Source organism: Hypomesus transpacificus, chromosome 17 (genome assembly GCF_021917145.1).
Source record: "Hypomesus transpacificus isolate Combined female chromosome 17, fHypTra1, whole genome shotgun sequence".
NCBI lineage: Eukaryota > Metazoa > Chordata > Actinopteri > Osmeriformes > Osmeridae > Hypomesus > Hypomesus transpacificus.
In genome coordinates this window covers 16,207,448-16,273,269 of record NC_061076.1, presented here as the reverse complement: position 1 = coordinate 16,273,269, position 65,822 = coordinate 16,207,448, and the positions used below count along the sequence as shown (strand labels likewise).

General features: G+C 41.2%; 6 protein-coding genes across 7 annotated transcripts; 5 read left to right on the top strand and 1 right to left on the bottom strand.

The window, feature by feature from the left end:
• Positions 1–6,463: 6,463 nt before the first annotated feature.
• On the bottom strand, positions 6,464–8,164 carry eve1 (even-skipped-like1). The gene is made up of 3 exons (XM_047038288.1): positions 8,161–8,164; positions 7,678–7,913; positions 6,464–6,850 (listed from the first exon to the last, which is right to left on the bottom strand). The coding sequence occupies exons 1-3, from the start codon at positions 8,162–8,164 to the stop codon at positions 6,464–6,466; spliced, it is 627 nt and encodes a 208-aa protein (XP_046894244.1).
• Positions 8,165–18,008: 9,844 nt separating this feature from the next.
• On the top strand, positions 18,009–19,727 carry hoxb13a (homeobox B13a). Its single transcript, XM_047038508.1, has 2 exons — positions 18,009–18,687; positions 19,108–19,727. Exons 1-2 carry the CDS (start codon positions 18,021–18,023, stop codon positions 19,353–19,355), a joined length of 915 nt encoding a protein of 304 aa, XP_046894464.1. The 5' UTR covers positions 18,009–18,020; the 3' UTR covers positions 19,356–19,727.
• An 11,930-nt stretch (positions 19,728–31,657) lies between these two features.
• On the top strand, positions 31,658–34,805 carry hoxb10a (homeobox B10a). The gene is made up of 2 exons (XM_047038491.1): positions 31,658–32,519; positions 33,843–34,805. Exons 1-2 carry the CDS (start codon positions 31,682–31,684, stop codon positions 34,115–34,117), a joined length of 1,113 nt encoding a protein of 370 aa, XP_046894447.1. The 5' UTR covers positions 31,658–31,681; the 3' UTR covers positions 34,118–34,805.
• Positions 34,806–39,951: 5,146 nt separating this feature from the next.
• Positions 39,952–46,041, top strand: hoxb9a (homeobox B9a). The gene is made up of 2 exons (XM_047038519.1): positions 39,952–40,562; positions 43,727–46,041. Exons 1-2 carry the CDS (start codon positions 40,049–40,051, stop codon positions 43,960–43,962), a joined length of 750 nt encoding a protein of 249 aa, XP_046894475.1. The 5' UTR covers positions 39,952–40,048; the 3' UTR covers positions 43,963–46,041.
• A 5,128-nt stretch (positions 46,042–51,169) lies between these two features.
• Positions 51,170–53,504, top strand: hoxb8a (homeobox B8a). 2 transcript variants are annotated; one of them, XM_047038521.1, is made up of 2 exons: positions 51,170–51,943; positions 52,638–53,504. In XM_047038521.1, exons 1-2 carry the CDS (start codon positions 51,520–51,522, stop codon positions 52,952–52,954), a joined length of 741 nt encoding a protein of 246 aa, XP_046894477.1. In that variant the 5' UTR covers positions 51,170–51,519; the 3' UTR covers positions 52,955–53,504. The 2 variants fall into 2 exon arrangements, with proteins under 2 accessions (XP_046894477.1, XP_046894476.1); XM_047038520.1 differs by having other exon boundaries at positions 52,635–53,504.
• A 1,506-nt stretch (positions 53,505–55,010) lies between these two features.
• hoxb7a (homeobox B7a) lies at positions 55,011–59,568 on the top strand. The gene is made up of 2 exons (XM_047038538.1): positions 55,011–55,524; positions 58,689–59,568. The coding sequence occupies exons 1-2, from the start codon at positions 55,122–55,124 to the stop codon at positions 58,946–58,948; spliced, it is 663 nt and encodes a 220-aa protein (XP_046894494.1). The 5' UTR covers positions 55,011–55,121; the 3' UTR covers positions 58,949–59,568.
• The last annotated feature ends 6,254 nt before the right edge of the window (positions 59,569–65,822 follow it).

Sequence of the window (65,822 nt, the reverse complement as noted above, 5' to 3'; positions counted from 1 at the left end):
GCTGACCCTAAGAGAGAACACCTCCGTATCTCCTACAATCACAGCTCCACCCAGGTGAGATCCTCCACCACTCCTGGCATCCACATGGCCACTTCAATCAAGGCACAGAAAAAGGGCCAAATACTAATGTGTGTGTGTACTGTACATTTGTGTGTGTGTGTGTACGTTGCTGTAGCAACAGGCACGCGTCCCTCACCTCCACCCCGGCTTGGTGACGGTAACCAGGGCCCCGACCGAGGAAGAGGAGGAGGAAGAGCGTGTCCGAGGCCTGGACGAACGAGCCAGGCTGCTGAGAGAGCTGGGGGTCGTCGACCAGGTCAGAGGTCAGAGGTCAGCCATGAGGGTCGTCGTCACCTGTTTGAGTCAGGTGTTCTTTGTTCTATGTCAACTGTGTTCTCTACAGGTATACAAGATCCTCAAGGGCACCCCTTCTTGCAAGGACATCACAGCGCCCCCTGTTGTCAAGGTGGGCTCCCTGCGGTGGATCGCTGGTCTGACTGCCAAGGTGAGTTGATGTCGATTTCAACAGTCGTAGGACTGCGTCAGAATGTCCACACTTCGAAAGATGTTTTTGATAGAAACGATTTCGCGTCTGCAATGTAAACATGCCAACACCATGTTCGGCCGTGCCTCATGTTCCTATAAATGAAAATGCACATGCCTATTAATTAGTACATACACGTATGCGTGACCATTTACTAGTCATAAAACTCCCACTCGCAATCTCAGTGCTTACATATTTCTTGTCTCATGAATAATAATGTTTAGTCATTAGGCTCATGGTTTACGACACCCCCCGGGATACTAGCTCCAAGAAATGATCATCTCATTCAAGACTGTGATTACAGCGACTATACCTACGGACCATGTGGTTGTTAGCCGTTAGCCGTTAGCCGCTAACCTTCCAGTCAGTCTGTTCGCTGTCTCCATGGACACGTGTACCTCTGTCCACAGCTGGGACCCCTGGGAGATTGTCCTGGTGGGTGTGTGGAGGGTGAGAGGGGCCCGTGTGCTGTGACGGACTGGAGCGGCTCCCAGGGGGCGGGTCGCGTCCCTCCACAGGGGGGAGAGAGGGGGGAGCCTCGCCCAGCCGCGAGGCCACGCCCAGCCGCGAGGCCACGCCCAGCCGCGAGGCCACGCCCAGCCGCGAGGCAGGGGCCACGGACACTGCTGCCCAGAAAGTCTCCCTTCATCAAGTGCCCCGCCCCAGTGACCCGCCGCCCCGCCCTTCTCCGGACTGACCAATCGGAAACCTCCAAGAGCCGGTTGCACGGCAGGTAGGATGGGGCCCGGGAACACCCAGTTACAGCGTCAAGACTAGCGATTAGTTCCAAACACCCTCTATTAACTCAACTCAATTGTATTCCAAGAGTTCTTTCAAAAACCCACAATGGGTACCAAAGTGCTGGACACGGAGTTACACAAAACAAGATCACGCACACACAGCTAAGAATTCGACAAGCATTTACAACCGACATGGACGGGATGAGAGAAAGGAACATTTTGTAATACAGTTCGTTAAAAGCGAGGGGGAAATAAGAACGGACCAGTCAGGTGTGCTGTTGTTCCTCCGGGGGGTGTGTCTGCTTCCTCCTCAGCAGTCTGTCCCTGGGGTGGCTGTGTGGCAGACCTGGGAGACCAGACCCTGACCAGGGCTGTCACACTCTCACACAACCGTCTGCCTGGCAACCTGAGGATGCAGCCCATAATATCTGACAGACTGGTCTCCAAGCAACGGCTTGTTGACACAGAGGACACCCAGCCTGTTCCCCCGACAGACCAGGTACACCAGACATAGTTTCTTCTTATCCTTTTCTGGCTAACTGACTGCCAACGACAGACCAGCGACACTAGATATCGCAACGGTATCTAATGATCCTCTTCTAAATGTCTACCAACGTTGTTGATACAAGAATGAATCTGAATCTGCACACCTGGAAGGAGGCTGGGTCCCAGACGTGACTGTAACCAACCACAGGACCTCAAACCTCCTCACCACGGTCGACGTGACCACGAACCGCCTTAAGGTTGACCGCACAACCGACAGCCACAGCGACACCGATTCCCTCAAGACCACAGACCAGCCCCTCTCCGGCCACAAGGCTAGACACTGCCTCCTGAACAACAACACTGCCGACAAGGCCTTGTTCGATGAGGACGCAATGGACATAGACACACATGAGCCGGCCAAGCAGTACGTGGACCAGCCTAGGTACTAGCACAGTCAGCCTACGTACTAGCACAGTCAGCCTACGTACTAGCACAGTCAGCCTACGTACTAGCACAGTCAGCCTAGGTACTAGCACAGTCAGCCTAGGTACTAGCACAGTCAGCCTACGTACTAGTTCAGTTAGCTGTGCTGTGTCGGGAGGTCATGTGTTTCTCGTGTGTTCTTCTGAAAAAGTGGACCCACTGTTCTTGGGAGCAGAAGTAACCTTTCTTCATGACGACCCAAGGACATGCTTTGTGCCTTCAGAAACCAAAAACGTTCTTTTCCCAACGTTTTACAAGTAAAGACCGGTCATTGCAAACGTTTGCGCTGTGTGGTGTATTGCAACACATTTACTGTAAAATGATATGAGGAAGGGTGAAATGGGAGGAAGCGCGGGAGAGAGAGGGAGGAAGAGGGAGAGAGAGAGAGGGAGGAAGAGGGAGAGAGAGAGAGGGAGGAAGAGGGAGAGAGAGGGAGGAAGAGGGGGAGAGAGAGGGAGGACGAGGGGGAGAGAGAGAGGGAGGAAGAGGACGAGAGAGAGGGAGGACGAGGGGAAGAGAGGGAGGATGAGGGGCAGAGAGAGGGAGGAAGAGAGGGAGAGAGAGGGAGGACGAGGGGAAGAGAGGGAGGACGAGGGGTAGAGAGAGGGAGGAAGAGGGGGAGAGAGGGAGGACAAGGGGCAGAGAGAGGGAGGAAGAGAGGCAGAGAGAGGGAGAGATTCCCAGAGTAAAGAGTCCAGAGTCAAGGGACGGGAACTTGTAATTTTGTCACACACACAGTGCACACTGACACACAATCCAGAGAGGGTTCTCCAAACACTGACACAGCAGAGAGGGTTCTCCAAACACTGACACACCAGAGAGGGTTCTGCAAACACTGACACACCAGAGAGGGTTCTCCAAACACTGACACACCAGAGAGGGTTCTCCAAACACTGACACACCAGAGAGGGTTCTCCAAACACTGACACACCAGAGAGGGTTCTCCAAACACTGACATGCCAGAGAGGGTTCTGCAAAAACTGACACCAGAGAGGGTTCTCCAAACACTGACACACCAGAGAGGGTTCTCCAAACACTGACACACCAGAGAGGGTTCTGCAAACACTGACACACCAGAGAGGGTTCTCCAAACACTGACACACCAGAGAGGGTTCTCCAAACACTGACACACCAGAGAGGGTTCTCCAAACACTGACACACCAGAGAGGGTTCTGCAAACACTGACACACCAGAGAGGATTCTCCAAACACTGACACACCAGAGAGGGTTCTCCAAACACTGACACACCAGAGAGGGTTCTCCAAACACTGACACCAGAGAGGGTTCTCTCTGTCTGCCCTCCCTGGCTGCCCACCATCCCAGCTCCTCCGAGGTCGGGAGCCTTTAATGATCCTGAATGCAGCTGCAGGAGAGTTTATCATTTCAAACACATGTTATTGTCTTATTTCTTTGCCCTGTTTGACGCGTTACATTAGCAGGGACATAGTGTACCGTGCAGTCGGAGGTTTGTGTTTTGCATCTTGGTTATTACTTTAAAATACCTTGTGTTTGTTAGGATAGCATGTGGCATGGGTATGCCTACTGGATAGGCTCAAATGATGGGTATTGTTTTGTGGGCCTTAATAGGCAGTGGAACAAGCGTAAACCATCCAGGGAGAACCCTCCAATTAAAGGTTCGTCTGAAGAGCATGTCGAGAAGATAATCTGTAGGCAGCAGCCGTCTCTAAAGACAGCTTCTGGCTGAGCTGTGTTCAACGTGATCGTGCCCTCCCTGTGCCTGCACACCTGGACAGGTGGACAGGAGACACCCGTCGGGCTGGGCTCGGTGGTCAGGGTTAAGGGCTCAACTCTCGGGCGACAATGCAGACTGGGACTTAATACTGGAAATGATGAATACTCAAATCGGGGCTAATTTTTCCAGCTTGTTTATCTTAGTTGAGCTCGCTATGAAAAGAATGCAGGCACGCTTTCAGATGCTTGTGGAGGTTTAATCACTGTCAGTCGAGGCCAAACCAGGAATCTCCTCAGTCACACACAGAGCACACACACCATACTGCACCTAAATCAGGATGTGGACCTGTCTGGTGTTAACAGCCAAAGAGCCATCAATGAAGTAGGCCTACACATGGAGTGCATCATTGCTCCTACAAACCAATCCAAACATGCAGGCCTAGCATGGCAGTTATGAGCCAGTTTGGTTCTTTAAATGCCATATTGATTTTTCTATGAACTGCAACCACAGCGTCGTCAAATCCCCGGGCCTCGGTGAACTCACAGAAGTTTTTTGTCTTGGTCATTCATACTCCAGCTTTTATCCTAATAAAACGCTGCCGTCCTAAAATACGTCACGCCGTGGTTGAGTGCAGTCGTTCGCTAGGCCGTGCACAGTATTCTGAGTTTGACAATAACAAGACTCAACATCCCAAAACATAACAGAGGGCACCGTGGCTTGTTTTTCAGTTTTCGAGCATGTTGTAACACTCGTGGTATTATGTATCATACACAGAATCAATCTGTGTATGATACATAATACCACGAGTGTGAATGTGACTGGATTCGGCTCCTGCTTGCTGGGTTTACTGCTGGTTTCTCCATGTGTTGGTTTCATTCCTATTATTTGTGCTTTACAGGAATCAACAGATCCTCACCGCAAACATAGTCATTGAGATCTCTGTCCAAAACGTTTTACGAGCCAAACGTTTACAAGATATGGAAGGATGTTGCTTTGTGTTGAGCATTTTCGTCTGACAGCACACACATGATGGCATGTCCGACATACGACATTTATTCACTGCCTCAGCCCGAGCTGCTTGTTATTATATAATTCCATATCTGGATATGATTATCATATGATGATGACACGGATTGAGGAAGGTTATTCTCATGGAAGGATATTGGACAACTTTGAACAGAGATGTGTTTAGGGTTAGGGGTTGATTGTTGAACGTCTCATCTCAGTGCTGCGTACATCATCTCCACCTGGCAGAGTTCTGTCGGGGGATATTTACATTTAGTCATTTAGCAGACGCTCTTATCTAGAGCGACTTACAGTAAGTACAGGGACATTCCCCCGAGGCAAGTAGGGTGAAGTGCCTTGCCCAAGGACACAACATCATGTGGCATGGCGGGGAATCGATCCGGCAACCTTCTGATTACTAGCCCAACTCCCTCACCGCTCAGCCATCTGACTCCCTGGATATAAAGCTCCTCTACATTTAGCTGCATGTAACTCCAGTATGTGTTGAACTATAATAACAGGCCTCTTGAATGTCAATAAATAGCAATAATGTAATTGATAGCCTTTGTGTCTACTGTCTGAGAGGAGGATTACCATGACTAAGAATGAGCTTCTGTACGATGAAGTAACAACAGAGTAGTTATGATTATGGCTCGACCACAACCCTGTTATAAAAATAAAATAGGACACACAGAAAACGACATTGAACTCCCAAACTGAGGATATTGCTGAGAGTTTAACATCAGTGTTTAGTGTGTAATTTGGCTTTAAAAATGGTCTTGAATCGTAATAGTTCTGTTCCTGAAGAAGTGTGTCATTGTCAATTTGTTATTTTCAGTAAGAACACACATGGTTATTTGTCCTACATATTTATTATTACCAACCTTTCCCACCGTGTTTAGACATTTACAATGAATGTATTTCAAGCCTTCATATAGTTATGTGTTTGCTTCTCAATTTGCAGACAAAACAGTAGTGCGTCACAATAGAACAGGCTGTCAAGATATTCCCAGAAAGCTCAGTGTCAATCTTGATTATCAGAGCAAATATTGATCATTTCTATATCAGTTTACTATCTGACAAAATGGAAACTTATTGCAGCATTTATACAGGGCGCCTCAAAATATTTATCCTAAAGCTATAGACATTACTATTTTAAAATAAATCAATTTGTCTATTCATCTTACAGTGATCCTGCTGTACGACTTATAACAAAGTCAAGTTTTACCCCTAGAATGTTATTCGTACTGGCACTTATTACACTTACAGTAGTACACATAACGAATCACTAGTATATGTACAGTATATTTACAGGCTCAAGCTGCAACACAACCTGGTGACGTCACCGTGGAACTCCACATCTTCTCGAGGCACTTTTCCAGCCGGCTAGTATGATTGTGCTGTAGCCGCCATCTAAATAACATCATTCCTAGACACGAGGTAGTTGAACCACACAGGTTTCATTCATCTCCTGAGGCGACAGTCGCAGGGCTGCGGGGCCCTAGGATCGCCTCAGGCCAGGGACAGCCTCCCATCTGGTTTGTAGAGGCTGATCTGGTCCCCGTGGAGGCAGAGAGGGCAGAGGCAGGTGGTGGGGTGGTGGTGCTGCCTCATGTGGGCGGGGGGGTAGAGGCCGGCCGGGGGCAGACCACCCGGCCGGGGGTAGGAAGGCTGGGGGAGACGTAGAGGGTCCAGGGGCCTGAGGGGGGCCGAGTACGGGCTGGGGGGCGAGGAGAAGGGGGAGTACATGTGCAGGGGGAGGTGGGGGAGGTAGCGGTAGGGGACGCTGGCGGCGGTCTGGGTCACCATGACGACACAGAGGCTGGGGTCCAGGGGGTGGGGCCAGCTCAGAGAGTGTCTCTGTCGCTTGTCTTTCATCCTCCTGTTCTGGAACCACACCTGGGCAGGGAGAGGAGGGCGGGGGGGGGGGGGGGGGGGGAGGAGGTGGGGAGAGGAGGGCGGGGGGGGGGGGGGGGGGGGGGGGGGGGAGGAGGTGGGGGGAGGAGGAGGTGGGGGGAGGAGGAGGAGGTGGGGGGAGGAAGACGGGGGGGGGGGAGGAGGACGGGGGGGGGAGGAGGAGGTGGGGGGAGGAGGAGGTGGGGGGAGGAGGACGGGTGGGGGGAGGAGGAGGAGGTGGGGGGAGGAAGATGGGGGGGGGGAGGAGGACGGGGGGGGGGGGGGGAGGAGGAGGTGGGGGGAGGAGGACGGGGGGGGGGAGGAGGAGGTGGGGGGAGGAGGACGGGTGGGGGGAGGAGGAGGAGGTGGGGGGAGGAGGACGGGGGAGGGAGGAGGAGGGGGGGGGGGGGGAGGAGGTGGGGGGAGGAGGTGGGGGGAGGAGGTGGGGGGAGAGATGGAGTTAGATGAAGCTGTAGGCCCCCATTTGAGGGACATTTGCAGATATATTGAGGCCAGTAGAGTGAACCAGAGTCATCTGTGATGGGGGAGATGTGCTCCAGGTGACATTTAGATGCTTTGTGTTTTTATTGCAATGCTAGGGCACCCTCTCTTTCCATCACAGTCATCTATTATTAGCTTAGTAACTTATCAAATATTGTCAACTCTTATGACAAATGTTGAGCTACATCTTCAAAATCATTCATTCAGAATATCGTGCATTGCACGTAGTTCAGGCCTATAAAGCATAGGTCTGTCTGAAGGCAGCAAGGCTGAAGCTGTATGAGACGCAACTGTTTCAGCATGGTTGCAGTCTAAAGCTTTGACCCTACCTTGATTGTAGTCTCGGGAAGATTCAACGCAGTTGCCAGCTCGCATCTCCGCGGTCTGGAGACGTAGCTCTCCTTGCAATACTCCTGCTCGAGACGGGACAGTTGCTCCCGCGTGAAGGCTGTCCGGTGCCGCCGACTGTGGTCGATGATTGAGCTACGCGGACACGGTTCCTCTTCTCCGTGCGTGGTGTTCGTGTGGCCATCGGTGGGGACCGATGTTTCTCTCCCCTCTGCCACTAAACACAGTGTCGAAAATGATCAAATCATGAACGGTTGATGGATTCATCTTCGAACGGGCAATATAGTATCTATGATTTGCCTACCAATTGGTATCTGCTTGAAAGGCTACGTGCAAGTCTCATTATCAACGTTTCTGATTTAACCAAATGAGTGTTTCTATTTACATAAAATAGACTACATTAAATATCACGCTATAGTCATCACAACAAAAATTAGACGTTTCAATATTTAAAAGCAACTTACGCATGGTTCCTTAAATTGTGTCTTTATATTTCACTCCTTTTTATAAGTTTCCTTCGTTCACTACACCCTCCTGTGCAAATTCGTGTAATTGTAAATTGGATATATAGATCCTATTGCCGGTACAATCCAAGTTTGGTAGGGACAACGTTGGTCTCTCTCTCTCTCTCTCTCTCTCTCTCTCGTTGACACACACTGCCAACCTGAGCCAAGTTCGTTTACAGGCAGAAGATGAGTCGCTGTGTCGCCCCCTTGACCCCCCCTCGCTTCGTCTCCATTCTCAGTCTTTTATATCTCCTTACCCGAGCCATCTTCTCCTAATGAGAGACGCGCACTATCCGCGAGGCGCCGCCTGGGCGAGTACTGCGAAGGAGGTGTTAAATTGTCTTTGGTCTCCGAACCGTCTTTGTACTTTTGTTATGGAGAATTAAGATCGACCTCCCTTGCTGTCCTGTCACAGCAGCTTCCCCAGTGAGATAGACCAATCCTCATTGTTCCGTGGCGTTTGATGTTTATATTTTTGGAAGTCAGTCATTAGAACCCTGATGTTTGTAAAGTGCGCAGGCCCACAGCCTAAAGTGGAGAAAATAGGCCTGGTTTAACTTTTAAGAAATGCACTGGACAGACCCTGTTGTTTAAAATGACATTCATATAATGTAAACATGCGGTTGAAAACACCAATGAACGTTTACACAGTTTTAATCGGTGAAGATGCACGGTGACTGATTCAAACAGGCGCAGTGTCGCCTCGCCCTATCTCAATAACAATCTACCCCAGTGTGCATAGTCTGTCCATGAACAAACTTCAGCTACAGTAGTCCTTTGTGTTTGACAGGTTAGAGTGGGCATGATCAGGACATCGTAGTCTAATTTCCTGTCTGAGGAAGGGTTTTCTTACAGGCTCTGTTTAAAAAAAAAAAAGATTGGATCATCTTTATTGTCCAAGAGGTTTCTAGATGTATTTTTTGCTTTGTTTTTGTAACATAGGTTATAGCTTTTTTTCCATAAGTATAGCTTTTTGTAAACACATCGAATAGTAAGTTTCCTAAAATAATACCCAGAAACATTTACAAAAATGGGGGGGAAATAACCCAGCAATTACGCGTCTATACGCCTACATTGTCGCGCCAGTACCTACATAGGCTACTTGTAAATTGGGAGTTAGTTGACTAATCATTGATAATGATTAGTCATTGATTGATTATGTTTCATTGGAAAAGATTATCATACAGTATAATAATCCTTAAATCCTGTAATCCTTTAATCCTTAACCCTGAACCCATTGGATGTTAAAGGTAGCCTCACTGATAAGGTAATGATGAGCCTATTTAACACGGCCTGTCATGAGCTTTCACGCATGACCCTAATGGAAAGAACAATCCTGTACATCCTGAACATCATATACCGACATTTCCCAAACAACAAAATAACCCATCGCATTTATAACAATCTTTAACGTAGGCAACATGCTCATTAGGAAATGTTGAACAGAAACATGTTTTCTTGACATAGCCTATCTCATTCCACAAATTATATTTTATAGTAAAATGTAATTATAGGCAATGGGTATTTTATAAGACCAAAGTCTGGCCTCCGGGTATGAGAGCATGGGGCATAGACCATAGCCTGAAGGTAAGGAAGAATCTCTGCGTCCTTTTGTTCCAATCCCTGGGCCAATAAACGTTCACCGGAGTTGTCATGGAAACGTGGACGAGAAAGTAGATAACTGATGTGTCAGCGTGGAAGAGACAAACCAATAAAAAAATACGCGCACGATCTGGGACGTAGTGACAGTGTAACGTTGTGGTCGGCGGACCACATTGGCGCTGCTCTGATGATGGCTGTTGAGTAGCTACCGATGATGTTTGTATTGTTATAGCTAGTCGCTTTGATCATATGACCTAGCAATGGCTCCTAAAAGACAGCCTGCTTACAATAGGTGTCATATATGACGCCTTCAACAGCATCTTAAGGACTATTGTTTATCGCTCAGACATTCAACAATACATGCTTTATATGTTATACAAATTAGGCTATCTCACATCAAAGGGATTTACTAATGACCTTTGCAAGTTCATGTTGACGTGATTTTTTTGGTGTTGGAATGGATTTGGGCAATTTGGCAAAAAGGTCTAGATAGCCTATCATTCCTTTTAAATCATGGCAACTGTATTCTGAGGACCATTTTTCATATTTTATAGGTACTTCTGCATTATTGACATGCATTTCTTGCACAAACTAACATTATTTTTTGCTTTGCGATTGTAATTTTATGAACTTCTGAACGAATCTTTACACACAGTTTTTAAAACTAAATATAATATGAAGTTTGTTTCAGAGCATTCATTGAAGACATAGTTCTACAAGCTCAGCAACATCACAGACGTACAGATCCTGTTAGCAACAACAACGTCGCGTGTCTGTGAAGGTCTTTGCATGTGTTATATATTTTGTAACATGCATGTCTCCGCGTAGTTAAAGCCGGGTTTGTTATATCAAAATCGACCACTAAACCGTTGGAGACTGTTCTATACGATTCAGACTAAACGCGATTCTTATTCAGTATCAGACCAAATTATATCCTTTGCCCCCGTCGAGAATGGTGGAAGTAGAAAAGAATTCTTGAGCATGTGCCAATCCTTCTCCCTTCACTGAAACTGGAGTTTGTTAATTTAACGATGGTTGGCATAAGTCCATGCCCCTCTCTCTGTAGAACCGACACAGATGTCTCGATAAACAGGACATGCTACACTGGCGTGTTATTCTGGTTGTGATCGAAAAAATGAGCTTGACACGCACATACGGGGTAATCATTACAGTACCACTCCTATTGCTTACTGTCGCCTGCCCTGGGCGCCCCTGGCAGCGCAAATTCCCAAACAAGTTCCTTTCCGTCCTTGGCAGCTGTATACTGTCTTTGTATCCTAAATCACAAAAACGTGATACTGCAGGTACAATGTCAGAGTATGTCAATACAATACATTAATTTAAACTAATGTATACCCGAATGGAGAAACGTACGTATGAAGGTGATACAAAATCACCAACTTGTCTGTTTATCTTCAGGCATGATCTTTAAAAATGGTTAAATAGGCCTACCTGTGTCTAAACCTTTCTCAGCATTTTTGCAGTAAACATGTTTCTACATCTCATTTCTATGGCTTATGATTTTAGCTTCAAGTTCAAGTGGATTGTCCTTCACCATTCAAATTATTACAGGGAGAGGAAACGGTAATATAAAAAAATCATAATAATTTGTTCTTGTCGTCCTCCAATGTTCAATGTGTAGTCCAGGCTGGCACTTATATGACCATATTTGAGGTAATTACGCATGTATAGAAAAAATCACTTTGGTTTAGAAGCAGTTCATTTGAAAAATATTGCAATTTCTTATGATTATTATTTTTGAAAATAGGAATAGTTGTTGCAACATTATTATGGTTATTGTAGCGTTTAAAATATGTATACCCAACTTGTCCCAATTTCTAATTTTCAAGTTTGATTTGGTTACTTAATGTCGATAGAGCATCCTGCAAGTATATTGAAATGTTATTATGTGATTTAGTTGATCATTGATTGAAAACCCTTATGTTCTGATATATCCCCAATTTAAGTTAGTCTACAGATATAGGCTAATTAGAAGAATAAACATGGAATTTCTACGACTTTCTTTACAGACCATGGCTACGTAACTTAAATATCAAGTCTTCCTGTAGTTGACATTATTTAAATATGTTTCATAAAACAATTAAAGTACAGTCAGAAGTTTTTTTTGATGATAATATTTTGATGTTGGAACATATGCTGCTTGTTTATTTTTCTGACATGTATTTAGTATTGGAAAATGTTAAAGTGATGAAATTGTATTGATGGTATTGTATAAAAAAGCCTTATACGCAACATATTGTAAGTCGTCCTATATGTTTCAGCTATGACTATTACTTTTACCTGCCCTGAATGCACGTCTTTGCATCCATTAGCCACAGGTTGGACTGAATCACTGCACATTTTTCGTGCCAAAGTTATAGAAGGCCTTAATCCAGACTGACATTATAAAACGTAGATGAAAGTGTGTAATGATTCGAGCCGGAGTATTTACAGAGCCCAAACTGAAACCGAGCGCGAGGCACTGCCTGGAACTGCGTGGGAATTATGCGCTGTAAACGCCTTTATTCCTTTGCGTTTATTAGCCGGGCAGAAATCTAAACGCCAGTCACAATTATCCGACAAGGGCTCTAGTGTCTGTACCAATTCGGCCATGGTGGTCATCATTAGCTCCGGGGGTGTATGTTTCTCAAAACAAAACCGATGACATATCATTCGTAATATAGTCGCATTGTAAATTGTAAATTTGTTCCTGCGGTTCCAGATGTTTAGAAAAGGAAACTCTTCTTACATTATGTTATAATCACTTTTAGGCAATTCATTGCACACATTTTCCCAATCTCTGTCTGTTTTTAGAAAGACAGTAGAGCAGAAATTGGCCTGTTTTAATCTGTCTCCTTCCAATTAGATATCCTGGTCAAGCATGATATTACCCTATGCCTTCTGCATTAGTGTTTTAAGTGATAGTTCATGATCCTCATTTTGTTCTGACAGGGTTTATGTTAAATTACTACGTTTTTCTGGCAGAACGTAAAATGTTTTAAAAACATTACTAAAGTCAGATTTTGCACCTTTCTCTGCTTTACCATGGACATTGGCTGTGTAATGTCAACCTCGGGTCGTTAGTCGGTAGTATGATGCTGGGACCATGTTTGGTTTAACCCAACATTCAGGATGTAAGATACTGCATTACTGTTTGGTTTTCGTTCATGAGGAAACTGCCTAAAACAGCTAGAAATATCACCTTGGTCTTGTAGAGTTCAGTTGGATTTCAGCTGGTGTAAGGTATGCCCAAGCGCAAGAGTTGATGGGTCTCGCCATGTGTCATTTCAAAGGGGAATCGATACTTTGTCTGAGTCCAAATTCACAAATATATGATCTCTTAATGGTCTAATGATAAAGATTGTGCTCTTCCTGGCTTCATTCACCACGACGTGGCAGTGACTCCCTGATAACCAAGGTCAAGGTTATACAACCAGACAACTCCCCTTTCGTGTTCCTCATTCACAAATAACAACAACAGAGGCTCGGACGGAACAGGAGTCTGTGCCAGGACAGGGATTAAGCCCTCATCTTTTGAAGGGCAAATAATAGGAACTGGAAGATAGGGGCCCGAAGCCTCACTCCACAGCCCACACCTGAGCATCATTAATGGGGCACACTCACACTCAGGTGGGTGGTCTGAACAACATCCAGGCAAAGTGCCCAACCCAATGTTGTTATCCCAGTGGACCAACCGGGTCTATTTACAGCTGTGCATGAAGGAACCTTTGTGGAGAGTAAATACGATTGTGTGTGATGTAAACTTTGAGAAAATGTCTCACAAAATCCATGGTTGAGAGACGGTCTTCTGATTTTATTATACGCATATGTTGGCAGTCTAATGATGTGACGGGTGTTCCACCACTTGGCTGGTAAATAATAAAGCCCATTTTGTCTAGTTTTTTAATTACCCAGTTTCATGTCGATTTCAGAATCGACAGTGCAACGTTATAGTTGTATTTATTTTTTAAAGAAGTAAATTGACAAACTGTCCATCGTTTCTAAACAATATTCCATGTATGCCTATATCTAAAGGTCAATATGGCCCATGTCGTTACGCTTTAAAGTGATGCATTTGGAAGCAGTTAGATGCATTTATGTAATCACGTAATTGTCACTCTCTCTTGCCAAAGTGTTTTAACACTCCATACTTTTTGTGGCGGGCGGACAAAGAGGACATTTGGAATAAACAGTCAGTAGTATAGGCTACTTCAATTTCTTCAGTTTCACGACTTGATTTCACACACACGTTAGATACTCCTTAACTTAACTCAACCAAGTTTAACGAGCTCAACAACCGTAATGAACTATGTTTTTCATCTGTACTATTCTATTGTTTTATTTTCGGGGACAGTTATAATGATAATCAAAGGAAAACTGCAATTTGCTAACGTAATCTGGGCCTACATTACACTCACTTTTACATGTCGCATCGTAACAATAGGCATTTTTTTACAATCGTTTATTAGAAATAGCAAAGAGACTTCTTATCATCATAGGCTTCTGCAGACCAAATAATACCAAATTCACAGCTATGCATAGATTTATTCAGGCCTAGCTATTAATACATTTTCTTGCAACACTTTATATTTAGAAAAACTAGCAAAATTCGAGGCCCTGAAGGTTTATATCCATAGTCAAGTGAAAATGTAAAGTGTAGATATGAACATGACTAAACAAGTTAACAATCCCCTCTGGTGATCATGTACCATCGTCCACAATCAAATTTCATGGCGGTAGGTGTCCACCTGTTAGAGGGCATCCTGGAAATGGTTCATGTTGAACGGCGTCCTCAAACGTTTTAAATGCAAGCCGAATATTTATGAAAGATGTACCCTATTATGCAAAATATTAGGCCACAGGCGTATATAGTCTGTTTATCGTGTGATTATCAAACTTCATGAAAGTCTTAAACAACGTTGAAAATTAGAACTATTTTAGATCTTGCTTCCATTTCTGATTATGGTTGAAGTAGAAAGTGTATCAAATAATCGCATTTTCAAATAAGCCAACGCAAACGAGCACTTTTTATCCAATGAGGGCTAATTACAGTGCTCGAGAGCGGCATGTGCGATTGGCGTCATCAAAAGACAGTTTAATCAATGTGGCAAATTTATATCTTTTGAGTCCTCCTACACGCACCATTGTGCAAGCAGTTGCGAATTCGTTCAGACTGTTTGTATCCACTGTTTGCATCATGCTTGCTATTAGTCTACTGTTAGTTTCGTTTGTGGCCTTTTTTTATTTATTTATATTTTTTGTGGCCTATTGTTCAGTTTAAAAGTTCATCGACTTGACGTCAGTTGACGTCAGCGTCATATTATTTTTCGCTGACAAATCGGTATCCATCCATGCACACAACACTTTTGTATCGATAATTTAGTTGTGAAATGGTGTAGTCAACAATGTTATACAACGAAACAATATCGGCCTACAGCCTATGTTTTATTTAAAAACAAAGGTCTGTGGTGATTCCAACCACATTATAAAAAATGCTTGACACAAATAAAGGGTTTGATGTAGGGCCTATGGAACAGTTTTAAGTACCAAATATGAGATATTATAACACAAACACATTCACGTGTGCATTAGCCTACCATTCATTCTGTTTTCTATCTTCCATATTGCCCCTTCTCACGTAACATACATAGCAACGATGCATATAGCCTTTTCATAAGCAGTTAAGACTTACCACACTATGTTAGTTCCTTGGATTTTGCGCAAATGTGCCTTTTATTCTCGTAGCGAGAAGGAATACAGAAGTGCGCGTGAGCTAGTCATTGGTACTTGACCAGTGGGCTCAGGAAGTGTGACAGTAAGTTTTATTAGGGCATTTCCTTGGTACAGTAGCCACTGTGCGTCAGTAAATAACGTGTGGCACGGGGCTAGAGCTTCTCGCGGCGCCAATTCCCAAGCGCCTGTTGCCAAAGATTTACGCATTGACTGCCAAGGCACCAAACACAAAAGCACCGGAACTACACATTCATGATTCACCTCACACCTCATGTAAACGGAGCAGTGAGTAATTAATGCCTTTAGGTAAATAATTTCACAAATGAAAATCGTGTATCTATCAACGTAAACCGTGTGACAGTAGGCTATACTCAGCACCCACTGCAAGGATTGAGACAGCATTGTTATGTGTCGTCTCTGCGGTAGCAATACGGTGTGGTATGTGTGTTTGTGATAATGACACACAGAGGCCGGCGTCTAGGCCTTGAACTTCGGCACATTTGCTCAGGGAGGGTCTGGTCTGTGGAGGCCTCCTAAACAGAGCCTTCTGGGCGGGCCAGACTCTAAACATTAAACTTGGCCTTGACCTTGAGGGCCTATAGTCTGACCCCTATGTTAAGAAGACTGTCCAGGCTGCTGGGTGTGTCGAGGCGGAGGGGGTAGGTGAAATGAGTGTTGGACAGAATTATATATTGAACCTGTATCTTGATGATTAGGTTACTTGCTGTTCTTATTTCAGTCCAACCAAACATACAATCTATTTATTTCAGTCCAACAAAGTACAAAACATGCTCAAACAAGCAGTATAGAAATCTTGATTCGGTCTTTATTTTGACAGCATAGCTCAATAGGAACTTGGAATAATCATGAGTCCGCCTGACATTAAAACCAGTTGGCTAGGAAATACGCTTTTGATTACGTTTACAGAATTGATAAAACTCAAAAATATCCAATGGCGGTGACACTATAGCCATTGGCCAACTAGCTATAGGCTACTTTTTAGCACCAGTAGAGACCTCTGTGCATTTCCTCACTTTTAAGATCAACGTCTATGTGTGGCATACAAGATACAAGTGTGAATTTCTGAAAGTTACGTTTGTGTTGCATTAGCTACATAACCACCATTAGTTGACAAATAATTGGATATGAAGACTATGCGTCTCTCACGCCGTAAAACCAAGCAAATGAACCCCCTGCTTTTCTTTGCACCTTTCAACACAATATTCATAAATTTAAACCCATCAGCACAAAAATGATCAGAGAAAAAAATCACTTGACATGTAAGCTCACCAAAGCGCTTTGAACTTCAGTCATATTTTACAAATCTCAAGACCCTTGAGTCTTTCCATAAATCCTCTTTACGCTTCCCTCAGTAATATGTTTTAGCCATGAATGATATTCTAAAAACACACATAAATTACTCTTTAAATGTCCAAAGCACTGTTATTTTATAAATCCACATTTTGAATTTGTGGAATATTGGCACGTAGGAATACCATGTTATGATTTGCAATACTTTTACAACAACGATAAACTTTCTTTATGCATTTGGCACTCCAAATTATAAGTCTTTAAATGTGTCTATAACCATTGGGAAATATTCCACATTTAACATAATCTAATTAAGTTGAAATCCAAAAGGCATCCGATGTAACTTAATCTGTTGGTTTCTGTGTTAAACACCGATTTGGTTAACAGATTTGGTTAACAGTATAATATAATGTTTAAATATGTTTTGTGTTTAGAGTCTTTGTTGATAAAGCAAGGAACGCATTTTATAATAATAAATAATACAAAAGTGTTGGAATAATAGGCTACTAATAGTAGCTAATAGTAGCTTATTGATAATGCTTAGTATCTTTGTAATGCTATAATTATTTTTAGATATAAATGTCAAACGTGTTTTTCTTTCAGATGGTTGTGGATATAACTGACTGTTGAAATATATTTGAGTTCCATATAGGTTTATTTTTTGTGTTGAAATACTTCTATTGTCTTACGAAAAAACACATGGAGGAATATTGTGTCGAAACTAGAAGCTCTGCCCTATACCATAGCAGGGAATTTGGACCGTTCAATGTTCACCAGTGTTTGAATAATCATTTTCTACATTAGATTGTCCTGTATTGATTAGCCTAAATGTTTTCAAATTGTATCTTTTTGTAACAAGTATACTGTACGGACTGTTCACAGACAGCTCTATGTAAGAATGCATACGTAAAGCACTTGAAGAGATGGAAATCGACAAATATGCTGATGCGCGTCTTGTGCCTTTTCTTCTAAGCAATAAAAAATATTTCTTTGACTGACATGTCCAAGAAGGTTTTCATTTCGCGTGTCACGTGATGGTGTCATCATCCAATGGAGATGCGCCATTCCGTGCCCTGGACCGTTGCGTCAATGCGGCTGTGCATGTAACCTGGTGTCCCTCTCCGGACTTGGGTCTTTGCAACAGAATCTTCCGTCCGAATGGTGAGCGTGATATGACAGCCTCTTTGGTCCTGAATCCTCGCTGGGCGGACACGGTTATGTTTGTGTATGAAAACAACTTGGATGATCTAAACAAGAACATGGAAGGTCTGGTTGGTAGCGGCAATTTCGCAGCCAACCAGTGCAGGAATCTGATGGCTCACTCCGCTCTAGGGGGCCACCCCTCTAGCTTGGTGCACGGCTCTGGTTACCCCGGTGTGGATGTTTCGGGCTCCAACTCAGGAGAAGCGGGTAAACAGTGTACCCCATGCCCCGCGGTACCCCAAGGCTCCTCCACAACTGCCTTACCTTATGGCTACTTTGGTAACGGCTACTATCCCTGCCGAATGGGGCGGGGTTCGCTCAAATCCTGCACCCAGCCCAGCGCGCTCAGCTACTCCGCAGAGAAGTACATGGACACTCCGGTCACGTCTGAAGAATACCCCAGCAGAGCTAAAGAGTTCGCATTTTACCATGGTTACCCCAGCCCATACCAGTCAATGGCGAGCTATCTGGACGTGTCCGTGGTGCAGACTCTGGGGTCTGGGGAGCCTCGCCACGAAACGTTGTTGCCGATGGACAGCTACCAGCCGTGGGCACTGACGAACGGCTGGGGAAGCCAGATGTACTGCTCCAAAGACCAGAGCCAGGCAGGACACCTCTGGAAGTCTGCACTGGCAGGTAAATATACCACAATGTGCTGTGCGTAATGACGCCACAGAGTGCTGTTAATTAGCTTAATGTTCATAAAATTAAATGTCCAACGCAAAGTTATATTAACGCTCGAATGTAGAGCCTTTCTTGATCGAAATACAACCCATATTGGACAGGCCATCGTGTTCATGTTTGTTACATCGTCTCATTCATTTCTAGAAACTTACGAGAGCATCCATGATGGTTAGTGTCATCCATTGTTGGTACATGGTCACGAGCGTTAACGTGTCAAGATGTGGGCATATCTTTTATTGTCATGTCAAAATAGAACGGTTTCCTCTTACATATTAGTCATCATTAGCCTAACGGCTATGAAGTCAATGCTGTATGAATCATCACCCATCACGCAATTGTAATGCAAAGAAAATTATTTGTCATCCATTACAGATGTTGTGGCCCATCAACATGACGGAAACTCCTTTCGCCGCGGTAGGAAGAAAAGGATACCATACACCAAGGTACAACTAAAGGAACTGGAGAAAGAGTACGCTGCCAACAAATTCATCACGAAAGACAAGAGGAGAAAGATTTCGGCTGTAACCAACTTGTCAGAAAGGCAGATCACGATCTGGTTTCAAAATAGGAGGGTCAAAGAGAAGAAATTCGTGGCCAAAGTCAAGAGCAACGCGCCGTAGACATGCTGGTTTGAGCTAATCGATCGGACGCTAAAGGGACTTCATTGTTTTTGGTGCGTGATGTGACTAAAAAGCGAGAGCTAAGATAGAGGAATTGCACCGCCAATTCCTTTTTAACAAAAGGAGAATTTACCAACGAACCAAAACTCTCTAAAGACAATTATGTAGAGACATGTAAATACAGCACTTGCCTGCTTTAATGTAACACTTACCGTCTGCTTAACTGTTAAACTCGTCCTTTACATGGATTTTACTACATGTGAATGTTAGGTATGTCATTGTTGTACTGCAGTAGTATAGGAAACGTATTATGCAATCATATTCCTTGTCTATACTGTTTATAACGCTTGTAAAACAGTACTATCAAAATATAGCGCGATGCTTAATAAACTGTTTTAATCCAGCCTACTTTGTAGACATTTAATCTTATGTATTATTCGATTATTACCGTAGACAAATTCTCAATTCAAACACCTCAGACTGAAATGGCGTGGGGAAACCATCTCTGGGATTTTGGCGTAGCCTATTGTGAGGCGCTTTGGTCTGTAGTCTTGAGTCCAGTGGCTTGATTTTGCAACCTTAAAGTTACTTCACATTTTGTAGAAACATCTGAAAGAATCGTGTCCACGTGTGCCCATGATTCACAAGACCATTGTTTCGGTCAGGAACTGTATTTTTCTCAGACCAGCTGTCATACTTTGTGTCTATGAACATATATGCGTATTTACTTAGTGCATCAGTTATTCCATACACACAAATTCCATCGAAACTCATTTGTGAGCAATTTGTTGTGAACAATAATATTGCCTAAAAGGCTGAAATTAGAGTACTATATAATTTACTACTGACATGGTAACCCCAAAAAGTATGCATCCCAGTGTCGCGTTCATTGAGCACGAGGCAAATACAGACACTTTATCGGGCCTTGACCTTGACCATCACCTGTTCATCCATCCATTTGAATTGCACAATGAATGTCTATTCGTGTATTTTTCCAAATATATACCTGTTTATCCATGTAAAGTGACTATAGCGTCACAAAATCATTAGGTATTGAAACCGAACACAACTTGAATAGAGTAGTCTTCAGACTGTTCTGTCTGCCCCTACATGCCCCTACTATAGGCTTCACTACAGTTCTTAAATGAGTAAAATATCCCCTCCGCACGTCACTCATTCAGATAAGCAGATTTACACACAATGATCTGTTTTATAGTCTTTTTTCAGGCGTGATTTATGTAAGTGTCCAGTTCAGAACAGTTTAATTGTTTGACAGTGAGCAGAGCTAAGGCTCGCTCTGGCTGCGCACTGCACTTAACGCCGGTCTAGATTAGTCAGGGTGTAAAAGGTCCATCGTTATTCGAAGACTTTACATCATCACCTTCTTATCGCAAACTATTTCTAGCTGCTACGTTTTAACTGGGCCGACAGAAACATATTTTGTCAAATATTATATTAGCCTGCGTAATATGCCTATATGAGTTTTAGTGACAGTAGGCATAGCATATACATTGTAGCCTATTCGTAAACAAACCGGAAGCGCATTAGAAAGCTATGCGGTATCTTGCTTAAAACTGGTGTCAAACTTAGCTCTTACACGAGCTTTTCGGATCAGATACTAACAGAAGGTGTATTAAAGTCGACAAACGGTAGTCAAGCAAAAGTTGAGCAAAATGTACCAACAACTTTTCCTTAATATTGTGCTGGCAGTTGCACAATAGCCCAATCTATGTGTTAATGTCGAAGTAACCTGCAAGTCCCTTCATTTTTAAATGGCTTTCATGGAGCTACATCGAGTCCATAATCTTGAATCTTAAACATATAAATAAGAGTTGTTGTCAAATCTGTTTTTTAAAACAGCCTGAAGCGTTTTTACATTTCTGTGGACACACACGGCACTGTCTACCGCCCACGATCCGCTTAGCGGATTGTTTTCAAGTGACCGTCAGAAACAGGCTATAGCAATGTAAATGTATTTAAATATAACAGTATGGAGAATTACGATGGTAAAATAAATGTCCCGCTTGAAAATATACTTTTGAATCCAGCTTGCTCACACCATGTGATCCTACAGGCTTGTGTTTGAAAGGAAGCTGAAATATGACCGTTGTTGTTTTCATATTACTTTAACGTTCTAACGTGGATAACATTTTGTTTTGACTGTACTGATCACTGTGTCGTTTTAAGCGTTTATTTAGTTGCATTGCAGTGCCCTGTGACGTTTCCCTGAGAAGTGCATCGAGGGAGTTGTCTCCATTGAGGAGTGTGATCTCACCAAAGGCCCTTTTGGCCATGGACAATGCCATCTTCAATACACGCATCCGCCAAAATGAACATGTATTATTAGTTTTGTCCCAGTCTGAGGATTTCCCTCTGTCATTAAATTATTAGGGTTTCCAAATCAGTCAATTTGTCTAACGTGGTCAGTCCAACATTTCCAGTAGGGTCTACTTAGGCCAACATAGACGAGGCTTGCACCTAACGTTGCTTGGCCATAAAGGCAGAATGCCCTTCCTTTGCAGCACCAGTTAACATTGAACTTGACAAAAGCATCCTAACAAATGGCGCGTCTGCTGGTTGTTTATCCTGCGATTTAACAGCAGTCCATCTCCGCTTTCAGAAAGCGGAACAAAATTAGTCTGAACGCACGAAAAAAGTTTTCCACCAGCAATACAATAAAGCGGTATTAGCCTACTTTTATTTGAAATTCCAGGAGTTGTATACGGAATTATGTATTGTATCTACATTAGCAAATAAGCTAAACAAACCTAGGCCTATATGACATACTTGATATTGATTAAGATTTGTGAAGGCTTGTAACTTGTTAACGCGCAGATCTCGAGAAAGAATAAAGATCAGCACAAAATAAATATTCTGAAACAAATTCGTTTTGAAACCAAATGTTTTCATAGATTTTTAAGTGCAAACCATTTTAAATCAAATAATTTGGATGAAATAAAGGACAAAGACATTTTATTCGAAAAGGTATCAGATGAATTTCTAAATTTCTTTGACTAACACCGATACTTAACTGTAGTGGGCCCTGCCATGTTTTTGTAAGTAAGACTGAATTACAAATCTCTTGTTTTAGACTATAACATTATAAATCATTTGGACTGAGTGTAATATGATTTATATATCAAATGTATTCCATGAAGGCAGCTTTTAGGCCTATAGGATGTAGTTAGACAATGTCATTGACTCTCTTCGTGTGTTTTTTAAAGTAATAATTACAGGCAAGCTGTCCAGTCATGTGACAACTTAAATGTCAATACTACTCCGGCTTGCGGGGTATTCTTCATTCCAAAAATCCAAGACTCGCCTCTCTCAAGTTCACGTCCAGCCTACTCCACCTCCTCCCTCTTCTTTATCACCTCCCTTTGCAGACTCCCCCTCCCCCTAGTCTGCACTGTGGACAGTCTTTTGTTACGTGGTAGACTTTGCAGTTGAACTTGAGACATCTTGTAAACAATAAGTAGTCTGGCCCCTGTCTGGACGAAACTGGCCAAAGGACCTGAGGCGCACAACAGCCACTGGACGCAGGAAGAGGGGGAAATGACTGTAAACACTATAGTTGGGCCTCCAACATTGCCCATAGAAAGCCGTGTTCAAGAGCTACAAGGGCTAGAATCGAGACTGCAGATACTCTGGGGTGGCATAACTTGGGGGGGGGGTGGGGGGGGGGGGGGGGGATAAGGACACTGCAGACACTATAGAACTGATATTACCAGCAACTCGAAAGGACAACCATCCGCAGGCTGGATATGAGTTAAACCTATGACGTACAAGACCTTTCTCTGTTAATGATATTATATTGTGATATGATACTGTGATGCTGTGATGCTGAAAAAAGCTTTAACATAGGCCTACGTTTCCTCAGAAGTTTATGTTAGGGTATATTAGTCTTTTATTAACTACACAGTTTTTGTTCACAAAGTATTTGCCTATTTGTTTAGCAGTAGACTATATATATGTTGGTTAGGTTTTTTATACCACGAATGCACACATTTCAAACAATATCAACATTGAACCTAATAAATATTTCGATTCTGTTAAAAACCCATTTGGGCTAAATATCATATAGCCTACTCTCCGTTTCAAAAGACCTACAATCCCCACCGGTTGCAAAAAATGCCAACGCAATTAGACTATATACACATTTTTCCGTGTTCCTGAATACTGTTTTGACTTGTAAATCTGTCTATGATTCATCTATTCTCAGTAGGATATTCTGTTGACCAGCCTATTTCGCATCAACAGTATTTTATGTTGGGTTACATTTTCATTCCACCTCATGTTTGGCAACTCATGGGTTTTCTGTATATATGCCCGTTATAAAGATGCCAACATCAAACAGTTCAATGAATTAATACCATTTGAGCAATGCTTTACCTACATGCAGGTAGCAGGTAAACATATGGGCAATTATGAATTATGAAACCCAAATAAATTATATAGAAACAGGTAGGCCAACATCGGCATACTGAGCATTCACAGACTATTTGCTATGACATAAATGTGGTCAGTTTTCAACGTTTGTTCATGCAGTTTCAGGGGACCGGAGAGCAGCGGTAGGGGTGTTGATGTTGACAAACAGAAACACAAGTTAGAACTCTCTCACGCGCTAATGAGTACCAGCCCACCCGCGCGCAATGGCACCACATCATAGAATCCGTTCCGATTGAGAGGCTAAAGACCGCCTGCTCAAACCGACATCAACATAACTTTAAAACTAAGCAGTAAAATAACCAAATGTATTGGCATACAACACACAACTCATCTGTGAAATTTTACAGGGCACAACAATTACGTTGACCTTATAAATGTGAGTTGGTTTTGGAGGGATGTGAGTCAATGGGCTGCATTGTGTTGTTGTGCGACCATGTACTTTATCATTTTCACCGTCATTGAAATAATTTACGTACTGACCTCCAGGCGTGGAATGTTGTTATTGCAACAGTTGAAATGTTCTGGTTATCTTTGGTTATATATGAATATCAATTACAACGCGTGAACAAGCAGTTATACGCCTTTTGGTACTGTAGTTTATACCACTATAATATTTCCTGTACTGTAACAATCTGTACTATTCCAATAGTCTACGTATATCCACATTCTGAACCATCGAGCAGGTTTGGTTATTTCTGAAAACAATCCCCATCCCTCACATCAACCTGCCTGTCTACCTCAAACCCATTCCATGGTGTCCAGGAACATTAAAATCCGTAGGCCTACATCTGGATGTGTTGTGCGATGCTAATGAAAGGCGTGGATATTTTTAGCAGTCCCCCTTGCACGAGCCCGCTGGCATCACATGGATGTGGTCCAGATGTGCAGGGCCGCGCTCGAGCAGAGGTGTCTGCTACCTGAATCACCAGCATGTCAGAGGCCGAGGCCCAGTGACCTTGCTAGTATTTTCTGGACGCCATTCCCATATTTTCTGCGGCAAGCTGAATTTTTGTGTCATGACGTGGGTGGTTTATCAGCACTTCACGCCAGACATGGTTTTGCCCTGGAGGACAACGGATTGTGATGGACAAGTGCTGACGCCAGGTGCTGGGGTGTCTAAAAGTAAAAATATAAATTAAACTAGTAGGCCTAACAATGCCATTCGAGTATTAAACTATCAATGTTGCCATATAGGCCAGGATTCATACATGACCTTAACAATATAACATGACAATCTTTCGGTCTTCCTTATTTGGCTGAGTTGCTATTTTACGCACTGGCCTCGAGGAAATCAGTCCTGTTGTTTTTATTTTGTGTTTTATGTGTATTGAAGTTGTCTCATTGAAAACAAATTAGAAATATCTAGGACGATTACCATACTGTTTCCTTCTTCTCCATAACATGATTTTGTCCTCTCCCACTATCAAACAAACCACGTTGCAACACTGTGAAAAACCAAGCCTTCCATGTCTGTCTAAATGAAAGAATCATTCCTCGTCACTTCCTACGTATCCAAACAGGATAGTGCCACATGTATGCAAGGATATAGCTGTATTATTTGGGTACCCATCTTTGGAAAAAAGACTGGACTATAGACATGTAAATGTGTGTTCCTACATAATTGCAAAGGGTCCAAGAACGAGGTCAATATTTTTCTGTTATTGACAGTCGTTTATTCTGGTTTTATATATTTTCTGTGAAGGTAAAGACTTAGAACCTCTATTTTCCTAATGACGTAGACAATCTAAGAAATGTATGTTTTACATGCAATGCATGATAGATTTTCAATAATTGGTCGCAGTGATGATTGTGATATATTTCCGATAGTTTACAGTATAAGTGATTTGATGAAGAACGTCCCTAAATTCAAAGGATTTAGTCATATTGCCTCCACTGAAGCTGGTTCTCAAATGCAGTCTACAGAAGCTTGTTGAAGTAAGTACTTTAAGTAGTTTATAAATGCTGGTTTATAAATGCATTTGAGCTTCGGGCTGTGCAATAAATTGCGAGTATACAGTTGTGTTAAAATATAATGGGTCCATTTGATATGAATTCATATGCACTGTCAGAGAGGAAGAGAGCGCGTGTGATCATCCTGCAGTTGGTTCTCTTTCGCCATCTTGTGTCGTTGTACGTGATGTGCAACAAAGTTAGGCGACACAAATGCTACAAGACAAAACATAACAGGCAGCTGCACGGAAAATATCTTCAATTTGAACTCAAAAGTGAAGAAAAAAAACCGTATTGAACAAATATTAAAACGTTGTATGATATAAGAGCAGCATGTTGTCTCAGTTCTCAGGGGCAAATGCTGGCTTTGTTCTCTTCCGCGGTCACTCAAGGTCAAATGAGATCTGAGAGCGAGAGACTCTGATTAGAAGGCGGCCGGTGTTTTTTACAACCCCAAAACTCGTCGGTCTCCCCCAGTGACGACATTGGCCGCTCGTTTTACAGGAAGCCTCTCTTTATTGAATTGTTCTCGCGCTGATAGGCACGCGCGACACCAAGCGTGTGTTCGCCAACTTAATTGTCTGTCACACACAGTAGAGTCACTGAAATACACAACAGTAAAATACTTCACCCCTGTCAAGATCAAGATTGTCTGTCATCACATACAAAAGAGGGAAAGGAAGAAATACTACAGTTTTTTATGTGTCCTCTTCTGAAAATCTAAGGTCTTAGTAGACTATATAAATTAAGCTGGCCTACCTGTCTCTCTAAATGCTAAACTTTTGTATTTGGTGTTGAATAATGGGATCTGGAATCTTGGCCTTCTGACACACAAAAGTGTTTCTTTTTGTACCTAAAACACAAATGGTTTATTTGTTCAGTTGCAATAAATTGACTCATTTGTATGATGGCTGGAAGTGGAAAAGACAACATCTGTCTTTATACTATTGTCTGATTGGGTTTTGGTGACGCAATTCCCATGTGAGAACAACAATAACCTATATTCAATATTCAAGCCTGTACGAGCTAGTTGAGTCAACCTAACACTACCTTGGTAAAACGGGCTCTGCCTTCAATGCACTGGTGTACTACTGATAACCCTGTTTACATGGGAAGCGACTGGGCTTTACTGGGCATAATTAACCAATCAGTACCTAAGCCTCCAACTAGATATGACGGGTGGTTGGCTCAGAGAAGACCAATCATCGCCTCCTCTTCAGCCCTGGAGAGGAGGCTTGGCTGTCAGATCATAAATGATGCATGGCGACACAGAACTGTGAAGGAACTCAGATAGGCAAACATTTTAAAGACTTGCAGAATGCTTTGTTGAAATGTGCTGGGATTAAAGATATGTAGGGATTTGAATGCTTAAGACATAATGTTTTTTTTTTTTTAACAGTTTCTCAAGCATCCATGTGCTGCTCCCAGCCAAACTATTTGTAGGTAACCACTGCAAATAATACAATTTTATAAGAATGCCTGGATACATTAAGGGTCGTTGCAAACACCCACCTGAGCAAAAACTAACGAGATTATCTTGAAATGTGGGCTATTAATTTGGGCTACTTATGTTTGTCCTGCCGTTGCCCATCCTCTTTTTGAAACGTCGCTTTTAGAGCCAACTAAAATGAAGGGAAAACATGGATTCGTATCCCAAGCTGTATGACACAACATTGCCATCTGCCGGCCGTGGAGTGGTATGGTACACGGTGGCAAACCTTCACTCGTGTCTCTTGGGTTTCATTTGGCCCCAGCCCCATTTTACAAGACACCACATTCAAATATTTGCATCAACACCGAAAAATACCCAATGTATTAAATAATATTTAAGACAAAACATTTAAACACGTTTATACATCTGTATACGTTTCAAATGTATTTCCTGGATGCAGTGCAGATACCTTTCCTAACATTATAATGTCTGGATTTGGATTTCCCTATCTTTTAGACGCGCATCTTGATAGTTTTTGCTCTAAATGGTTATTGATTTACTTTCAGAAGTTTCTTTATAGAATTGTAGATATGTCCATAAAAAATAAGGTTGCTTTTGCCAAGAAATTGGTAGTCTATTGGTGGTCTATTTCCGTTAGGCCTAAAACATTACCAAAACAGTAGGCCAATTATGACAACAACAAAAAGGAAAAAATCCACACAGAGGCTATTGTAAATCTATCTTACATTTTTTTTTATTATTATTATTTTAACACTACATCCCCAGAGCTGTTTGGATTAGTATAGACTATTTTGCTTTTCAGAAAAAGTGTTTCTAATTCAACAGACTAACAACAAAACTTGTGGTACTGCGGTAAACATTGAGCTGAAAAACCATGTTAACAAGACAATTAAACACAAATTAATGAAGGAGGCCTTCCAATGCTAGGATGGGTTTCTTCGAACTTGACATGAACTTATTCTATGATATGCTTTTGTTATTCATAGGCTACTAGACGTTAAATAGCAATCTTCCCAATAACATCTAGTACGAATAACATGCTCCAATCTATGGCCGTTGTAGAAGACCTACCCTTTACTGATCTTAAAGTCTTAAAATAATGAGATGAATCATTCAGTGTTGACCGATGTTAATATAAGTGCCTTTCTTGATAAAAACAGTCTTTTAGAATTCAGACAATGTTATTTTAAATGATTTATTCTACTATTCAGATTCAAATTGTTATTATGCCTTTATGTTATCTTTTATTTTAGCAATAGGCTAGACTACTCGTGTTCAAGAGGCCATTTTAGAGCACGTGTTTGGCCTCCTAAACTCAAGGTTAGACGTTAGCATTTTGCTATGATTATTTGAAACTGCAATAACTGGGTTTAATTATCCTGATGCATTCACTTTTCATAAAAATGGTCATGCAAGCATGGACAGTAGTGGATTATAGTCACCAAAAAGCCTACCATTCTATCTTAAAGAGAGAAAATCTGCATAAGATCGATTCCATTACCTTCCAGACTAGCAGCCTAGTATTTAGAGCCTTTCTCAGTTGTAAAACTTTACAACAATCTGGGGGCTTCGTCGTCATGGATACAGTTATACGAGTTTGACCGATGATCGTCTCACCATTCGTAGGGGCCAGCAATTCTGTTTGTGATTATGAAAAAGGAATGCAGGGAATATGGAATATGTCATTGCTCACACGCTTAAGTTAGGGGGTTAAAATCGTACTTTGCAGATAGAGAAGTAACCTATTCTATCAAGACGGCTAGCACATGGGCATCATTCCAAACGAGTCCCCCTACTAATGCTTAATGGTTTTAGTGCGGCCCGCCAGACAAAAGGTAAACAGGCGCGTAAGACTGCTGCTGTCAACGTCAAAACTGCAGTGTCTGGAATACAAAATTAGGCCGTAGACCGGCCAGAACCCTTTTGGAATTACTCTGCCAAATGAAAATGAGAACAGCGTGTGGTTTTGGATACTGTTGCCTTTTATCCCCTTCCTCAAAGCATTTGTACGCCAACATCCTCGAGATCTGGTAAGCTCTGGCGACTTTGTAACATCTAAGTTCGAATAGAAGTAGAGGGAACTTATTCTTTTTAAACAAGGAAATGTCTGGTTTGTCAAATGACCTAGAAGGACAGGCCTTTTGGCAAACCTGGTTCAGCTTTTTCACAGTAATATGGAAGTTAATGCGATAAAAAAGGGGTTCATTTGATTGAAAAGTAGACACATTTCAATCAAAGACAATACCAGGATTAAAATGTCAATACATTGATTGAATACATTTCTGTTATGTACGCCTAGTTCTATTTGTATGACTGTAATTCTAGAAGAGTCTAGTAGGCCCAATAATCAGTACTGTTTCAATAGAATAATTGACTTAAATATTTTCTCAGTTTTCCTAGGCTGTATTATGTTTAAATTTACAAGGAGTGCATTGCACAAACAATCTTGTTTCTTCCGTGTAGGTCTAACCTGCTTGTCTCAAGTGTTGGGTCAATATAGAACTTTTCGATTGAGAGCAGGGTTTTTAATTGCCGATTATGTTTTAAGGTGAAATCTAGGGAATATATGTAGCATATTTAAACAAACATTTCATACAGGATTTCAACAGAAATGCTACGTAACCGGCACCCGTCGTGGTCGGTACAAATTTCACACACAGAATCACTTCGGTTCTGTGTGTTCAACGTGGCAATAATTTTCTAACATTGCAGCTTAATAGCGACATCTGGGGGCTGATATGGTTTTTGGTTGCGAATGACTTCTGAATATTTTCAGCAGTCTAACTCACCATTTAAGTGAACATGACCTCCCGTTGCAACTTTTCTCAATCCTCTTGTCCCCGAATTCATGCTGTGTTTGCACAGATAGCCCACAATATGATTTGCCCTAAGATTTCCCCACGTCTGTTATCCCTGGGCAAGGCAGACACATTTAGCACAGGCCCCATGCTCCTGAATGACACTAGTAACTGCTGGCAAAAGTATAGTAAAAAACGTAACATTTAAAAGTTTAGTTGTTAATGTAGTATAAGTAAGACCACCAACCCCATTGTTCTCATTGTTATACGTCGTTCAACTTGCTATACTGATACACAGTTACACCTTTTCAACCTGTCGAAAAATGTCGGCCCACACACTGGCTAAATGTCTGACTGAAACCTCCATTCACTCCAACCACTGTGGGCTAGTACAAGGCCTACTACTTTTTATTTTAACTTGAGGTTGTCCTAGATCTAATTTCAAGACATGGTTAATAATTGTCTTACCAAACCACACAAAACTACATCCACATTGTTTAAAAAATAAATAAAACAAAAGCTATTATTTTGCAACGATTTAAAATAAATTGAATACTTTCTTCGTTCCTGAAAATAATGAGGTTCCGTATAATGAAATTGCCTGTCTTTGAAGTTAACGTTTAGATTATACGTTTTATTTTGTTTTTGTCAGTTAGAGTCCTTGTAACAAAACAGAAAGGTATTGTTATGACATACATCATTATTATAAATATTGTAATAATTGTTATCATGAGACAACATTTCTTATACATGAGACTACATTTCAGGATACATTTATAGTTTGTAGTAAGTAATGTAGGATACTTGAAAAATAGTTGAGAACACAATATTTACTTTAATGGTCATAATTATTTTTCCTGGTTATTCGCTAATATCCTCAGAAATTTATATAAATGTATAGTTTGTGCCGCACAATAATATCTGTCATAGCAGAGATTTGGAAAATATGCTATCAAGCAGTCTTTTAAAGTTATTATACAGCCGGTGGATTTGTGCGTAAATGCCTGTGCGTAATAACCGCCGTACTGTTATATTTAAGTATAATTTAGCTTTTTATAGTTACATTATTGCTTATTATTTTGTCCGATAAAGAGACAATGTGTCATTGAGAAGTAATGAATTGTGTAAAGTAATTGTTATGAAATATGCTTCTGTTAATTAAACCGATATCAAAGGCTTGTATTTGTTCAACCTAATAGGCCTACGTTGAGTGGGGGTCTTAAATAGTATGCACGCCTATGATTACGTACAACATTTGGTGTGGATTTGAAATTGGAATGCACATATTGTTAGATTTAGGTTTGTCATCAAACTGAATTTGATTAAGAATTCTTCAACTTGATGTCAATAACATTGTGAAACCATTTTAAGAGCCAAGGGTATTGTTTTGTGAGTTGGAATTACGCACTGACGTCAATATTTGCAATTAGTTGAAAATTACTTAAACGTGAGAGTAGATAGAAAACCTGCAATCTATTTAAGTAATCATTACACGTGAAGTTCTCATGTGGAGATTCGGTACATTTGGATTAAACCTGCAATACAAGGGGCGGAGCCTGTCCGTGAACCCGAGACGCCATTGGGTCCCAATCAGGAAGCTGCTCGCTGTAACCGTTTCTATTTGAGAAAACCAAATGAGAGCGCCCCTCTTGCCGTCGCTAAAACATGCCCTAGCAATGTCATACTCTGAGAGATCCGTTTTCACGGCTTCCTCGGTTAACTCTTTCATGGATTGCGGTCCGAATGAGCCCCCTACTGTGCCCCAACGGCACCAGAGCAACGAGCATTCTGATCTGGACATCAAAGTCCAGACTAACTGGGGTCCCACTCCTGTGCCACTCACGGCCGTAAACGGAACCATGAGCCAGCACCAGCCGTCGCAGCCCCAGGACACAGCGACTCTGCCGCGACACCAGTTTAATCGTGGACTCGTGGACTGGAACGAACCACACTTCAGTCCAGTACGGGTCCAACTGGCCAGCGCGTGCCCTTTTAGCGCGTCAAACAGAAAAGATGACTCCTCCTATGTGACTCTGGAATCGAATCCCCGGTCCAAACCTTCGCCGGACGTGTCCGCCTTCACGAGACTAATGACAGAAATGGGTTCCATGACGGGAAGTTCGGATCCAATTCAAGGCTATTTCCGTCCCGAGCACTCCTACTCTGGGATTAAAGTCCACGGGTACAGTAACGTAGGGGATCATCATGGCTTGTTAGACGAGGCCAGCAGCTCGCCGGGCGCTTACCACACATCAGGCTCGCGCCATCTGTACAACTTGAGCTTCCCCATGCAGCCATGTCCAGACTCTGAAAATACAAAGCGCGTTGACGAAGACTTGGCGCTGGGCAGCAGTGAGTTTCCGGCCCACAGAAGCGAGAGCAACAGCAGTAGTAACAGTATCACCACGTTGACCATCGGTCAGACTATGGAAGATGTAGTTGTAGGTTTACGACAGGACGAGACTATCTCAGACTTGCCCGAAGGCGGTGAAACCCCTAGACGGGGGATACAAGGTGGGTATGAAAGAGAGAACAGATAAGAGGGCGACCATGGCAATAGCCACAGGAAAACACGATCCCAGTCTAGGGGGACAAGGTGATTTGTTTACGAAGGCAGTTAAAAGGAAGAGGCAGGAGAGCACAAAGGGTGTCATTGCACAAAATTAATTTATTACACCGAACCACTCTCGCCAGGATGAATGCAGTCCATTTTACTATGCTCTTTTGAACATCAAAACAGCGGAAGGTTCCTTTGTAGGAAGAAAAAGCTAGTGTACCATTGGCTGTGGACCCAGGTTTATGCCAGGGTGTATAACTGACTGGCTTTCACAATAATAATGTAAAGTTGATTATTGCGTGCATTTTACGCCAGTGCTTACTAAATAAAAAAATATAGCGTATTTCATAACAGTTCATACAAAATAATCGAATGGTCATACCGAAAGGGAGGAAATCATGTGTAAGATCTACCTAGTTATAAAGAGAAACATTTTCGCAGTACTGACGTCATCCAGTGAACCAATATTGACGTACATTTCCTCAGGTTGTAGGCTAACATCGTTACGCACGAGATTTGATGATCAAACAAATGAATAACCAACACTTTGAGGTAAATATTTAACTCTAGAAATCTAGCATAGCCTATAATGTTTATTTCTTTTGAAACAATGATATTAATCCAGACCATAAAATGCAAATCTGTCAAATGTGCTTTTGGACTGCACGCCTATTCTGAGTATTGAGTATAAACATTTCAATTAAGGCAAAATCATTGCAATAAATAAAATGCAAACAAATATAGACTATTTTTTTTCATGAGCCATAGGTGACTGTGTGCTTTGCCGTTTTGGCCAGACTTAACACATGTCTCAATTGGATTGAAAACTATAGCCTGTTCAAGGTGTCATGGAAAAAAAGCTGCAGTTTCAAACGTTAAATCAGTAGTCAGACAAAGTTATCATAAAATCCCCTATAAAGTTATTGTAATTCTTATAAGCAAACAGGTAGCCTAGGTAAACGTAGCCTACACATCCCAAAGCATAATCAAAACATAGTCTGTCAGGAAATACCTACACTCCTTACAAAACAAAAACGACAACCCTGCTTGTTGTTTCGTATTCACACAATCACGCTCACATACATATACAGGGGGAAAAAAGAAATAGTCGGAGGGAGATAGTTTCCCCTCTTATAGCCTACTAAAATAAATAGGCCTAAACAACCAGGTGATTCCCTCGAGCCAATTAGAACCGAGCATACTACTGATCCACCAAAACCATACATGCAGCTCCTATACGCTGTACTATTTAGACATAAATTGTCTTCTCGTTTTGACAGAGGATGCCACATTTGAAAACGCAGCCAGTGGATGGCTGTCAGCTAAGGCGGGTAGGAAGAAGCGCTGTCCTTACACCAAATACCAAACACTCGAGCTGGAAAAAGAGTTTCTCTTCAACATGTATTTGACTCGAGAGCGCCGCCAAGAGATCAGCCGCAGCGTCAGCCTCACCGACCGCCAAGTAAAAATCTGGTTCCAGAACCGACGCATGAAGATGAAGAAAATGACGAGGGAACACAGGACAAGGGATGCCATCATACATTTTCCCATCTGATGGATGTGTAGATATATCCCTAGCCATGTCTGTTGCCTTGTCAAACGCGATGCACAGAATATGCTATGGACTGCGCGCTTAAAGCACGGGCTGATGATGCAACCTCCAGGCAAGTGTGGACTGTGGATTGACATGGAGATACCGGCCCTGTTCTTCAACGGATGGGCTGAATTCACGCCTTCTGTCTGTGTTCCAAATGTTTGCATGATGATATGGTGGCGCCTGACCATCGCACTTAATTTAATTTTCTCTCCCCCATTGTCTCACATATTATTTTATAGAAGCACTTTATTTATTCACTGTCAAAGCAACGGTGGAGTAGTTGTTTTTCAATGTGTAATTGAATGATTGGTACGTTTCCAAACTGAACGAAGATTGTGTACATGTCGTGCGTAATGCAATAGAGAAATGTTTTTTAAGGATCCCCTATTGATCACGTGTTATTTATTTTGGATGCATGTTTGTAAGATTTTGACGTGTCTTTACTAGCAAACTGCGTTTAATAAGCACAAAACATTGTTTGTATAAAAGGCAGATTAAGAACATGCACAAATGTCTTCTTTTTAAACATAAATTGATAAATCTTAACGAAGACTGTCTACTATTTACGTAAAGCAATGCATGATTGGTAACTTAATCCTTTTGTGTTTGTTTTCTAAAATAGAATGTTGAATAAAGAGCTGAGATTTCTTTGACAGCGAGGGCGACATTATTATGAATTTTGTCAATACAAGTAGATTGGGAGAAGATTTTTCTGGAGGTCTGTGCGCTTTGGTTACAGATAACAGGCCTGAATAGATTTCTTTGAAATGTGAGACGACAAGACGCTTATCTCTTGAATTTCTCTAAAAGTTTCACGTGGGAATTTTTTAATTGTCCATTTTTTTTATTTGTTACTTTAGGCATATATTATTGCATAACTGGCTTTCCAAAGACACATACTATTTGATCATACCAATTCCAAAAAACTATAACCATGTCTGCCAACCTTAGGTAGCGTAAATGTAGACAATGAATACTTTTTACTCTATATTTGGCCACACATTATTGTATTCGACATTGATAACAGTATAAGGCTTGCAGTAGGCCTATAGCATGTTGCACTATCATCTATTGATCTTTTCAAACGCTCTTGCTTACGGATAATGTCGACACACGGATACTTATTATTACAATTCCATAGGTGTTTCTTATCTGCCACTATAGTTGCTATTTTGCTGGTTTTAGCTACATTTTTGCACCAGATTTCTCACAGACAAGTGTTGGCACGATTTAGCACTACCTTCCTACATTTGAATTTAGGAGTTCAAAAGCCAAGTTGCAGATGGCAGAGTTTCCGCAGACTTGCCCAGTGTCTGTGCCCCCTGCCAACACTGCATCCTCTCCTGCCCGCTATTATTCTTCTTTTCCAGAAGAGATGTAGTCATACAACATCATGCAGTACTGTTGTATATCTTATTGACTGTACCTCACTTATGTTCATGGTACACTGATGCGCCAGTGTGAATGTATTTTGCTATCCTCTGCGCTTTCCGTGCATATCCAAACAATTTCATGCTTACTGTATTTGTTTCTGCCAATTATCTTCTTCAAAAATGTAGGTGTTGTATGTGGAGAAAAGTAGTAACACATGCTTGAACTTCCCAGCGCTGAAAAAAATACAGCTGTTGGCCTTTTGTCTTCAGATGAGCCTACCTCGTATGTTGCTCCAGGGCAGCCATGTTATAAACGCACCATTTTAAGTGTCACTGCGCTGTCTAGACCCTCCCAGTTTTATCAGGGGCAATTGACAGCCCGTTTATTGTGGCCTCAGGAAGTCAAATTACGGATGTGTCCGGGGCATTATATTACTGTATTCGTTGTATAATAGCTATAGTATTGCCTGTTATAAGGAATGACAAAGAAGTCTGTATAAACTGTAGGTGTTTTGCCAACATGTTAAAGGTCCCTCGTGCATTTCAGTTGAAATCCCCAGTGTGAATGCTGTTCACTCTAAATGTGGAATTGTGGTTTTTTTTCCTCTTATTCACAGCTTGAAGAAAGCCGGCCTGGATACTCTAATGCAGTGTGTGACAAACTAATCTCGGCCTCAACCAGTCTCTCCACCCGAAGCTGATCTGTGATTTAGGTAGTTTCAAGTTGTTGGGCTGGACGCTTGATATCACAGGAACCTGAAACTGCCTGAATTACTCCAGCGTAATGCATCAACGCCCTGCGCATAATGGACTATTACGTCGAGGAAAACGAATCCTGACTACATTCTCTATTGAGAGACTATACGGCGTTTTAGTTTGAGCCTCACAATTATAAAAGGCTATTCTATAGAAAATAACCTCCTGTAGTTTTTTTTCTCCACCATTTCACTTTCACTGTCAACGTGTATTGTGTAGTGGGGGAACTGGCCATTTAGGCCTCCCCAATCGCCCGTACACACTTGGGTGTGATGAACGTTCCTTTACGATCATCAGTTCATTTTCAAACATAATATGTTTTATGAAGTACAGCACGCCCTGAAGCTGTAAATCTGCTCCATCTAAAACACAGCAACGCACATCTCTCTCCCTTTCTCTCTCTCACACACACACACAAGCACACACACACACACACACAAGCACACACGCACACACACGCACACACACACGCACACACACGCACATTCTCTGCCCAACTCATTTTGGCGTTTTTTTTTTACTTTGCGTCAAGGGAAGGAGGCCTCCATATGATTTGCTAGACATTTAATAGCACATTAGCATTTACCATCTTCAATACGTTCACAGTTAGCTAGCTTTTGTCATATTGCACTACGGTACTACACATTATTCTTTTGCTGTACATATTTGGACTCAATAAAAGATAACAAAACAAACTAAAGGCGATATAGTGCAGACAATATGTTTATTTGGTTCACAAACGTAACTTTAATTGAACAGTTTCTCACTGTTAATACTTTTTCCTTCGCATGTTTCATTCTTCAGGAATGCCCGACGGTTTGTTATGATGAAACAGATTAAATTATACCATGTTTGTATCTATTACTCTATCGATATGACAGAAGTTTGGAATATCCTTCAAGATGGGCGAGGCCCAGTCATGGGAAATCCATCAGAAATGCAAAATGTCTCTCTCGTGCACCCTCTCGCTCCCTCTGTGGGTGTGTGTGTGTAAGAGAAAAGTGATCTTGAAATGTAAAACTTGATCAACAACAGTGATATCATTGGAAACACATGGTTCAACATTCCATTTGCAGAGCTGTGTTGTAGATAATGTGCGAGTATCCACATCACAACCTTCATATGCCAGGCTATGGCACAACACACCAACGATTTTCAAAACATTCTTTGGTAAAAATTTCACTTAGAAAGCTTTCAGACAATAGTCAAAACAGTTTGGGCATCCAACCAAAATGGTCAACTTCTCATTAATATATAAGTTACATTCACCATACAATGATATGTATTTAGGATTGCGAAGTTGATCTTTTGTGCTAGGATATTATAAGAAACAGTTGGTTGAAGGTATAATAACGTATAGGAAAATAGTTAAATATACAATTTATGATCAAATAAATAAGTCAAGAGAACAACAGCATTGTTCAATGATTACACATTTGCAGTATTCTTAAGTCATACCATTGCCGCCATTGTTTCGTAACACAAATATTGCATTTTCATGCAGGCATATAAATCATTTGGCAACATCAGAGGTCATTTATGATTGGCCTTATACATTTGTAAATAAATGGGCTCGCAAACTTTAGACCAAATTACAAAACTGTACGAACAATTATGTTCCACAGCAACACAAACATACACACACACACACACACGCACACACACACACACAAACAGACAGATACACACACAGTTTTCTCTGATAATAAATTGACTTTAGCTCTAAAATACACCATAATTCGCAACAATGCAGAACGTGTGATGGATAGCGGGGGTGCCACAAGACTTTGTGGAGCAAATAAGTAATCACATAGAATACAAAACTGACTATATGCATACACATGCAGACACGTCTCTGAAAAGGATATTTCCCATTTGTCGTATATGACTTTATGACCAAAACAACATAGACTAACATACATAACGATCTGATTACAATGTATTCACTGCATTGAGTTGATTTGTGACGTAAAGTGATGTAATAGGACACCTGTGCGTGCGTTTAAAAAGTAAATGTTAAAAATTGTATTTTGGTGTTGTACAACATGCTACTAGTCGCTTAGCATTTTAATACTTTAGTGAGTCGGTTTAGTTTACTATAAAACTCTTGCAAAAGTTTGATATTTTACGCAAAGGCTTACGTGAGTTTATAGCTTTTATATCTACAGCCTGATCAATGATAAATTGCGTGTAGTTTATCATTTGGAAACCTGCGTTTGTAAATATCCGGATGTAAGCCCTTGCTTCTAACTGAAGTCTGTCTTTACTTATTCCATGCTCTATGCAGATCTTGTTTTTAAGATTCAGTGCTGGAATGTAGCGAATTATGTCACTTGCTCAACTTGCACGGGTGGAGTTTTTACAATCAGGACTGCAATGTTCCAGTTGTGTAAGGATTGGGCATACAGTGGGACATTTTGTCAAAATAGCATGCAGATGAGTTTCAGCATCATATCACAACACTATGGCTTTAGCTAACTGTGTTACAGAAATTACGCAGAAGTAAGGCAAATCCTATCCATTGCTATATTAACAGGCAGCTGGTTGAACTCAAACGCAGAACATAGAATCCTCGTTGCGTGGCAATTGATGAAAATATAAAGACTTAGAATTAGGTTAAATTAGGCCTACTTCAAAAACGGAAGGCGCATTATTAGAGATGGGACCCATCAAGGCCGTGGTCGAAGCGAAAGGAGATTCAGCTGGCTGGATGCGTAGAAATGTAAAAAAGAAAAAAATCGGTTTTCGTGTCCCTCTTATTAATCAAGAGCATCGTTGGGTTGCAATCTTCGCCTTGGAATCCACCATGATCCACATTCATCCTTGTTTACCTTTTGTATCTGAGCATTGACTGAGCATTTTCATCTGCTGCAATGGTATAGAGCAGTTGTTCACGGTCCCCACTATAGGCCATATATCAGACCTATAAAAATCAAAGCTGCCTGATGTAGTATTTTATTATAGTATTAAACTACCAAAAAAGTTCAAGTACTTCTTCCATAAAGACAGGGCATTGCCACGCACTCATGTTTAATGCGCTCGTTAAGAGAAATTACTGTTAATCTTCCAATAAAGCGTTAACATAGTATTCTACACCAAACACAATTAGAACGAGGACAATAATAAAACAGACACGTGAGGTATGACTTCTCACATTTAAACTCTGAAACATGAAACAACACTAAAGGTCTGGCGGTAGGTCAGTATATGAACAACCAGAAGAAAATGTTTTGGCGTAAGTTGGATTTTCTTGAGGCTATTAGACAAATACGCTATAGGCCTGTATTGAATAGACCTCATGTGTTCAGTGACACTGCTCTGAGAATATTAAATTGATAAAGAAAATTATGTCCTCACTCATTTTGTCGACCATTGTTTCCTATGGGCTATGCATTTTCATACACTATGTCCAAGGGATGCATAATTTAACTATCTCCGACCAACGATAGATGTAGGCTCTAGATGTATGGACGCTTTCCCATTTTTCATTTTGCATATTGCATAAACAAGACAATTTACTTAGAGAGGAATGTGTACAGCTAGAAAAGAGAGTCCCTTGGCGGATTGATTTACGCTCCATTGACGCTTTATCAGGCTCACGAAAAAAGTCTGACCAATCATTTCGCTCCAAGCTCACAGCCTAGCAACCCAGCTCTACTTTGTTCGCGAGCGAGTTGGAGGGGAGACGCGGAGTGAAAAAAAATACTTGTATCTCACACGTTTTCCATTCAATGAACCGTGTTTTGTATAATGTCCGATAATGTCCATTTCTGGAACTCTGAGCAACTATTATGTGGACTCTATTATAAGTCACGAGAGCGAAGATTCGACATCAGCAAGGTTTTCCAATGTACAATACTCCAATACCAGGCAGCCGGGGGTTCACGGTGAGCATCCCGAGTATCCTTCTTGTAGCTTTCAACCTAAACCTCCCGTTTTCAGCTCGTCCTGGAGTCCCTTCAGCCCCCACACTTCAAATGGGCTTCCCGCGGTCTACCATCCTTACATTCCGGCTCAGCCCGTGCCTTCCACGGATACCCGATATCTCCGCACTTGGCTGGACTGCGCCCCGCGCCCCGAATCCCTCCCGGGGCAGGGGCAGGTCAAGATGGAGCCGTTACTGGGACACCTCGGCGAGCCCCCCAAAATCGGTGGACATGAGTATATTTTGGAGTCTTCTTCGGCGAGAGAGATGAATTCCGGCCCAGGCACCGGATTCGAAGACAATAAGGACATTTGTGAAGGTAACGAGGACAAAGAAGGGCCAGATCAAAGTAAGTTATAAAACGAGGAAGTGAACAGTCAGTAAAGCTTTTAAAGCTGCCATAAAATTCGGAACAAAGACAGGGCGAGTCATATAGGCTCGCGGTGCCAAATCTGCCTCCACAATGTGCATCCAGGTTACTTTGCTTTTGTATCAAACAGTAGTTCATATCAAAAACAGGTGATGATTTATACATATCCAGGGTGATGGATAAAGTCTCACCCCTTATGTTTTTCTGACACAGGCTATGTTTTAGTGAGCTTTAACGTGCGCAATGTTCTCCGGTTTCTGATGGGCCAGTTGGTTGTGGAATATAGGTTTTACTGCAGCTCTTTTAACTCTGAGTTGTGTGAGTTTTGGCACACAGTCTCTGCAGAGAGCAGGTTATCTGCGCTCCATTGCCCTTTAGTGCAGTTCATTTTGTCAGCAGCTTGTTGTAATCCAGTGTTAACTGTGAACATGCAGCTCCTGGAGAAAGTCTTCTCCTATTCAAATAAATGCCAAGAGCCTCTCACATCAAGTTAAATTGGACCGTACTGAAGGAAAGGCCTTTTAAATCTCTCCAATGTGTTTTGTGTAAATAACCTTTAGCTTTTTTAAGCACGTTCAGCGAGTGTTATGTTAAAACCGTTAATGTTGTTATCCAGAAAGGGATGTGGAATACGCCTACGATTTAGTTTTCACAAGTGTTTTGGAACTGGCGACGTTTTCTGGAAATAGGTTTTATTAATGGCGTTTCAGGGCTGGTGTGTGAGCAAGAGTCTGCCCTTTATGCCACAAAATAAATCTGAAACATTTTCCAAGTGAGACTCCAGTCAAGGATTTGACAAGTAGGCTCATCTGTCTGAACTCGTGACATTCGGTGGAGGAGGTTGGCAATCGGTGTTCTCAGTGACACACCATAGCAATGGTGGCGTTATGGAAAATACGAATTTTGTCTTCTTTACCAACAGTGCTTCATAAGATCATGCTTGAAAATTAATCACGTCTGTGGTTGGCCAAGAATGGAACCCATTCATGCGTGCTAGCCTATTTGACCAAGGCAGCCCTCTTGAATTATAGCAACTTTAGTGTGTAGCCTATTCTATGCGCCAAGTAAAACGCCCCGGTCCCCATGAAGTAGAGAGATTACGATAAATATACTTGAAACCTGAACTAAATCGGATGGGTCAGCATCCTGATGGATGGTCATTCGTGAGACGCCTGGGCAGACGAGGAATCGAACATTGATTTTAATCCACGAAATGGGCTGGCGAAAGCGCGAACTCAAATGGTTGGTGCGCAATATAATTCCCCTTTGTGTTGCCATGGGCGGCATTCCAGGATAAACTACGAGCAACAGCAATGAAGTTGAAAATTACACGTCCCTCTTTGTGCTCCTGGCGACTAGTGGGAGAAAAAAAGTTATTGCCCCTGAAGTTTATAAAGTTTAAGACCAACCTAAGTCCTCATTAATTGCGTGCTGGATGTTTGAACCGACTGTGAAAAAGGGAAAACCATCAGATTTAGGAGACGATCAATATATGAGAGGTTTTAGACGGTTTGAGCGAAATTGCTATGAGGCATTAAATGATATTGCTCTGTGTGCTATTATGTTTTCATACAGCATTGGTGACAAACACACCACATGCCATGGTCTTTTCTCTTCCCCCCCTCACGATCTTCCAACGACATGACCCTGTTAAACTTGTGTTGTTGGAGATTATGTCTAGGAACGTTCTCTTAAGTATTAAGATGGCAAACCTCTCTCACCGCCGTGTCCGAAGGCCGTAGATGGTTTAACATGGTTATCAATCACCCCTGGGGGTTGTCAATCCTTTCATGATAAAAATAGGATTGCGTCATCAGTTGGAAGATATTGGAGACAGTTGATGTGGTATTAAAGTGCGCATTTTGGGGCGTGGGCCAAGATTGGATTTCTACATGTAGCCTGAAGAAAAGTGCGGCCAGCGTGATCTTCAGTAGACCTACTAGCCCTCACGTGCACCCCCTATAGATGCCCAAATCCATTGGCCAAATCTATAACACCTCAAATAGGTCTGCTCGTTATGGTATAGGCAGCACCGAATGATTTGTCATTCAGTGACAGGCGAAAACCCTGACTTCTTTGGGGATGAATGGCGAGAGGTGATTATGTACTTGGGGAATGCGAAGCACCACTTTGCGTGTGACAAAGCTCACTTTTACCTCCAGAGCCCCGGAACAGGTATTTGTGTCGACTCTTAGTTGCAATCGATCCTTAAGAGTAATCACGCTCTACTCACTTCCCACTGTGTCCAGGCTCTGCATCCAAGGCCAAATACCCGTGCCAAAACAGTACATGTAGCTAGTGTAAAAAAAGTATAAACGCCTTGCATGCAAAAAGATCTGCATTCCCGGGCGAACCACGGAGAAGAGGAGGCGTCTCCGCAGACATAGCCTATACCCTAGGATATAGTTCCCCATAGCAATTTCCCCTAAAAAGGAGATAATCCACAACCGCTTTATAGGGGGATTGCATTTTTGTTTGGGCAAGGGTCTGAGTGTAATAGCGCCTTCATAGTTTGGATGCTTTTGGTTGTCTATGGGAGAGCGCGAAATAGCTTCCCCTCACAACCTTGCACGCTCCAGTCCCTAATTGCATTCGTCTGAGGTCTCGCTACCAAGCTGAAGGGTGGGGTAGTCATGACAACCGTGGTTTTGTCAGAAAAGTAAGGCACAATTGATGGGAGAAATAGCAAGCTGTAATTTACAAATCAAACCATCTCGTTCATCTTGTTTAAATTTAGACTTCATAAACACCAAAAGTAACTGAGATGTGGTTGTTTTCATTGGTTATAAATGTAAATCCTGTTCCATGCAGGAAGTAGGTATACACATAGGCAAGGGCCTTCTTACAAGGTAAACAATAAGCAATTATTTCCAAGGTCACCTTCAGCCCAGTGGAGGATGCAAACTGGCCCAGTTGCCCATTTTCACAATTAGGTTACAAAACATGTTAGGTAATATTGTTATGGGATATTGATTTCATAATAGCCTACCCTTTCTATCCGCTATATTGCCAGGCACATCCTGTTTGTACGCATGCATGTGTCTAATAGGTCAATGATGCCATTGCCATTGCATACACTGCTATATTCGAGGGGGTTGTCTTTGCCACTGAATAAAAGTTTTCATTCTGGTTTTCTCTTCTAGGTGACCCCTCTGCTAACTGGTTGCATGCCCGGTCTTCTCGGAAGAAGCGGTGCCCCTACACAAAATATCAAACCCTCGAGCTCGAGAAAGAGTTCCTCTTTAACATGTACCTCACGCGTGACAGAAGGCACGAGGTGGCGCGCTTGCTGAACTTGACGGAGAGACAAGTCAAAATATGGTTCCAAAACCGTCGGATGAAAATGAAGAAAATGAATAAGGACCAACCCAAGGAATAAAGAGAGACTTTAATGAGAGCAAAACCTCCATTACAGAAAGCCTGCTTTTCCCGGACTTATGCCCTAAAATGAACTGTATTTTACTAAGCAGGGACGCAAAGCGCTTGTTTATTACGCTGTATTTTTCATATCCAAGTCAAAAACACACACGTTGACATTACGGAAGGGCGGACCAAGAGAAAGAGCCCCCTTTCAGTGTAGAGAGGAGTGACCGACGATTCTTTTGCAAGCACTACTTTTATTGCTTATTTATTGCTTTACGCATGACACCAACGCTTCATCAGGAGCGAGAAAAAGGTGCTGAAACGTCGGTTTCATGTGATCATTAATAAATAAGAAGAACCGTTGGTGTTAAATATGTGTGCGACGTGAATTTTATTCAGTTTTGTTTATTTGTTCCATTCCTCCTTTGAAATCCCAAGATAGGATTGGGGATGTTGACTAAGGGAAATGTTTTCATAATATTATGGGATCAGTTGTGGGACCCTGATCAAGAACAGACCTGCCATGTTTCTGTGTGATTCAATTACAAAAGACATCACAATGAATTTGTGATATTAATAAATATAATTTGTATTATGAATAGGATAAGGTTATTGATCTTGCCTTTAGTGTGTTCTTCCTATTTGTCTAATTTTCATTTGTGTAATTATGATTATTATCTTAATAGTAGCCTAGCCAACACCCTTTCACTTATCAAAGTCACAAAACATCGTGTCTAATTGAAGTTATTTATTTGTAGACTTATGAAACCATAACCCATAATTGTACGAGCCTATTCCTTCTTTTTTAGAGTGTAGTTATATCTGAAATTAATTGTGGGTTAAAAGTAACGTTTACAAGTGTCCCACTCCGAATGCATGTTCTTACCAGTATATCGAGAGGTGGAGATATAGCTTACACCAACATTGTTTACCTGTGACTATTGCTACAAATGTATTTTGGGGTCTGATTGTTAAACCATAATACGTGTAATGGTAAATAGGCTGTAGAACATCACAAACAACTGGGTACCGTTTTAAGATGGGCCCCCATTTGCGTCAGGGAATTTCGATAATTAATACGGTCATGGCCGTGAGCCACGATTCAAGCATAGGCCCACATTGGGCACACACCCCTCCATAAACAAACAACCCTAGAAGTTATCTGATTTTAAATAACTGTCCCGAACATAGCTGAAATGTGTTTTTATCTTCACGGAACACTTTCAGATGGTTCTATAGGCTTACAAACAGTTCTAGGCTAAAGTTTTGATTTAGATTTAATGTGTGTCTATCCATAGGCTAAAGACGGGAAAGGCTCACAACAGTTTGATTTCCAATTCAAGTAGTTGTAAGTGAATAGTCACCCATTCAAAGGACTTTGTCAAATACTCATAATATGCTTTAGTAACTGCAAAATATATAGGCCTAGTTCTTTTTTTATTTTTGAACCAAGATGTCACATTGTCCAATGTCCAGAGTAAAAATGTTTACATGGTTTGCGCATGCCGATTATCCTAAAACGACATTTAGTTTTGTAGTTATGTTTGTGTGTTTAAGATATGAAATGTATCCAAATATGTTTTTGAATGATTTATAATTTATTGTAAATATGTAAACCGTTATTTTGAATTTTAAGTCAAAAAAAGTATAGGCCTACGTTGGTAAGATGTGACATCAGACTGTAGCCTTATTAACAGATTTATAGACGTCGTTTTACATGTTTGAGATATTGTTTACATGTTGTTTAGAATATGTGAGAGGTTACTGATTTAGCAGTTGTCGATATTCCATTATGTCTACTTATTTGAAGGCTGTACAAATACTGTTTCACGAGATGTTATTATGCCGACTTTATAGGTATTCTAAATTATAGCTGAAATGTTTTCGAGGCCGTATGTAGCCTATGGAGCTTGGTGGCAATTAGATCTCAAGAATACTCGCGCTCAAGCTTTCATCTCACGTATCATCTCAACTGGAAATTTCTCTTTTAATAACAGCTGCAGGATCTGCCGACTGATTCCACAATCGCCTCTCCTCCAATTGCTTGTTTTATATATATATATAAAATTACCCTGTTGTGTCCCCTCATGTAAATTGACATCAGTTGTGTTGTTTAGCCTTGCAATGATGGCACTGTCGATGCTGGTTTCGTATTAAATGAGTTTACATTAGAACACTGTGTATTCACTTTGCATTGCTCTTTGGAACTTCGAGGGATGTATTTGATTGCAAAAATATGCGTAATACGAGAATGCACATCTAGTTTAATGGAAGTTGACAGTCGTTTGGTCATCAAAGGTATCAGCATCATATCAGTTCAGTATTGGGCGCTAAATCACATAATATAACCATGTGCTATTCTCATATGAACAGTCCAGATTTCATTTCGTCTTTGAGTAGCATGTGTTCAAAATATGTCTCGAGCTGAAAACATTCGTTTTGAATTTTTGCTTGAAGCTCAAAGCGTTTGGCCAACATTACACTGCACTAGGCCCTATCGTGATTTTTATGTTTACGAAGCATCAGACCAGTGGCAAAATATTTTTATATAATTTTTTTTTTTTTAAGTTAATCAAGCACATTATTTAGCACAATTAGATTGTGTGTATTCTTTAACACCCTGTTGTCGACTCGGTGTTAAGAAAGTAAGAAAACAGTCGTTGTTTAATTCATTTCTCCTAGCGTTTACATGCCTGACAGAAAGTTAAAGCTGTAAAATGACCCGTTTTCGTCTTTCTATCCATGATGAACATTTGGAAATATAGGCCTATAGGAAAAACCGACAATCCCTATGGGCTACCAAAGGAAAAGCCGTTCAGACACATACATTTGAATGTCACAGTATCGTAGATGGTGAAGTGTATAAAGGGAGAAAAACACAAAGTGGAGCTTGAAACGTTTTGTGTGCGAGGTTGTGTAAGTTTACAGTGACCTATCATCTGATGGTCTTCTCCGGATCAAACATCCTGTACCAATTAATCATATTTTGAAGCTTGAGCCAATGATATGCTCTACAGATGTGCTCAACAGACGTATGAAAATGTAGCACTCAAGCACATGTTTATGTAATCGTGTACAATTGTTCCTGCATTTGGCGCCTATATTAACAGGTCCTATTGCTAACAGGTCTGGGTTTTGGCATGGCCAGGGTCTCAGATTTAAGTTTTTTTTGTTGTTGCGTGTGTTGCTTTGGCATTCCAAAGAGGAAACAAACAGTGAAGAGGATGTAGGTTCTTGCTTGGGGGAGGAGGGGATGGGAAGTCGACTGTCATAAAAGAAGAGAAAGAAAATTCAATGCGGTGTGCCGCAATAAAAGAATATGACTGCCATAAAACTTTATAGGGTATAAATTTCTGAAGGTTACGAACTAAACGGCTGTAAAGCAAACATGGTAGAGAAGGGCTAAATGTTCAAGTCCTACTCAATATCCGTCTGGAAGTTCAGCAATCAGAACAATCCAGGATACCTCCACCGGTGACTGAATACGTTGTTCCTGTTTATATTGTGGTTCTTGTTTTCTGCGTTTGTTTACGGATTCCGCACGAATGGGCGTTTGTCCGCGAGGAGGTCTGGACTTCGACATAAATGGCTACAGTCCAGTGTTCTCGGCTCTTCCTTTTGTCTGACTTCCGAGAGAATCCTGGCGGTCTTATAGCGGGTCATAAAACGCTACAAAAAGATTCTGGCGAGACGTCTGAGATAGCGGGACCTTAATGTGTTTACAACCTCGAGCCAGGACTATGGATTCCAGTTTTGTGGCAGCCTAGTGAGGCCTTTTAGATGTTTAGGTCGTGGAATTGGTTGCAATGGTTTCCAGAGTTGAGCCAGCTGTCTGTTCCAACACTGCTCCTAAATTTACATTTATACAAAATGTGATGTGCTCAATGTTTAATCAAACTACATTTTCCTGTCACGACTATAAAAACGGTTGAGAATTCCTGATTACAAAATGTCATACGTTCATATGCTATTGAATGAAGTGTGTGTGTGTTTTTTGTTGTTGTTTTTGAGCATTTCACGGATTTAAATCACCCCACTAAAGGAAACATTTTTTTAACATGGTAGGCAAATAACAACGGTGTATTGGTCAGTTTTCTGCTAAATTATAGGCTAACATGTTTGTATTGGTAAATTGCAAGACATAAAATTAAGATTAGATTAAATAAAACAAACAACAAATATTTAGGAGACTTTGTTATGTTAGCTTTCCTGAAACGTAGACAAAGCTAAATATAGCTTACCAAAAGAGAAATAAGACACAACACACTGTAGGCTATGAGCTACAGGCATAATGTTTAATGTATTCTTCATTACGGCAATAATAATAATAATGCGTTTAAAGATAGCGTACTAATAATTATATAAATTATGATAACAATAACATCTAACTGTATCACCACCTCCACCAACAACATATGACAATGATATAAATGATAATAATCATACTCGTTATTAGTTATAATATGTTAGTATTATTCATCATTTTTTGTCTTTATATCAATACTATTACACAGTATATTAAGGAGACTATTAACGTAGCCAGTAAGATGAAGTTTGTTAGGATACTCAAACCACAATATCAATGAAAACAAATATCAGATGCATCTCATAAAGTCCAGTATATTTTGAGTGAGTAATCATAGCCCATCCACACAATCTCATAGTATTGTTTAGCTTCCTTCTTTTCATCAGAAATAAATAACTATTTTATTGTGTTGTGTTGCAAAAATACTAAATTCCTTATATTTTACCCATTTTACAAAAAAAAAGTATAAGTCTTACTCTTATTTACGTTCTTCAAATATGGCTTTTGATTGCATATAGAGTATATTTAAACACCCTCATTATGCCGGTTTATGTGTTGTGTTTATAGAATCATAAAACGTCGTTAACCTGAAATGTAGCCTGTGGCGTATCTCTGAATGACCTCTAGGTGGCAATGTTGCTCCACTAAAGAAATCCGTTTTCGTGTTTTCTGCCTATATCCCGATGTCAGCTGGAAATACGGACAATCCACTTCACACGGCTAAACTTGGTATTTGGTACTGACTCAAATACAGGATTTCAGGGAAGGCAAGAAGATTAGTATCGTATTCACCCGTACCAGTGAAAGCTTTTAAAAATCATGAATGTAAGAGTAAAAAGGAGCTCTTCTAGAATCTAAAAGGACTAAAACTTAATATAAAAATATTCAGGTAGTCTAGAAGACGTAAGGTAACCTATACAAATGATTTATATTAGAATGCTTTAGGAAGGATTAAGTCTACACTAGCCTACACAAATCGTGGATAATATGTTTTCTGTGGAGTTACTAACAGCCGAGGGGTCAAATAATCACGAGGCTGTTGATATAGGCCTTCGATTTCAAAATATGTTAGACTACATCCTTGGGTAAACTTCTACTTCAACTAGGACAATTCATATTCGCAGTCAAAAATGATACTGCACTATTGGTTTGGTAAACTGAATATCAAAGAAGATTAAGCCTACAATTATCGTTTGGTGTTAAAAAGTCAACTTGAGTCGAACAATTATAGCCTAAGTTTTGGCGTTGACAATATCTTGATTTCACATAGGCTTCATTTACTTGATGCTATTTTATGTCTCGTGGTTTGAAAGAAAGACTTACGTTTTAAAGACAGTGGCATATTGTACTCGATAGATTGTCAGAATGATTAAAGCCTTTAACGATTGATAAAAAATGAATCCAACAGAGACTGCTTGTTTAAATTTTCTTCCATGATAACTTTATTACAAATAGGCATTACATGTACAATTCATCAAAATTAAAGAAAAACAACCAGAAAGCTATACTAATAGCCTACTGAAAGTTTTAAGGTCACAAGTAGACTAACGCTTACCATTTTCTAAACAACGCTCAAAATTGAGTTTTGGATTCAGTTTGATGTTTTTGTAAATTATACACCTAAAATGTTCTACATTAAAGTGACACATCTGTGTAGTCTGAACACTTAACATCTATTATTTTTTCAATTCCGTTCACATAACAGCTTTGCGCACTCATTGACAACAGATAGTCTGCTAAGGACGATACTTGACAAGTATCAAAAGCCTGCATAACATTGGAATGTCTTTCAGCATTAAAATAAATAACCTAGGCTATATCATAATCTGATGAATAGGCCTACATGAACAAATAGTTGGATATCCCGCTGAAAAACATATTACAGGCCTCAATCTAAACTCTGTTTAAGGCTATATGACGTGCGTGTCTGTAGGCTACTCTCGTTAGGCTACATTAGGTTATTATTCTGTTAATCCCATTCAACAATATTTCCGTTTTATTAGGGTAGCCTATTAACGAAAGCAACCTTTCCACAAGTTCTTCCTGGTTAGTTATTCAACAAATAAGTCAGGGTTAAATTATCTGATTTTATAATGACAGTCTGTATAGAAACGCAACTAAAATGACAATTAAATACTTGAATATTTCTGCATCGATGAAATTGCTCCGAGTGAAGCATTTATGACTTTGGTCGTGGAACCTCGTAAAATCTCAACAGCTTTTTTGATGCACGGTGTAAACAACAAACAGCCCCGGCGTTTATAGCATTTTATAGTTTGTTAAACCATTTACAACCACTTTCTCTATTATACCACAAGTGGTACTCCTTTCAGACAGCTTCAAAGCTTTATGAATATCATATTTATAAAAATACGATGATCAAAATGTTAGATCTGACTACCTCGTTTATTTTCCAATACGTCTTAGACGTTGGCAGAGCTTTGGGAAGTTGTTATAGAACAGCAATTACATTTATAGGACTTGTTAAAACTGATACCAATTAAGTCGTGTACTTTCACAATTTGCCTGCACGACCCTGACATTTTCGTAAAACCAGGGCTCGCTCACCTCGTTAGAATTTAGAAATTAATGAGTGAATGTGCATCCCTTTAAGTTGCCTATTAGCTTCATGCTAAAAATCAATCTATTCTGGAGGAGGTTTAGAGTGGGTACGTAGGGGTGGGGTTGCATGGGGGGCAGGGGTGCTGTGTGATTTGATCTGATGCAGAGCGGCAGATTTCTCATTAACTTACCCGCTTGAATATATTAATGCGCATATTCTTCCCTCCTCTCTCCCTTGAACACCCCTCTCCCCCTCCCTTGTCCCTCGCTCCCTCTCAGTCTCTCTCCCTTTCTCATTTTCTCCCTTTTTCATTCTCTCACTTCTTCCATATCAGAGGCGCGTAGAGCAGGGTCCGTGCGGGGATGCGAGAAGCCAATGGGATGAGGACCTGATAATAGATGCAAATTATCGTGAAAAGACACCGCAAAATATGAAACAACTCATTTGCAGCGGAGTAAATCACAGAAAACTGTTTGTGAACTGGCACCTCATACCGGAATTGTGATGCAGGAGCAGAGGATACGATTTTATGGAATCGGCATCATTGTACCTTCAGCTATTTAGGGTATTTTGAAATACAACAGTATCTTAGTCCATACATTGCTAACCTGCTTGGGCTCTTTTTGTAGACCCAACATCGGTCCTTTCGAGCGTTCGTGTCTGTACAAACACTAGCAAACAAACAAAATCAACAACAACAAAAAATGAGTTCATATTTTGTCAACTCTCTTTTTTCCAAATACAAAAGTGGAGACTCTTTACGTCCCAATTATTACGAGTGCGGGTTCGCGCAGGACTTAGGGAGTCGACCCACCGTAGTATATGGACCCGGCAGTGGAGCAACTTTCCAACATCCCCCTCAGATCCAGGAGTTCTACCACCATGGCGCGTCCACACTCTCCAGTGCCCCATATCAACAAAGTCCCTGTGCGGTAACGTGCCACGGAGAACCGGGTAACTTCTATGGGTACGACGCTCTCCAGAGGCAGACGCTTTTCGGAGCGCAGGACGCGGATTTGGTGCAGTACAACGATTGTAAACTTGCCGCTGGTGGCATCGGTGATGACACTGAAGGGACAGAGCAGAGCCCGTCACCGACGCAGCTTTTCCCGTGGATGCGACCGCAAGGTGAGCCCCCGAGCTTGATATGAAAACACTGCTTAGATCGTGGACTGAGACGCGGCTATTGTGGCGACGAGAGCTAAACCTTTACCGTCAACCAAAATGACAGTTTAGGCGCATTTCCTGTGTGCAGAGGGAAAGACAGTAAAGCATTTATTGTTTTATGGTGTTCAAAACTTGTGAATGAGTTTATAGTTTAATTACCCCACCATATAGAAACAGGAAGAGGACTGTAGCTTTCTTCTCCATGTGTGAGCTACCAGCCTGCAGCTGATTCTTTACTTCTCACCCCGGTCAAAGTTTTACTACTAGCTTTTACGACTTACAGTGGTTTCGGGGATTATGTTGCTACAAGGTGGCCGATCCCCCCAGGATTGACTTGGGCTTTATGGTCCCACTCATACTGCCTCGAATGTATGTGGAGCTGTGTGTTGCTACGATTTGGTTTATAGTGAATAATATCATGCTCATTTAGCTCATTCGGAGGTCGTTGAAGCGATACTAAAATACTAGAAAGTAGACTTTAATGTTAACCTGGGGGGTAGCAAAAGTGAAACAATTGTAGAATTTATAGTTTCAACCTAGACCATGAAGGATTGCTGGGAATGTGGATGAGCATTTTGATATAGAAAATATGAACAGGATTGCTTGTCTATATCCGCATGCGTTTTCTCAAACGTGCCCCCTCTTTTGCCAGCAGCTGCCGGACGGAGGCGAGGCCGCCAGACCTACAGCCGCTACCAGACCCTGGAGCTCGAGAAGGAGTTTCTCTTCAACCCCTACCTGACCCGCAAGCGGCGGATCGAGGTATCGCATGCTCTGGGACTGACCGAGAGGCAAGTGAAAATCTGGTTTCAAAATCGGAGGATGAAATGGAAAAAGGAGAACAACAAAGACAAATTCCCCAGCAGTAAGTCCGAGCAGGAGGAGATCGAGAAGGAGAAGCGGGAGAAGGAGCATCAAAGTGCCGGGGCACAGTCGTCCGGTGAAGACTGCGACAAAACCAAGCAAATGTAAAAAGCTACAGGGGGGATGGGGAGTTTGAATCAGGACCACGGAAAGGCAGCATTGAGAGAAAGAGAGAGAGAGAAGGAGAAAGAGGAGGAATGAGGGGGACCAGCATGTGGTTGTGTTTCGCAAACATGGCTTTGGCGAGCCATTCCACGTTTTAGATGAACGTCTCTACACAGTGACTTAAAGGAAAAGACTATTATGTTGTTATTGCTGTCTGGAGACAAAACAAAACATTTGAACGGGAGAAATGAAGCATTTGTACTTTTTAATCTAATGTCGGGAAAATATTATAGCGTTTAAAAAGATAGCCTCCTTACCTTGTGGAACAATTATCGTGATATATTTCTAGGCTATTGTTAGAATTTTATCATTAACAATTATCTTTGGCAGCTGTATAGTTTTTAAGTTAAATGGTGCACTTTTTACTGTTATCTCTTCTATGTTATGATGACGTAGCAAATAATGAATTCCAACAACATGAAACTGCCTATTTATGCCGTAGTATTTCTCTTTTTAAACTTGTCCTTTCTTAGTTCATTTGTTTTAATTGATGGTCTTTCTTTCTTGGGTAAGCATGCGCACAGTGCAAAAAACGAATAAAATAAAAGAATAATAAAAAGTATTTCATGTGACCCCTCGTTTACTGTGAAACAGAATGTGCTGTACTTGTGAATTCGTTTATGGGGGACTTGATGATATGCTTTTATGTTACTTCATCACTTTGTTCTATTGTCTAAAACCTTGAAGCGGCGTAAGAAAGAGGACACAATAAAGTTTACAAGTGAGAATCCGTGACATCATTGGTGTTCACTATGCTTCATTTCCTGTCGAGGTGCGCGCGGTGCGGTTTCACGGTTACTGTCTCCTGATCCAACTATTAAGTCTAAGACCAAATAATTAGCTTCTAACATGAGAGTCACGTAAATGACATCATTTGCATTCAAAGCTTCATTGAAACCATGTAAACAATAATTCAGGGATGACGTATGGCAATAACATTTCACGTGTCAAAAATCTTTACGATCTAGATCTAGATAGATAGATATATAGGTAGATATATAGATAAGTAGATAAATATAGATATAGATAGATGCATAGATACATAGATACATATATACATAGATACATAGATACATAGATGGTGGTACATTAAACATGGTTTAATTCATAAACTGGGTTTATACCGGCCGGGGTCATTTTGCTATCCTTAGCTTGTGTAAGTTTACGCAGCATAAGAGGAAAGTTCGAGCCTCGGCACCTCGAGATGGCATTCAACCTTATAAATTCAGCTGATCCTGAGGAGTCAACATACAGATAAAACAAAACGTTTAATGACATTTGAAAATGTGATTTTTTTGGTTCCTCTGGGACATTGGCAATTGTCTCGATTCTGTGGAGGTTCGTCCAGTATTGGGCATAAGGTCGTGGAAAGTGAGGCGAGGCGTTTCGAGATTGCAATTCGAGGCCTTTACTGTCCCGTCGAACACAACAGAGCTTGTGTTGTCCAGAGCCAATGCCGTTGTACGGGGGATGGTTGCTGTGGGCAGAAAGATGCTCTGAAGTAGAAAGGCTCTCTCAAAGAGGGAGTCGTTAGTGAGTGGGCCCTACATTGGACTCTAGCTCACTGACATGGCTGTGCACCGCCACAATAACAGAAGCAATGTTTTCATGCTGGAACTGTGCTGAAAGACCACACACACAGTAAAGCTAAGTAAAATCAATACGGGAATAAATGGGAGTTTCCTTATTTGTGTGCATGTCCACAGAGAAGGACATGTAAGATGTGTGCATAGTCTATTTCAGTCGGATGCTTGTGGTGCTTGCCCTTTTTTTAATCACTGCGTCTTGCGTCAGGTGATAACCGAATACATTCTATTGGCCATCGATTTTTGTGCTTCTTGTTAGTAGCTTGATTGGAGGAGCCTTTGCATTGAACATAGGCTAAAGTATTTATGTGCATGGTCAGTGGTGCACTTTTTTCCACATTAACCGAGTGGTGGCCAGCCCTGCTGTTATTGGAGGGCTTTGTACCACATGGCCCCTATCACGTGGCCCCAGAGGAAAAAGGGGTGATTTTTGGTGTAAATCTAGACTGTAATACTGTAATATATCACAGTACCTCGTAAAACCGACACTAAAACCTCCCGGCCTACAAATCACCGGTCAAATTATGAGTTCATTGTATTATGCGAACGCTTTGTTTTCCAAATATCAAGCAGCAAGTTCGGTTTTCCCAACCGGGGTATTTCCAGAGCAAACTTCGTGCGCTTTTGCGTCTAGTTCACCGCGTACCGGTAGCTATGTATCGGGCTCCGGCGGAGCAGCCTTCTCTTCTTCCTCATCACTGTCCGGACTGTACAACAATGGAGGAAACATCCCCTCTCAAAATCCCGGTATGTACACCTCTGCGTACGGGCTGGGCGCCGGCTCCCTGAACATGCACTGTTCTCCGTTTGACCATCCCAGCCTCTCCATGGTTTGCTCTGGTGACCCGTCCAAGCTTTCCAGCTGCGGCAAAGCAGAGCAACAGAACGAGGACAACTTACGGATCTACCCCTGGATGAGAAGCTCAGGTAGGACAAAATGATGAGTTTTGTAAAATAGAACAGGTACAAGAGAGGTTAGGTTGCGGGGGCTACTCGCTCAGACCTAATAATGACGTTAAACGATCCGTAAACTGTGCCGTTGCGGAGTGGCCAACACGACTTCCCGAACTATGCTTTACGTCGCTTTGCCAGCGCAGATCTTTTATTGTTATACGACCTCCATAAAACCATAATTTAAGACATCTGAATATTCATTAGGAGGTATTGTGTTAAAAGAGAGAGAGAGAGGAAGAGAGGGGGCGTAGGGTTATTTAACCCTGCTCCAATAGTCGAAGAAAACACAGTCTGCAATGGCTTCTCCATGACGTTCTTTTGTTAAAGTTGTTTTTAAGGACAGTAACAGATTTGCTGTTACTCTCACCTCTGGATGAACAGAACAGCATTCCTGTACAAGAACACTGCTTCTGAAAACGTTAGCGTTCACTGGAATAGCTGTTGGATATCAAATACATACTGTCCCACATTTCCTAATGAGCATGACAGTTTCAAAAGTCAATCCAAAATAATATATTCTAATGTCACATACTATAGCCTATTAAAACCTATGTGATTGTGTAGCCTACATGTTGTGTGTGTGCGTGGGCGTACGTGCTGTCTGTGGGTTGTGTACTTGTTGAGGTGCTTCATGCCCTAGAAAAATCTATTAAAGAAGGAACAAGACACTTTCTAATTATGTGGGGCTAGAAGCTGACAACTTTCGCTCTAATTTTCTGGAGGCACTCAAGGCTTTGGCTACCACTATCACAAAGTTCCTATCTGTCAGTTGTCAAGTTGCACCTCTCTCACCCTCTTGTTAGCCGCTGGCGTAAAACATACAACAACATAAATAGTTTTGAAACAGATATGTCCTCGTTATCAACTCTTTTGACATTTTACATACCGGTAGGCTGTTCGTTTCCACACGTTTTGGCTTGCGTTTTCTTTTTTGTCGTCAGTTGTGTGTTAACCATTTATGCAGCTGTGTGAAATAGGCCTTTGCATTATTTACATTTTCCTAGCAAGGAAATGTGCTCCTATTTGGGACACTTTGCCAACCATATATTTGTTCAGACGGCAATAGAAACCACCAGAAGCTCCAAAAGAAATGTTGGTTTTGAACGTTTTCCGCTGAGATAACAGTTTATTATGGTTTGTGTAACGTGATCTCATCCCTCATATTTGCTGCTTCTTGAGCAGGACCCTCGGCGTCACCCTAATGACGCGGAGGCAGCCTTTTATATGTTAAGAATAGCTTTGCATAAATATATCTGCACTATATGATGGAAACTCATGTGTAAAGGATCATATAATCAGTTACATCACTGGTGCGCCACTGACTGGGATCATACACACAGAGAGACAAGGGCGAGCACATAGACAGGGATAGGGAGAGAGAGAGAGAGAGAGGGGGGGGGGGGGGGGGGGGGGGGTATGAGATTGGTATAAAATACATATGTATCCTATCTTGTATGCCATAGCCTATACTTGTATTATTGGCCTGTAATAAAGTTCTAGATTTTAATTTAAATGAAACTGGAGCTCTGAGTTCAAAGGTAATTTAACCCAAATTCATTATAAAAAGCAAAAGTAAATAGTAGGCTATATGTGCAGCAGAAATGGCACTTGGCTTATTCTAAATGTCTTTCACCATATAAAGAATCATTCATAAAATTAGTCTTTAGATACCCTCCCAAGCACAGACCTCAAATTAAATCTATATTTCTTATATTAAAGAAGAAACTCTGGACATGTAATGCTTAAATCGCGTGTGTAGTCTGTCTCTACCGAGTACAATACTCGTCCTTGTTGAAACGCTGAAGAATTCCAGCCAGGCAGTCAGTGTTGAAGAACAAATCACCCAGGACACATGAGGAGAGAAAAATATCATCAATAAGAATAAATACTCCCTTCTCTTTTTCCCTCTCTCCCCAGACTCTCTCTTAACCTTCAAACTCAGTCCATGTCTCATATTGAGCCAGCATTCACCCAGACAGTGACACGTCGCCACTCAGTAGAGGAAATGAGAACCACACATAGGGACCACTGCGTTCAATAAAACTATAGTAGGATACGCGAGCCGTTGTAGACTCCATTATACGCTGTCTGTCTGCCTGGAGCGGAAACGGCAGCAGACCCGACCCACTTGCATCGTAAGCGGAACTTTTGAAACAGTGAAATGCACGTGTGGCAACATGGAACTATTATGTTTTGTTCCTCAAATATGTCAGTGAGACATCGTAGTGATTCTAGAATGCACGACATGGCCCCTATACTTAGGATATGATATTGTTGTGCGAAGATAAAATCCCATTGCTGCTCTGGCAATGGAATATGCGGTCTTTTGTGTGCAAGAATCAGGAGGAATAACATTATGCAACTGGATGTTGTTCATGGAGCAAACTTTCATCACATATATCCAAGAATGAACTGCATCTCCCGTGAAGCCACTGTTTTGAAACTTTACAAGTGCCACGGCACACATGCAATGACAAATGTTTTAGGGGAAATTGTTCATATAAATAACAACGGGCGTGTAGGCTTGTAAAACGATATAACCTGCTGTTGGTGTAACGGCACTATAAAAGAAACCACGTTAAAAGCCACACAACATCATTAACTTGCCCTAAATTCTTGGGAGGTCAGGTAGATTTTGAGTATATATCAAGAGACAGTGTAGAGTGTCAGATATATTTATAATATATATAATATAATATATCAGATATATTTCAGTCTTTTGAAATAAATTGAGAAATACTATTTTCATCCACTCCAATATGTCAATAGGAAGCCTAACTGTAACCAAATATGTTAGGGATTATAGTAGGCCTAACCACACGTAGGCCTATATTAGTTTTTAGTTTTTAATATTCTCAGTGCAGTTTTATATCAATTAAACAAGAGGCGTTGACAAATGTAATGTTTTTTTGTTGGTTATTTAGGACTGTTGGCGTTATAGTCTTAACACAATTCCAATTGGACAATGCCCTTATTTTCAGGTGTTTTAAGAAATCGTTAAGGTTAACAAATATAGCATGCTATACGGACATATTTATGCCCTAATAATACACATTTTGAGAAAGATGACCGTACTGCATTTTTAAAAGGTTGCTTATTGCCCAAACATCCTAGAACATCCTCTCTGTTGTTTACAGGTGCAGACAGGAAGCGAGGCCGACAGACGTACACGCGCTACCAGACTCTGGAGCTCGAGAAGGAGTTCCACTTCAACCGCTACCTGACGCGCAGACGACGCATCGAGATAGCTCATGCGCTGTGCCTCACCGAGCGACAGATCAAAATATGGTTCCAAAACAGAAGGATGAAGTGGAAGAAAGAAAATAAGACGACCGGACAGAGCTCCCCTACAACTGAGCAACAGGCAGGAGAAGAAGAGGAGGATGAAGAGGAGTAGCCTTATCACAGGAACAATGAAGGAGTATAGCTAATAGGACTGATATGGATAAAATCAAGGGTGACATTTTCCCCTTATCTTACACTGAATAGTCAAACATACAATACTACCTACTAAGATCATTGTTTATAATTTTGAAGTCCAAAGCCAAGGACTTTTTTTGGTAAAGGTGGGCCTGTATTTAAAGGAAAGTGTTTGTTTGAATTGATAGGATAGTCTTGTACGTTAATGTTGCTTGTATTTTAATTGACCCTGCATTGATGTTGCTTGTGCTGTTTTTGCAGTCAGTCGTATAATCTTGCATAATCGACCTGTAAAACTGCAAAACGCTCGTTGCCAAAGCTATCCTTAAAAGGCATCAGCTTTTTGGAGGTTTAGAAAATCTCAAAGGTGATCCTTGTTATATTCAGTTATCCTCTGTGTACCTCTGTTTGTATTTAGTCGTTTTGATAGGCTAATGAGTTTTACCGCTATGCAATTTGATTTGATGCAGTCTTTTTTATTGTTAATGTGTACAGTGGACCACAAAATGTAGCCTAGGAAATGTATATTTTTGCGTTGTGAGGGACGTTTCGTTTTACAATTGCACAATATGTTTATGTCAATAAAAATAATCAATGAGTAAGAAGTATGTTTTGGTGTCTTTTGGTTTTCGCCTGTATTGCCTGCACGAGCAATGCAAAAACGCTACATGAGAGTCAGAGTATTACCAGCAAAACTAGGCCTATCGAACACAATGGTCAATAAATATATTTTAAATATCAATCAACCTTTTTTGACCATTACTAATGAACCAAATACCTTGATTAACATAGATACATTATTAACATCTCCTGGATTCCTAAACGAGCAATATGTGGTTCCTACTGCAGTGGTATTGCTATATCAGATTCATTATTCTCAACAACACACATTTCGCTTAACATTTCTACAGGTTTAATTTTAGAACCCTAATGAGCAGTGGTAAAAGGCCTGTTTCAAGTTTATTTATTTCCATGTTTGTATAACTGCACGTTAACTTGTTGATAATTAGCGGTGTTATTTAGCTGTCAACATCCAAGGCATTGCAACTGGATGTTGTGTATGAAGCCCATAAAATAAGATTCATTCATCGTTTTTTCCCCTGTGAAAATCTGCTTCAACATGACTGCACTGATATAAATTTAGTTTGGTAAAATGTCTCCGTAAGGGCAATATTCGATAGGTGTTGTGTCCTGGGCCTGACGTATTCAGGCCCCTGTAGCCAAAGCAAGACTGTTATATTGGGGCTGTAACTGGTTCTAAATGCGTTTATTGCATCAATGAAAGGCCGGAAACCCCAATAAAAATAACAAATAAGATTGACAAAATTGGAAACAGGCGTGTAAGAAAACGTCCGCCTGAGTGTCAACTTTTTAGAGCGTGTAACAATGCGTGGTAAGACTTTTGTTCTTGTTTTTGTCCCCGTTTTTAATTTTTGGTTAATATGTAACCCTGGGCCTTTCCACAACGGAAGCACCGCACGGCTGTGCTAAAAACAACAACCATATCAGAAAGGATATTTTTACTTTCACGTTTAGGACTTGTCTCAAGATATCGGCATTTTTTTGTCTATTGAATACCGCATGCAAAATATTTTACGCACGCGTGTAGCTCCATGATACTTCTTCAAATAACGATATTTTCATATTTGGGACTCAACACATTATTGACGAAATCAAATTTCACTGAGCAGTTTGTATTCAAGATAATTTTTGTCACAGTAAATCTGATCATTCTTAAATTTCTTAAAACCATGCGTTTGCATTACGCATTGAGTACTGTGGTTATATTTGTACATAACACAACAATATCTGCAAATAAATAAAATGTCATACTGAAATATGAAATGCATGTTTCTCATGTTTTTTATTTGGCGTGTTACAGAAATCAAGAGAATGCCTTCAGTAAGGAGGCAAGACATCTGTAAAAACTGTTTTAACGTAAGTCTAGTTTGTCATAATCTCGTGGTGTGGATGTTCTAAGCAAGACAGTGTGCAGTAGGCTAGAGTGTTTTACAGTAATTCAACTCATTACTTACATTCAAATCAGTTTTGAGATTGGTAGTGTACGCTAACAATAATTAGCTCAGTTGTTAATTTTGTAATTACTCTTTTTTTCTGAAGAGGGATGATACGAGCCTATTAAAAAAATGTAGGGGGAAATGTTCAAATGCACGCAGAAACACATAAACACACAGCTTTCAGGTCCCACTGATCGGCCTACAAACATCACCTAAAATGTGCTGGCATTTTCTTTGTCAAACTCAATGGAAAATCCTCTTTGGTCCTTCATTTTCTGTAGAAAAAGATGGCGACTGAGGAACCACTGCTGCTAAAGCAGTCATGAAGAAATGCAATAAATTCCTTGTTGTTTTATGAAAATTTACAACTTTGTGATAGAACTTTATGAGTGCCTGGGTCCTGGGATTGGCCGAGGATGGTCATGTGGATGGGTAACCGTGAACATGAACTTTTTATGATTTCCCAAGTGGTTATATTGCAGCATTCTTTTGGCCACTGCACCTTATGTAGCAACACTGTGCTCCTTTAAGGTTCTGTAAAGACGATTTTAAATCGCGTTTATGAATTTAAATACACTACAAGCTCGTGCCCCCCTCTTCTTAGTGTTACAGAGAGACTGGAAGAGACCTACCTCCTCGCTCTTCTTGCGCTATGCTAATGTGGCCGACAGTGATTGGGATTTCCGCTGAGATGGAGAGAGTGACTGAATATGTGAAATCTGGGCACGCCGGAGGGTCGCATCTAATTTTTCATGTGAAGATGAGGCTTGACTCCTGTAGAGTAATGTGAATGAAAGGGGCAAAGAAGGCCGGCGACAGGGTAAGAGCTGGACTGGCTTCACGCGCTTGTAACTGGACTAGCGCGGGGGACAGGAATGCAGTTACCGCGAGCTGCGTGAAGCTCGCCTCGTTGTCCAAGAGCTCAGTGACGGATTATCAACAAAGGTAAGCCATGCTTGTCTGTCAATAGGTTCCGTTGTTTCTTTTGACTGCACCTTAAATGTAACCAAAGCTAAACAATCACTCTAATATACTGTTTGTGCACAACCTTTATTTAAACATACAACCACGGTGGGACAATACTCGTTCATACTTTAAATATCTTAATCCCGTCAGATTCATAATGTTGATAATATCTATTCTGCTCGGAGCCTTATATCGATATTAAACCGTGTAGTGTTGTCTGAACGATGGGTGTTTTTGGGAGCGAGCGATGCCCGGGCTGCGCCTAGAGGGCGAGGTTTGACGGAAGCTCGCGGTAACCAAATGCATACTGTACGGTCTCGGGTGATCTCTTGGAATTCTAAATCTGAGAGCACTAGACTGTGCGGCATTTCCATACACTCCCATTTCCTTGTTAAACCACGAAAACAAATAGGATGAAACTCGCAACTTGGTGTTTTGTAGATAACTGACTAGTTGTATAGTCTGGGAGACTGACCGTCTTTTTTTTTTCAATTCCTCCATTACGCATGAGCTTGTCAACGTGACGCCCCGTACAACTTCCAGATCAGGACGCAAAGCTTCCAGGTTACTGGAGTGCCTGAATGTCTGCGACGGGTGACCATGTTTTTGTATGTGCACTGCTGGGTGAGCTCAGCTTACTTTTATTGCTTAATTCCCCCCTCTCATTTCCCCTTCTGGGCATCATCCAGTGGTGTTTTTACCACCAGACCCTTTGGTCTCCATTTGTCGTATCCCCGTCTGTGAACACCCCCCTACCCCTCACCACCCCCGACACACAAACCAAATCAAGAAGTAGCAATTGCTCGGAGCTGTGATTAATTTATTGTGTGCGTTAATGTTTTTCTTCAATAACAATCAGTAATTTACTATCGGTGTTTTATAAACTCAATTTAAAATCTGTCTACAATGTATTATGTGTGATAATGGATATTTCTGCCGTTGTATTCAGTCATGTCTGTATGTGTTTCTCTCTATGTTCGAGATACGCATTTCTTTAATCTAACTTAGATTTTTTCCATTTGTGTGTATGTGTGCGTGCCTATGTGTGTGTGTATGTAGTGTGTGTGTGTGAGAGAGTCAGTGTGTGTGTGTGTGTGTGAGAAAGAGAGAGATAACAAGAGAAAAATAGAGATAATGAGTATAGGCCTATTTACAGTCTGTCTGGAAATAAGACTGTCAACATGTGCACGTGCATTTCAACATAATAGTTATAGATTATTATAATAAATTACTATTGCATCATCGATCAGATATTTGTCGCTTCCTTTGACTTTTTAAGGACACACACGTTATATGCATTTCTTAATATATTAAATGAAAACCTTATTGACAATAACAAAACACTAGTCATGACAAATAAAAAACACTCTGAAGTTCAGAAGTTCAGATATTTAACCACCTTTACGCATTCCACCATGGGCAAGGATTAGGTACGACATACAATTTTATTCGGTAAAATACAAGCTAAATTCAGATTTTCAAAGGTTGGCTTTTGTGAGTGGATTGGGCGCAGTTGTTTCAGTTTCCTTTGACAAGATGAATTATGTTTTCAAAGTGAGTCGTCCAATTATGCCAGACTGCAGCTTTGCAGTGTTTTCTTGTTGTGGTTGATCGTCGCCAATGACGCAGGGTTACTGCAGCAGTTGAAGCTTGTGCTTAACTCTGTGCTGCCATCTAGCGGTCACTTTTTAACAACACCAGACATTCTACACATTTTGTTCTTTTCGAGGTTGAGTGCGAAGGTTTTTGTGTGTGCATTGTGTTTGGTGTATGTGTGTATGTGTGTGAGGAGGGGGAGGGGGGGGGGGGTGGATAGGCATGTGTATCCTATCACAGTGTTGCACGGTATTTCAATGCTTTCGTGTGCATGTTTCAGTGTAAATATGTTTTGCAGTTCAGTGTGTATCAGCTGTTGACAAACAGATGTGTGCTTCTTCCCCGATGATCTTGCGGCCTTTACCATGGTATTGCGTGCTTCCAGAAGGAACTGAATAGGGAAGGAGATAACAGGAAAGCTAGAAGGGGCCCGGTGGCAGTGAAACGTAGAAGAATGCAGAGGTTGTAAATTCTCGAGCTGCTGTTGCCGTGAGCTTTGATGTGTCTGCGTTCGGGAAAGATTTGTGGCACGCACGCAGAACGACCAAACCCAAAGACTGGAGTTTAGCTCCCCCTCCCCTTTCTCAAAAAAAAAAAAAGAGACATAAGCGGATCACTGCTCCAAGGTTACTGTTACATTGTGCAGCGAATGGAGCGTGCAGTCTTGTTCAGTAAACCAAGCTGAATCCACTCATTGTAACTTTCCTTGTTTTGAGGCCACAGTTAAGCTGCGGCAAACGGGTAATTTGTCTTATTGCTGATATTGTGGTGTTATGTGCGCTCTTCCTAAGGAAACGCCAACTATTTGTAATCTGTGTTGCTGTGTGAGGGTTGTGGACTTTGTAGAGAGAGAGGAATGAGGTGAGGAGAGAGAGAGAGATAGAAACCCAAAGAGAGAGAGAAAGACAGAGCGAGTGTGTGTGTTTGTGTGTGTGTGTGTGGAAAGGAAAGGAAAATATTTAACTGGCCTATGTTTTAATTTTCTGTAATGAGATTCTGAACTTGAGAAACTAAATTGCATCTAAAATTACTTTAACTCCACACACACACACACACACACACACACACACACACACACACACACACACACATCTGTGTGTTAGAAGGTGAAAGATAGAGGGAGAGACCAAAAGACATGTAGTGATATTACATTCTTTATTTTCACTGAGCTTTCGCCTCTAGCAGTGTAGTGCGCACTGCCATAAATTAACTTTATAGTAATGCAAAAACCATCCAATATAACGTAATATATAACCCCGTAATACACTTTACACGATGCTAAGTGTTATGTCAAATTGAAATATCAATCCTTGCAAATATAATACAGTCAACCAATAGACTTATGCAACTTAACAATAAAATATTTTGGCCTAATGTGTAACTGGTCTCGGATGCTCTGGTCAGAGGATTGTCGAGTTCCGGTCTACTAACTTCACAAGAGCTGAAAGTCCATGAAGGACATGTCAGTTTCTAAGGAAGACTCATAAATATTGAAAGAAGGCTATAGAGTTTGGTCTATCATTAACTTATTAAAGTTATTCACTTGGAAGCACACAGGCGCGTTACATTGACTGGACATCCTAATCCAGTTTAATCATATAATTTACCCATTTAACCTAATAGAAAATAACGTGTAATTTAATAGAATGTTATACTATTGTGAATAAGTTATAATGTACAGTTGTAGTTGTATTTTTAACATCGTTTTTCGATGCACATTCGTATTCCCGCGTTTGAGCAGCAAATAGTGTACACTATGCAACTGTATTCTATACAGATTGCATGTCAAGATTAGACTTTTTGCACGTTTAATCACCTTTCATGATACAAAGGTATATTTTACCGGATGTTGCAATACAACACACGTGTGATATCTCCTTGCAGGCAATTACACATTTGTATTTGATAGAGCAAGTGACGTACAGATGCAACACATGTGATGTGATCTCCGCTTATGCTTTGAGTAAAAACGTTTACATAATACGTTTACATAAAAAAAACTGTCAACGTATTTTTGGAACAGTTGCCCTACGCAATTGTTTCAACGTCTGTTGCTGCAACTGCTTTTCAGATGCAATGTCCCTGTGAATTTACAGGCCTCATAAACAGTCATAAAACACTAAAACACTTCCCCCAGAGAAATAGAACAGGCACTCCAAGACGCCACAACTATTAGTTGTTTTTAATTATCAGTTATCACAATATTATTATAATATTATACAATTCAAGTGGACCTAATTAATGAAAAGATAGACTATACAGTAAATGTTT

What these genes read in the sequence shown, in the direction of transcription:
- eve1 (XM_047038288.1), bottom strand. An exon ending in TTCCCGAGACTACAATCAAG is followed by an intron (nt 6,851 to 7,677) that starts GTAGGGTCAAAG and finishes CTCCCTGCCCAG; the next exon opens with GTGTGGTTCCAGAACAGGAG.
- hoxb13a (XM_047038508.1), top strand. Translation starts at nt 18,021, where the DNA reads ATGACAGCCTCTTTGGTCCTGAATCCTCGCTGGGCGGACACGGTTATG. An exon ending in CTGGAAGTCTGCACTGGCAG is followed by an intron (nt 18,688 to 19,107) that starts GTAAATATACCA and finishes CATCCATTACAG; the next exon opens with ATGTTGTGGCCCATCAACAT.
- hoxb10a (XM_047038491.1), top strand. Translation starts at nt 31,682, where the DNA reads ATGTCATACTCTGAGAGATCCGTTTTCACGGCTTCCTCGGTTAACTCT. An exon ending in CCCTAGACGGGGGATACAAG is followed by an intron (nt 32,520 to 33,842) that starts GTGGGTATGAAA and finishes TCGTTTTGACAG; the next exon opens with AGGATGCCACATTTGAAAAC.
- hoxb9a (XM_047038519.1), top strand. Translation starts at nt 40,049, where the DNA reads ATGTCCATTTCTGGAACTCTGAGCAACTATTATGTGGACTCTATTATA. An exon ending in CAAAGAAGGGCCAGATCAAA is followed by an intron (nt 40,563 to 43,726) that starts GTAAGTTATAAA and finishes TTTCTCTTCTAG; the next exon opens with GTGACCCCTCTGCTAACTGG.
- hoxb8a (XM_047038520.1), top strand. Translation starts at nt 51,520, where the DNA reads ATGAGTTCATATTTTGTCAACTCTCTTTTTTCCAAATACAAAAGTGGA. An exon ending in CCCGTGGATGCGACCGCAAG is followed by an intron (nt 51,944 to 52,634) that starts GTGAGCCCCCGA and finishes CTCTTTTGCCAG; the next exon opens with CAGCTGCCGGACGGAGGCGA.
- hoxb7a (XM_047038538.1), top strand. Translation starts at nt 55,122, where the DNA reads ATGAGTTCATTGTATTATGCGAACGCTTTGTTTTCCAAATATCAAGCA. An exon ending in CCCCTGGATGAGAAGCTCAG is followed by an intron (nt 55,525 to 58,688) that starts GTAGGACAAAAT and finishes TGTTGTTTACAG; the next exon opens with GTGCAGACAGGAAGCGAGGC.